Source organism: Mirounga angustirostris, unplaced genomic scaffold (genome assembly GCF_029215605.1).
Source record: "Mirounga angustirostris isolate CCGP_5_RB_7025 unplaced genomic scaffold, mMirAng1.0.hap1 SCAF_14, whole genome shotgun sequence".
In the NCBI taxonomy this organism is placed as follows: domain Eukaryota; kingdom Metazoa; phylum Chordata; class Mammalia; order Carnivora; family Phocidae; genus Mirounga; species Mirounga angustirostris.
Window position 1 is genome coordinate 64,370,836 of NW_026991722.1, and position 64,645 is coordinate 64,435,480.

The 64,645-nt window shown below is 50.5% G+C and overlaps 2 protein-coding genes and 1 long non-coding RNA gene across 8 annotated transcripts in view; 1 reads left to right on the top strand and 2 right to left on the bottom strand.

Annotated features, from left to right (window-relative positions):
- Positions 1 to 654: 654 nt before the first annotated feature.
- LOC135362534 (uncharacterized) lies at positions 655 to 22,450 on the bottom strand. Of its 2 annotated transcripts, none has more exons than XR_010407356.1 (4): positions 22,334 to 22,450; positions 21,802 to 21,873; positions 15,645 to 15,802; positions 655 to 943 (listed from the first exon to the last, which is right to left on the bottom strand). It is a non-coding gene; the product is annotated as an uncharacterized LOC135362534 (long non-coding RNA). The 2 variants fall into 2 exon arrangements; XR_010407355.1 differs by having other exon boundaries at positions 655 to 3,178.
- A 110-nt stretch (positions 22,451 to 22,560) lies between these two features.
- On the top strand, positions 22,561 to 40,802 carry ZNF74 (zinc finger protein 74). 2 transcript variants are annotated; one of them, XM_045887160.3, is made up of 5 exons: positions 22,561 to 23,090; positions 23,441 to 23,526; positions 33,600 to 33,726; positions 34,168 to 34,266; positions 35,191 to 40,802. In XM_045887160.3, exons 1-5 carry the CDS (start codon positions 23,057 to 23,059, stop codon positions 36,852 to 36,854), a joined length of 2,010 nt encoding a protein of 669 aa, XP_045743116.1. In that variant the 5' UTR covers positions 22,561 to 23,056; the 3' UTR covers positions 36,855 to 40,802. The 2 variants fall into 2 exon arrangements, with proteins under 2 accessions (XP_045743116.1, XP_045743114.2); XM_045887158.3 differs by having other exon boundaries at positions 34,171 to 34,266.
- Positions 40,803 to 53,636: 12,834 nt separating this feature from the next.
- Positions 53,637 to 64,645, bottom strand: part of SCARF2 (scavenger receptor class F member 2) — a 12,008-nt gene continuing 999 nt past the window's right edge. Inside the window, exons 2-11 of one of the 4 annotated variants that reach the window (XM_045887161.3) lie at positions 60,378 to 60,436; positions 60,172 to 60,273; positions 59,460 to 59,979; positions 59,115 to 59,333; positions 58,840 to 58,968; positions 58,116 to 58,219; positions 57,918 to 58,035; positions 57,587 to 57,717; positions 56,233 to 56,385; positions 53,637 to 55,339 (exon numbers count right to left, since the gene is read on the bottom strand). In XM_045887161.3, the coding sequence (XP_045743117.1) occupies positions 54,432 to 55,339; positions 56,233 to 56,385; positions 57,587 to 57,717; positions 57,918 to 58,035; positions 58,116 to 58,219; positions 58,840 to 58,968; positions 59,115 to 59,333; positions 59,460 to 59,979; positions 60,172 to 60,273; positions 60,378 to 60,436 (2,443 nt within the window). In that variant the 3' untranslated portion in view covers positions 53,637 to 54,431. The remainder of the gene's footprint in view (positions 55,340 to 56,232; positions 56,386 to 57,586; positions 57,718 to 57,917; positions 58,036 to 58,115; positions 58,220 to 58,839; positions 58,969 to 59,114; positions 59,334 to 59,459; positions 59,980 to 60,171; positions 60,274 to 60,377; positions 60,437 to 64,645) is intronic. The other 3 variants (XM_045887162.3, XM_064578036.1, XM_064578037.1) reach the window with 3 other exon arrangements.

A 64,645-nucleotide genomic window follows, 5' to 3' on the forward strand; every position in this document is an offset into this window, starting at 1 on the left:
GACAGCAGAACCCAGATATTTCTTTCTAACAAACTAAAGAACCGCACAAATGTATTTTTTTAAATGTTTACACATCTATATGCATAGTGTTTATGCTCCCTTGTGGGACTTAGCACGTTAGGGTTTACAATGAAGGCTTTTTGGATCTTTGCCTATTCTTTGTAACTAAGCCATTAGTTCCATGAGGGCAGGAGCCCACATATCTCTCTCCATACACCCACAGGTTCACACAGCACCAGGCACATGCATGGCTGGCATTCAATGATGTGAGTACTTTGGTTGGCCAACTAAACAAACATGTGAATGCTGGGTCCATGAAATCATATACTTGCCATTTCAGAGTTGTTGGTGGTTGCAGTGGCCCCAAGATGAGAAATACCCTAAGATATGACTCACCAATACCTCTCAAATACAGTGGGTCCTGATCTCCCTGCAGATGGCTAAGCTTACTCCCGGCCAAAAGCTGGTCATTCTCACTTATTTGTGAGTTCCATCATACCCCCATAGAATAGGCCAACATTCAGGAAGCCTGTGGCTACAGAATACATATGGCGAGATCATCACCCCACTATAAAACTCCTGACTGCCACAGTTGCTGAAGAGTGTTGATACATGAGGACCCATAGAAGGCTGGTCATATTTTTGAGTAACTGATGACAGAAAGAAAGGTCTCGAAAAGCAGCTTCCTGGGAGCACCCCCATCTTAACGAAATGAGCTGCCTTGTGCTTCTCCCTGACCCTTGGTTTTGGGTCAAGACTGGAGATGAAAGGTGATGAGAAGAACAGCCAGGACGTGACAGTCTCTGTTTCTCTGCAGCTGTGGGTCTTCAAGCTAGCCAAGTCCTGGCCAACCTTAAACATGCTCATCAAGATCATCGGGAACTCGGTGGGAGCGCTGGGGAACCTCACCATCATCCTGGCCATCATTGTCTTTGTCTTCGCTCTGGTGGGCAAGCAGATACATGGGGATAATTACTGGGACAACCGGCATAATATCTCCGCGCCCAGGGAAGAACGGCCATGCTGGCACATGCACGACCTCTTCCACTCCTTCCTCATCATCTTCCAGATCCTGTGTGGAGAGTGGACTGAGAACACGTGGGCCTGCATGGAAGTTGGCCAGAAACCCATATGCCTCATCCTTTTCTTGACAGTGATGCTGCTGGGGGACCTGGTGGTAAGTGCTGAGCCCCCCTGGGGGCACTGTCTTGGGGGCCATGGAGGAGACTTATGGGTTATCCTAAAAAGCTTTGAGGTTGCACATTTTTATGCCCCCATCATACCTCCCAGACTGTAATTCTTCAAACTTTGCAAAGTCATGTGGGGCTGTTCTAAGAACTGTCCCATGGGAGGTAACTTGACTTGCTGGTGTGAGCACATAGGAGAGGGGTGGAAAGACCTGTTTAGAATCCCAGTTCTACCACTAGTAAGGCTGGAAGACCCAGCACAAGAGACAATCTCCTCCAGCTTTAATTTCCTTACAATCAAGAAAATAGTGCTTACTCAGAGGCTTACCCAGGGAATGAGATTACAGGAGATGACACAGGCAAATTGCCTAGTGCAGTGTCTAGGCCACAACAGGAACTCAGTAACTGTTAGCTGTTAGTCGTTGAAGAAAAATTTCCTTCCCCACTCTAGGGGTTCTCAGAAGATAGTTTTCTCTAGTGCTGTGAGAGCTGACTGCTTTCTCTAAGATACACAGGTCCTAGCTAAGAGCAGGAGGGTGGGCACTATGGGACAAGATGAAAGAGAGAAGCTGGGTCATGGACCACATCCAATGCCACAATGTCAATAACAAAAGCCACTTCCACATTTGGGGGAGCCCCATTTGGCCCCAGCACCCCTTCTCTATCCTAGTTGGCCCCTTGCCCTCAGCTTACCCCCACCCACTGTGGTTCTAGGCACCCTTGCTGCACCAGCACTGGCTACTGGAGGGGGACATATGGACCCTCAGAAGTCCCTTTCTTACTGCCCTGAAAGTCAACCAGCTTGGATTATTTTCCTGTAAGAGTTTTACAGACACAAGATAGCTAAACCAGGAGAAATGAAACAACAAATCCAGACTTTTTAGTCTTTCCCACCTGGGGCATGGAGCCACAGATGCCTTCCCCCCCATTCCTGAGTTAGGGGGTTGGCTGAAGATCCTTTCTTCCAGGCTGAGGTCAGCAGGCCTGCAGAGCTACAGGGGCCCCGAACCCTCAGGCAGGAAGTTTCCCTTCCTGAGCACTTTTACAGCCCTCGGGTAGTTTCCTCTTCACAACCACTCCAAAAGGGAGGGAGTCCCCACTTCCAGCTCATGGGGGAAGAACATGAAGTTGGAAACAGCAAGGAGATTGCCCAGGATCCCAGAGTGAGGAAAAGAACCCAGGGCTTTGGCAGATGACAGTGGCCTCAGGGCAGACCCATAAGTGTTCCTCTCCCTTATCCCTGAACGTCCCTTGGTTTGGCAGGGGTGATCCCTCTCTATGACAGAAAATGTGCTTCCAAGCCTTGTTCACATGAGGCAGGTCACCTGGGACATCTGCAAGACTCCCTTCAGTGGCTTTCAAAATGTCCATTCCCCCAAGAGGGAAAGCATGTTGGGTGGGCAGGGAGAGGCCCAGGTGTGGCTGTCCTGCCCTCTGGCTGCCAACCTGGCAGACTATGGAGGGACTCAGCTCGTCATTGGTGGAGCCATCTTTGCTTCCACTCCTTCTCTCCAGGTGCTCAACCTGTTCTCACCCTGCTGCTGAACTCCTTCAGTGCCGACAACCTTGTAGCTCCAGATGAAGACGGACAGGTGAACAACCTGCAGGTTGCCCTGGCATGGATCCAGCATTTGGCTATCGTACCAGGAAGGCCATTTGCAGCTTCTTCACCAGGACTTGCCTGCTGCCCTGGCCCAAGACAGAACCCCAGCTGGTGATGAAACTCCCCCTCTCCAGCTCCAAAGCTGAGAACCACATTGCTGCTGATACAGCTGTGGGGAGCCCCAGAGGGCTTCCAGTGTCCAGAGGCCCCAGGGACGACCACAATGACTTCATCACCAATCCTAACATATGGGTCTCTCTGTCCATTGCCGAAGGCAAATCTGACCCCGATGAACTGGAGGAGGATGGTGAGGAGGATGCTCGGAGCTCCCAGCAGGAAGTGATCCCTCAAGGGCCGGTGAGAGTCCTCACATGGGACAGGCTCAGGGCTGGAGTGACAGGGGCAGAAGGGAAATTAGAATAAGGAGGTTTTCCAACATCAGGACTGGCACAGCCTGGATGAGCCCCGGGCAAGCCAAGCATAGGAGCACTTGATGTCAGGAAGCAAATACCATGCCTAGCTTTCTGGAGGACATGGCATTTGAGCAGGGCCTGGAAACAAAGGGTCAGAATTCCCCAGGCAAGCAGAGAGCAGGGGCAGCACCTTAGTCCCAGGCCACTTTGACGTTCTTGGGATTGTCTTTCACACAACTGCCCCGCTTATTTCACCCAACTCGGGCTCTGTGCCTGAGATGCTAACAAGACTCCTCTAAGAACAGATGTTGTCCAAGAGCGAGATTTATCTGATCTTCATCAGAAGCCTAGGGAGTCCTGCTCATTATGTGACTCATTTATCCAGCCTTTCCCAAAAAAGGATGTCACAGGGAAATGACACTTCTGCACAATATGGGAAGGCAGGGGTCCCTGTGGGGTCTGGAGACAGGCAGGGCTGATGGCCAGGCCACTAAGTGGCCTCAGACGGCTGTGCTTTGAGTCCGTAGCTCTACCACAGCCTTCTTCCCCTGCAGCTGTCACTTCTCATGTGTTCCAGCAGCTGCTATTATCAGCTGCCATATTTTACACGCATATTTTACATGTGTGGGTGACAGCCGAGGGCAGGGCGTCACCATCCCCGGAATAAAGGACATGAACTCTGTGACGACTTTCTCCACTCAGAGGCATTTTCAGTTACTTTTGGGTTCTTGGGGGACTTCAGATGGCCAAGTTTGCCACCTCTCTGACCTCTGGAAAAGTAATAATGGTCATGGCTAACATCTATTAAGCCAAGCACTTCATGCCAAGTGTTGTACAAGCATTCACCTATTTAGTCATCAAAAGCACTGAATAAAGTAGATTTTGCCTTCTCAATTTTGCAGGTGGGAAAAATGGAGATCAGGTTGAATTTATTTGCATAAAGCCACATAGCTTGTAAGGAATGGAGTCGAGAGTTAAACAGACGTGGTTAGAGAGCTCCGGGCTCACTTCTTACAAGCGTGTGTGTATGGATGCATGTACGTATGCTGCAGAGATTAGGTCCTTAGCTCTGGCAGACTATGAGGTGCAAGATGTCTTCAAACTGAGAAGCAGTCAGCTGAGGGTGGGCACAGGAGCCCAGATGGGACCCTCGCTCACTAGCAGGAGCAGCTGCAGCAACTCAGGAGGTGTAAGGGCCACCTGGCAGCCAGGAGCCCAGGCTCTGGAATGTCTTCTGAGGATCTGGCTTCCCACGTGGGTGAGAAGTGGAAAGATGAGGCTGCTGCCCAGGCCCCTGCATAGGTAGGTATGTGAGCTTCCAGGAGAGGCTGAACAGCCTTCCAGACCCTGACCGGTGTGATGGTAGGGGCTGGTGGATGGGGTGGCTCGGGAAGTGGTATTTCAGACGGGAGTCGCCCACATAACCTAACGTCTCATGGTGACTAGTGTTCAGGTCCGTCCTAACCTCCGGGCTGTTCAGCACAATTTCAGTGGAAAGAAGGGGGTTCCTCAAGATGGCGGGGTAGGGGGTGATGAGGACGAGATCCTCCACCTCTCTGAGTCTCCTTGTCTTCATCTCTAAAACTGAATGGTAATGCCTACTTGGTAGGACTCTTTTGAAGCTTATACGAAATGCTGCTTGTCCAGTGTTTCATTCCTGCCTGAGATGGAATAAGTGCCAAGAAAATGACAGCCAAGAAACAAGAGAACAAAAGACAATGCGAGGAGAAAGTGTGTTTCTGAGGGGAAAGATGGCAGAGGAGTAGGGGACCCTATTTCAACTGGTCCCCAGAATTGAGCTGGATATCTACCAGACCACTCTGAGCACCCACGAAACCAGCCTGAGATGTGAGAAGATCTGGATCTCTACAAACAGAATATCGCAGGCGGTTGGTTTTGAGGTACGAAGCGGAGAGCCGTGATCCTGCGGGCAGATATTGGAGGATAAACGGCGGCGGGAGGGTGCCTGGCTGTGGGGATCCTACACTGCCAGTGAGGGACAGCCTCGCACGCTGCGGACAGGGCACAGGCTCGCAGACCAGTAGCAGTGGGGAAAGGACTTTAGGGCAGCCCCCGGGGTGGAAAAACCAGACTGGAGGGGTCGCGTGCACGCGAACCGCAGGCCTCCCTGGACAGAAACCGGAGCGATGGTCGCGCGCACGCGAACTGCAGCCTCCGAGATGGAAACCTGGTGCGCCTGGGTCGCGCCAGTGAACTGCAACCCCCAGGGTGGAAACCCTGAGAGGCAAGCGGCGGAGTTGCGCACATGCGAACTGGGAGCGGCTGGCGGTTTTAGAAGCACAAAGGGCAGAGACGTGCCCTGACCTGAAGGCAGGACTGGGAGCGCTGCGGAGGGGCGCACAACCCAGGACGCTGCAGTTTATAGCAGCACAGACAGAAACGGAGACGGTGTGGCCTGGAGAGCTCACTGAAGAACAGACTGCGGTCTCTCTGCTCTGAGGCAGAGGGTTGGAAATGGTCTCTTCTGCTCTGACTCGCGGAAGAGACGCGGAAAGCCGCCAGGGAAAGGTGCCAGAGAACAAAAGCCCCAAAGACTGATTCCCACTGAGCCCATCCCCCGCCACAGGGGGCAGGGCAACTCTGCCCAACAGGGTTGCCTGAGTAACAGCGCGGCAGGCCCCTCCCGCAGAAGACACGCTGGGAAAACAAGAGGCCAGCAACCCTAAGGTCCCAAGAAAACAGGTGTATCCTGCTTGGGTTCTGGTCAATAATTTCAAGTCTATACATTCCCTCAAACACCCATCAACAGAATGACTAGGAGGAGGAGCCCCCAAAACAGAAAAGACTCAGAGATTATGACTTATGCTGCAGATTTACAAATGGATGCAGATATAACCAAGATGTCGGAGATGGAATTCAGGCTAGCCATTGTGAAGACAATGGCTAGAATGGAGAAATCAATTAATGGCAACATAGAGTCTCTAAGGGCAGAAATAAAAGGGGAATTGGCAGAACTTAAAAATGCTATCAATGAGATCCAATCCAATCTAGATAATCTAACAGCTAGGGTAACTGAGACAGAAGAGAGAATAGGCGATCTGGAAGACAGTGTAATAGATAAAAAGGGAAAAGATGAGGCCAGGGAAAAACAACTCAGAATCCATGAAAATAGTATCAGAGAAATAAGTGACACCATGAGGCGTTCCAATGTCAGAATCATTGGAATCCCGGAGGGAGTGGAGAGAGAGAGAGGGCTAGAAGATGTATTTGAGCAAATCGTAGCTGAGAACTTCCCTAATGTGGGGAATGAAACAAACATTCGAGTCCTAGAAGCAGAGAGGACCCCTCCCAAGATCAAGGAAAACAGGCCAACACCCCGGCATATAATAGTAAAACTTGCAAATCTTAGAACCAAGGAAACCATCTTAAGGGCAGTTAGGGGGAAGAGATTCCTTACGTACAGAGGGAGGAACACCAGAATAACGTCAGACCTATCCACAGAGACCTGGCCAGCCAGAAAGGCCTGGCAAGACATATTCAGGGTACTAAATGAGAAGAACATGCAGCCAAGAATACTTTATCCGGCAAGGCTTTCATTTAGAATGGATGGAGAGATGCAGAGCTTCCACGACTGGCAGAAGTTGAAAGAATATGTGACCACTAAGCCGGCCCTGCAAGAAATATTAAGGGGGGTTCTATAAAAGGAGAAAGACCCCAAGAGTGATCTACAACAGAAATTTACAGGGACAATCTATAAAAACAACGTCTTCACAAGCAACATGATGACAATTAATTCATATCTTTCAATAATCACTCTCAACGTGAATGGCCTAAATGCTCCCAGAAAATGGCACAGGGCTGCAGATTGATAAAAAGACAGGACCCATCCATATGCTGTCTACAAGAGACTCATTTTGAACCTAAAGATACATCCAGACTGAAAGTGAAGGGATAGAGATCTATCTTCCACGCCAGCGGACCTCAAAAGAAAGCTGGGGTAGCAATTCTTATATTAGACAAATTAGATTTTAAACTAAAGTCTGTAATAAGAGACACAGAAGGACACTATATCATTCTCTTTTTTTTTAAGATTTTTATTTATTTATTTGACAGAGAGAGAGAGACAGCGAGAGCAGGAACACAAGCAGGGGGAGTGGGAGAGGGAGAAGCAGGCTTCCTGCTGAGCAGGGAGCCCAATGTGGGACTCGATCCCAGGACCCTGGATCATGACCTGAGCCGAAGGCAGACGCTTAACGACTGAGCCACCCAGGCGCCCCCACTATATCATTCTTAAAGGGTCTATCCAACAAGAAGATCTAACAATTGTAAATATCTATGCCCCCAACATGGGAGCAGCCATCTACATAAGCCAACTGTTAATCAAAATAAAGAGTCATATTGATAACAATACGTTAATTGTAGGAGACCTCAATACTCCACTCTCAGCAATGGACAGATCATCTAAGCAGAAAATCAACAAGGAAACAAGAGCTTTGAATGATACATTGGACCAGATGGACCTCATAGATATTTACAGAACATTCCACACTAAAACAGCAGAATACTCATTCTTCTCGAGCGCACATGGAACTTTCTCCAGAATAGACCATATACTGGGTCACAAATCAGGTCTCAACCGATACCAAAAGATTGAGATTATTCCCTGCATATTCTCAGACCACAATGCTCTAAAACTGGAACTCAATCACAAGAAAAATTTGGCAGAAATTCAAACACTTGGAAGCTAAAGAGCACTCTGCTCAAGAATGTTTGGGTCAACCAAGAAATCAAAGAAGAACTTAAACAATTCATGGAAATCAATGAGAACGAAAACACATCGGTCCAAACCTATGGGATACTACAAAGGTGGTCCTAAGGGGGAAATACATAGCCATCCAAGCCTCACTCAAAAAAATAGAAAAATCCTGAATTCACCAACTAACTCTACACCTTAAAGAACTAGAGAAAAAGGGGCGCCTGGGTGGCTCAGTCGTTAAGCGTCTGCCTTCGGCTCGGGTCATGATCCCAGGGTCCTGGGATCGAGCCCCGCATCGGGCTCCCTGCTCGGCGGGAGGCCTGCTTCTCCCTCTCCCACTCCCCCTGCTTGTGTTCCCTCTCTCGCTGTGTCTCTCTGTCTCAAATAAATAAATAAAATCTTTAAAAAAAAAAAAAGAACTAGAGAAAAAGCAACAAATGACGCCTAAGCCACGCATTAGAAGAGAAATAATTAAAATTAGAGCAGAAATCAATGAATTAGAAACCAGAAACACAGTAGATCAGATCAACGAAACTAGAAGTTGGTTCTTTGAAAGAATTAATAAGATTGATAAACCACTGGCCAGACTTATCCAAAAGAAGAGAGAAAGGACCCAAATTAATAAAATTATGAATGAAAGGGGAGAGATCACAACCAACACCAAGGAAATAGAAACAATTATTAGAAATTACTATCAACAACTATATGCCAATAAACTGAGCAATCTGGATGAAATGGAGGCCTTCCTGGAAACCTATAAGCTGCCAAGACTGAAACAGGAAGACATTGACAACCTGAATAGGCCAGTAACCAGTAACGAGATTGAAGCAGTGATCAAAAACCTCCCAAAAACCAAGAGTCCAGGGCCTGACGGATTCCCTGGGGAATCCTACCAAACATTCAAAGAAGAAATAATACCTATTCTGCTGAAGCTGTTTCAAAAAATAGAAATAGAAGGAAAACTTCCAAGCTCATTCTATGAGGCCAGCATTACCTTAATCCCCAAACCAGGCAAAGACCCCATCAAAAAGGAGAATTTCAGACCGATATCCCTGATGAATATGGATTCCAAAATCCTCAACAAAATCCTAGCTAATAGGATCCACAATACATTAAAAGGATCATCCACCACGACCAAGTGGGATTTATCCCCGGGATGCAAGGGTGGTTCAACATTCGCAAATCAATCAATGTGATAGAACACATTAATGAGAGGAGGGAGAAGAACCATATGGTCCTCTCAATTGATGCAGAAAAAGCATTTGACAAAATACAACGTCCTTTCCTGATTAAAACTCTCCAGAGTATAGGGATAGAGGGAACATTCCTCAAGCTCATAAAATCCATCTATGAAAAACCCACAGCGAATATCATCCTCAATGGGAAAAAGCTGAGAGCCTTTCCCTTAAGATCAGGAACACGTCAAGGGTGCCCACTCTCACCACTGTTGTTCAACATAGTACTAGAAGTCCTAGCAACAGCAATCAGACAACAAAAAGAAATAAAAGGTATTCAAATTGGCAAAGAAGAAGTCAAACTCTCTCTTTTCGCAGACGACATCCACCCCCAAATTACTAGAACTCATCCAGCAATTCAGTAATGTGGCAGGATACAAAATTAATGCACAGAAATCAGTTGCTTTCTTTTACACTAACAACGCAACCGTAGAAAGAGAAATTAAAGAAACGATTCCATTTACAATAGCACCAAAAACCATAAGATACCTCAGAATAAACCTAACCAAAGAGGTAAAGGATCTATACTCTAGGAACTACAAAACACTCATGAAAGAAATTGAAGAAGACACAAAAAGATGGAAAAATATTCCATGCTCATGGATCGGAAGAATAAACATTGTTAAAATGTCTATGCTACCCAGAGCAATCTATACCTTCAATGCCATCCTGATCAAAATTCCAATGACATTTTTCAAAGTGCTGGAACAAACAATCCTAAAATTTGTATGGAATCAGAAAAGACCCCGAATCGCCAAGGAGATGTTGAAAAAGAAAAACAAAGCTGGGGGCATCACGCTGCCCGATTTCAAGCTATACTACAAAGCAGTGATCACCAAGACAGCATGGTACTGGCACAAAAACAGACACATAGATCAATGGAACAGAATAGAGAACCCAGATATGGACCCTCAACTCTATGGTCAAATAATCTTTGACAAAGCAGGAAAAAACATGCAATGGAAAAAAAGACAGTCTCTTCAATAAATGGTGCTGGGAAAATTGGACAGCCACATGCAGAAGAATGAAACTCGACCATTCTCTAACACCATTCACAAAGATAAACTCAAAGTGGATGAAAGACCTCAATGTGAGACAGGAAGCCATCAAAATCCTAGAGGAGAACATAGGCAGTAACCTCTTTGACATCGGCCACAGCAACTTCTTTCAAGATACATCTCCAAAAGCTAGTGAAACAAGAGCAAAAATGAACTTTTGGGACTGCATCAAGATAAAAAGCTTCTGCACAGCAAAGGAAACAGTCAACAAAACAAAGAGGCAACCCACAGAATGGGAGAAGATATTTGCAAATGACATTACAGATAAAGGGCTGGTATCCAAAATCTATAAAGAACTTCTCAAACTCAACACCCAAAAAACAAATAATCAAGTCAAAAAGTGGGCAGAAGAGATGAACAGACACGTCTCTGAAGAAGACATACAAATGGCTAACAGACACATGAAATAATGTTCATCATCATTAGCCATCAGGGAAATCCAAATCAAAACCACACTGAGATACCACCTTACACCAGTTAGAATGGCCAAAATGGACAGGGAAAGAAACAACAAATGTTGGAGAGGTTGTGGAGAAAGGGGAACCCTCTTACACTGTTGGTGGGAATGCAAATTGGTACAGCCACTTTGGAAAACAGTGTGAGGTTCCTCAAAAATTTAAAAATAGAGCTACCCTATGACCCAACAATTGCACTACTGGGTATTTACCCCAAAGACACAGATGTAGTGAAAAGAAGGGCCATAGCACCCCAATGTTCATAGCAGCAATGTCTGCAATAGCCAAACTGTGGAAAGAGCCGAGATGCCCTTCAACAGATGAATGGATAAAGAAAATGTGGTCCATATATACAATGGAATATTACTCAGCCATCAGAAAAGATGAATACCCAACTTTTACATCAACATGGATGGGACTGGAAGAGAATATGCTAAGTGAAATAAGTCAAGCAGAGAAAGTCAATTATCATATGGTTTCACTTATTTGTGGAACATAAGGAATAACATGGAGGACATTAAGAGAAGGAAGGGAAAAATGGGCAGGGGGAATTGGAGGGAGAGATGAACCATGAGAGACTACGGACCTGAGAAACAAACAGGGTTCTAGAGGGGAGCGGGGAGGGGGGATTGGTCAGCCCGGTGATGGGTATTAAGGAGGGCATGTACTGCATGGAGCACTGGGTGTTATACGAAAACAATGGATCGTGGATCACTACATCAAAAACTAATGATGTATTGTATGGTGACTAACATAATAAAATTTAAAAAAAAACAAAAACAAAAAACGCTAGACACAGAGGTATCAGCTAGCCCGGAAGTTCTGCTCCTCAGTTTCTACCCAACAGAAATGAAAACACAGAAACTTTGTATATAAATGGGTATCGCAGCATTCCTGGTCATCCCTCTAAGTGGAAGCAAGCCAAGTGCCCACCTACTGATGAGTTGGTAGTCTGTGCTCTATCCACGCAGTGGAATCCAACAATAACATAGAACAAATTTCAGAAACATGCTACCATGTGGATGAACGTGGAAAGTACATGAAATGAAAGAAGCAGTCACAAAATATCACCTATTGTACGATGCCCTCTGTCTCAAGTGCCCAGGGGCAGATCTATAGAGAGAAAGTAAATTAGTGTTTGCCTGGAGCAGGAGTGTGCAGGCAACATGGAGGGTGAACCCCAAGGTACAGGGTCTCTGTTGGGGGTGATGAAATTGTTCTAAATTTCGATTTGAGATGGATATACTAAATATACTAAAATATATTATATATAAAAATATATATGTAAAATATGTAAAATAAAATATACTAAAATAGCATATACTGAATATACTAAAAACCAAGGAATTGTAAACTTTAACTGGTGAATTCTATGGCATATGAATTCTCTCTCTCTCTCCATATGCCTACCATATATTTAAAGAATCAGCACTCGATTCTGAATGATTCTCAGGACCACTTTACCATTGACATCAAGTTTGTGAGTGTTCAAATATCACTGAGAAGCTCACGTTGGCCTGGCACCGAAACAAACTCCAGATGCACTAAAGAGTTGATGGGAACCATGGAACCATGACAATTTGGAAGACAATCCGGGTCCTCGCTGGGCGCCTGGACGGGAGGCGGAGACGCCGCAGAGCGACAGGTTTGACCACACCATTTTAGCAAAGGAAATTCAGGGACAGACAACAGAACAGAGAAACCATGGGACCCAAGTCGGGTCAGACGTTACATCCCTGATGTATTCAGAGCTCTCACCTATCACCCCCAGGACGCTAAGCCCCACGAGAAACAGCGCCGTGTACACTCACAGGCATCTGATGGCACAGTAGGGATGAAAGGCTTGCAGACCGAATGCTAGTGAGATGTATTCTCACCTAACAAATCAGGCAAGATGGAGATGTGGAAGCAGAAAGGCCATGAGACCCACATCCTGGTCCCCAGGGCATGACGTGTCAATGAGTTTCAGCTTCTCCAAGCACAAAACACTCATGTCCTTTGAGCAAGAGTCTGCTTCTGGCATTTTCTCCCAAGGAGAGAATGAGAGAGGTTGTAAGGGATTTGCAACACTGTTCACAGAGGCTTTATTTAGGACGGCAAGGCCTTACACCCATGTCCGTGCCAGTATCTCCCGCCCAGGTGAAACAGGAGGGGGAACCCCAAGGGTGGTTTCCGAAGGTTCCCTGCCACCTGGACCCAGCCCACATCTGGTACCATATAATAAAATCTAAAAAAAAAAATTCCAAACACATTTTTCACAGACATAAGGCAAAGAATCTTTAATATTTGTATGGAACCACAAAAGACTCTGAATAGCAATCTTTTTTTTTTTTTATGTTATGTTAGTCACCATACAATACATCATTAGTTTTTGATGTAGTGATCCACGATCCACTGTTTTCGTATAACACCGAGTGCTCCATGCAGTACGTGCCCTCCTTAATACCCATCACTGGGCTAACCAATCCCCCCTCCCCTCTAAAACCCTCAGTTTGTTTCTTAGAGTCCATAGTCTGTCATGGTTCATCTCTCCCTCTGATTCCCCCCCCCTTCATTTTTCCCTTCCTTCTCCTAATGTCCTCCATGCTATTCCTTATGTTCCACAAATAAGTGAAACCGTATAATTGACTTTCTCTGCTTGACTTATTTCACTTAGCATAATCTCCTCCAGTCCCATCCATGTGGATGTAAAAGTTGGGTATTCATCCTTTCTGATGGCTGAGTAATATTCCATTGTATATATGGACCACATCTTCTTTATCCATCTGTTGAAGAGTATCTCGGCTCTTTCCACAGTTTTAGCCAAAGCAATCTTTTTTTTTTTTAAAGATTTTATTTATTTGAGGGAGAGAGAATGAAAGAGAGAGCACATGAGAGGGGGGAGGGTCAGAGGGAGAAGCAGACTCCCTGCCGAGCAGGGAGCCCAATGAGGGACTCGATCCAGGGACTCCAGGATCATGACCTGAGCCAAAGGCAGTCGCTTAACCAACTGAGCCACCCAGGCGCCCCTTAGCCAAAGCAATCTTAAAAACAAAGCTGGAGGCATCAGACTCCCCGGTCTCAAACTCTATTATAAAGCTATAGTGATCACTGGCATACTGGCATAAACACAGACACACAGATCCCCAGCCCAGAAGAAAGAGCCCAGACGGAAACCCACACCTCTATGGTCCAGTACCTTATGACCAAGGAGCCAAGAAAATACAAGGAGGAAAGAACAGTCTCTTTAATCAAGGGTGCTGGGAAAACTGGAGAGCCCCATGCAAAAGAATGAAACTGCACCACTATCTTACATTATACACAAAAATTAACTCCAAATGCATTCAAGACTTGAATATAGGACGTGAAACCCTAAAACTCTTAGCAGAAAACATATGGGAAAAGCTGCTCGACATAGGTCCTGGTAGTGATTTCTGTCGCTCATACTCCAAAAGCAAAAATAAGTAAGCACATCTACATCAAACTCAAAAGCTCCTGCACAGCAAAGAAAATCACCAAAAAAATAAATGGGCAACCTACCGCCTGGGAGAAAAGATTTGCAGATCAAAAGATCTGATAAAAGGTTAATATCCAGTATATAAAAAGAACTCCTAAAACTCAGTAACAACAAGAAAAAACAAACTGTGGCTAAAAAGTGGAAGGATTGTCCAAATGGACATTATCCAGAAAAGACATCCAGAGAGCCAACAGGTACATGAAAAGATGCTCAACATCATTAATCATCAGGGAAATGCAAATATAAACAACAATGGGATACCACCTCACACTGGTTAGAAGGGTTAGTATAAAAAAGACAAGAAATAGGGCGCCTGGGTGGCTCAGTCGTTAAGCGTCTGCCTTCGGCTCAGGTCATGATCCCAGGGTCCTGGGATCGAGTCCCACATCAGGCTCTCTGCTTGGCAGGAAGCCTGCTTCTCCCTCTCCCACTCCCCTTGCTTGTGTTCCTGCTCTCGCTATCTCTCTCTCTGTCAAATAAATAAATAAAAAAAATCTTTAAAAAAAAAAAAAAAAGACAAGAAATAACAAATGTTAGCAAAGATGTGGGGGAACAGAAACCCTGGTACACTGTTCGTGGGAATGTAAGTAGGTGCATCCACTGTGGAAAATAGTATGCAGGCTCCTCAAAACATTAAAACTAGAACAACCCTACAATCCAGCAATTTCTCTTCTGGCCATTTATCCAAAGAAAACAAAAACACCTATTTGAAAAGATATCTGAACCCCCATGCTCACTGCAGCATTATTCCTAACAGCTAAGATAGGAGGACAACCTACGTGTCCATGGAGGGATGAATCGATAAGGAAGATGTGGTGTATGTAGACACTGCAATACTCTTTAGCCATAACAAAAAACGAAATCTTTCTTTTTTGCAACAACATGGTTGGACCCTGAGGGCACAAAGCTAAGTGAAAGAAGTCAAAGACAAATACTCTATGACATCACTTTTATATGGAATCTAAGAAACAAAAAAACTGAGCTTAAAGATACAGCGATCAGATTGGTGATTGACGGGCAGGGGGATGAGAGTGAAATGGGTGTCAGGAGTCAAAAGGTACAAACTTACAGGTATAAAATAAGTAAGTCACAGGATGTAACGTACAACATGGCAACTATAGTTAATAACACTGTACTGCAAGCTTCAGTGATCCTAAGGAAAAGGTCTTGTAAAACAATCCAAGACAAAACTGGATTTAAACAGATAAGCCATACACCATTGTTCAGGGGACTCAGAAAGTGCAGGGACCTGCCAAAATCTGTATGGGAAGCTGCCCTCCTGCTCCTCGCAGAGGCTAAAGGAGAGCTTTGTACACTGGTGAGTGCGTGCACAGAACAGCATGTAAAGTGCTGGGCTCCTCTCTACCCAGAGCAGTGGGCACTGCATCCCGCTTAGGGGTACAGGAAGAAGCAGGGAGTTGCTGGGAGATGCTGAAGAAGTTGAGGAAGAACAATGCAGGGTGTATGGAAAGTACCTTACCGGTTTTCCAAATCCCTGGGCATGTTCCATCGTGTAGGTGTCTTTTGAGATGCTACCAAAGGTCGCCGCTGCGGTCTACTCAGGCTCTTGCGGCTGGGCAGCCAACTTCTTTAACTCACTGGCAACCTCTGAGTCATCACTGTCTCTTGACTGTCATTCTAGGGGGAGAGGAGCACATAAAATGGGTCTCATTTCTCTCAGTTGGGATGGTCTGTCAGCTCTTGATCTGAATCACTAACCACCACCGTTACATCTGTGCCCATAAAGCACTGCGAGTGAATAAAGACTACGGCGGTAACAGAAATAGAGAATACTTATCCCTCTGAATTCCTCTGGGTTAGGCCCTATTCTAAGCTGTAAGGTGCAGAGTCAAGCAGAGAGGCATGAGGGTTTCGGATACGCCCCAATCATGGAGAGGTTGGAAGCACAGGGTTTGGAGCTGCAAAGACAAGGGCTTGAAATCTGGTTCCAAGCATTATCTGCGTCTCTAAGACTCAGAGGCCTATCAGGATCCTAGCCCACGGAGATGTGCAAACTGATAAAGGGTGTAGAATGCTTAGGCCAGTGCCAGGCACAGAGCAGCTCCTCAGTTAACTCACGATGATAATCATGAGGGTGACAATCACGTTGGTGTTCCTTCCCCGGTGCGTGTGATAACAATAACCAATACTTCTATGATATTAATCCCAAACGCTGGTACTGTGCTTATCCCGTGCCAGGAACTGGGGTTTACATTGACACTGGAAATGGGTTCCATTTACTAATTCATTAAATCCTCAAAACAACCCTATATAGGTACTATTTGCAGGTCCATCTCTCAGATGAGAATTTTGAGGCACGGAGATTACCTATCTTGCTCAAGGTCACGCAGCTGGAAGTGCCATAAGAGGAATGACAACCTGTACCATGAACCGGTATAGACAAAGCCCGTTACCTACGTTAAATCTGCACCATAACCCTAAGGTTTTGCTGTTCTGCCCACTTTACAGATGGAGAGACTGAAGCTCAGGCCCAGGGCGGAGGCCGAACTCACCTGGCCTCCCCGATGGGAGGAAGCAGGACTTGGCACTCCGCCTCAGGCTCGGCCTCCGGGTCCTGGGCTGCCCCCTCCGTCCCCTGCGGACGCCGCATTGCAGAGCACCTCCTCCTGGAAGCCACAGCTTGCCAGGGTTCCAAGGACGCCGCTGCCGCCGCTGCCCCCACTGATGCACAGTGAACTCGCTGCCGATGCTGCCGCCGCAGCCCCCACTGCCGCCCACGGCCGCGACTAGCGCCCCTCGCTGCTGCTGCTCCTGCCGCCCGCTGCCGCCCGCAGCCTCGGCCTCCGCCGCCCCCTAACGCCGCACCTACCGCCACTGCCGCCTGCTGACGCCCGCCGCCGCCGCCGCCGCTTCCTGCCGCCCCTGCCCGCCCCGGCCGCCTGCCGCCTGCCTGCAGCACCCGCCTGCCGCCGCCCAAGGCGGACGCTCCACCGACTGAGCCACCCAGGCTCCCCTCTGCCTTTTAGATAGTGTGGTTAGTCCACGGACTTTAATTATTGGAATGGCTTGCTTCGTGTCTACTTTCTATTTGTTACGTCTTTGTCCCTTGCTCCTTTGCTTCACCTTTTATACCTTCTTTTGGATTAATCAAGTAATTTTTAGGACTCAATTTTATCTCATTTGTTGGTTTTTTAAGTATACCTCTTGTGTGGCTTTTTTTTTTTTTTTAGCAATTGTATTATCATATGCATTTTTAGTTTATCACAATACCTTAAATTAATATTATACTACTTTACAGAAAACAAACTTATATTACAGTGTAATTCCATTTACTCCCCTTTGTGCTATTATTGCCATTTATTTTATTTCTTCATATGTTATAAGCCCTATAATACTTTATTATGTTTTTGCCTTAAACAATTTATAGATTTTTTTTTTTAAGATTTTATTTATTTGGGCGCCTGGGTGGCTCAGTTGGTTAAGCAACTGCCTTCAGCTCAGGTCATGATCCCAGGGTCCTGGGATCGAGTCCCGCATCGGGCTCCCTGCTCTGCGGGGAGCGTGCTTCTCCCTCTCCCACTCCCCCTGCTTGTGTTCCCTCTCTCGCTGTGTCTCTCTCTGTCAAATAAATAAATAAAATCTTTAAAAAAAAAAAAAGATTTTATTTATTCATTTGACAGAGAGTGAAAGCGAGAGAGATCACAAAAGGAGAGGAAGAAGCAGACCCGCCTCTGGGCAGAGAGCCGATGCAGGACTCGAACCCAGGACCCTGGGATCAGGACCTGAGCCGAAGGCAGGTGCTTAACTGACTGAGCCACCCAGGCGCCCCCTAGATTTTAAAAAACTTAAGAAGTATAGTATTTGGCATGTACTCACAAGTTTACCCTTTAGTAATGTCCATTCCTTCCTGAAGACCTGGATTTTTATCTGAGATAATTTTCCTTCAGCCAAAGAAATTCATTGGCATCTGAATATTGCTTTTAATGAATTCTCTCAGGTTTTGATTTTCTGAAATATCTCAATATGTATTGCTTTTCACTTTTAAATATGTTTTGGTGAACACAGGACTCTTGGTTGAGGGGTTTATTTTTATAGCACTGAAGATTGAATCGTCTTCCTGGCTGCCATTGTTTCTGATGAGAAGTCATCTGTAATTCTTTTTACTATTTCCCTAATGGACTGTCTGTTGTTATTTTTGCTTTCCATCCTTTGTTTTCAGTAGTTTGACTAGATGTGATCTCCTCTGTGTTTACCCTCTCTGGAGTTCGCTAAGTTTTTTGGATTTCAGGGTTGATGTCTTTCCTCAATTTGGTAAAAATATGGCTGCTATCTGTTCAGATAATTCTTCTGCTCCATTCTTTCCTCTCCTTCTAAGACTCCAATTACATATGCATCAGATCAGTGATTCTCAAAGTGAAATGTGGTATAGGGATTCTGGAATTCTTAAAGACCCTTTTAGGAGATCCACAGGATAATTTTTTTTTTTAAGAATACTCTCATAGGTCTCCAATGTAGTTTTCTAGAATCTATATGATGTGTGATATCACAAAAGATTGAATGCTGAAGCAGGTATGAGGATCTAGCTGTTTTCTATTACATTAAAGAGATTTGAAAAAAAAAGAATGTCAATGCCACTCTTCTCACTACCTTTGTTTTGGAAAATACAGGATTTTTATTCCATTTTTAAAATGTCATTTATATTAAAATGTTTTATGGGTTGTGTGCTCCCCAAAATTCATACACTGAGGTCTTAATGCCTGGTATGTGAGAATGTGACCTTACTTAGAGATAAGGTCTTTGCAGGGGCATTCAAATTAAAATGAAGCCAGTTAAGCATCCCACTCATGATTTCAGTTCAGTCATGATCTCAGGGTCATGGGATCGAGCCCCATGTTGGGCTCCTCATTTGGTGGGGAGACTGCTGGAGATTCTCTCTCTCCCTCACCCTCTCTCAAATAAATAAATAAATCTTTTTAAAAAATAAAATATAATGAATGAGGTCTTTAGGTTGGGCCCCAATCCAATATTACTAGTGTCCTTATAGGAAAGGGGAAATTTGGAGACACACACACACACAGAAAGCATGCCATGTGAAGATGAAGGCACGGACTGGAGTGATGCTTCTACAAGCCAAGAAATGAGAAAGATTGAAGCAAACCACCAGAAGCTATGGGAGAGTCATTGAACAGATTCTTCCTTCTAATCCTCAGAAGGAACAAGCCCTGCTGACTCCTTGATCTCAGATTTCTAGCCTCCAGAACAATGAGGTAATATATTTCTGTTGTTTAAACCACTTAGTTTATGGTATTTTGCTACAGCAGTGCTGGGAAACTAATACAATATGTATTTGGCTTATTGTTATTTTATTAATAAATGTTTCTAAAATTCCTCAGTTTTAATTTCAAACACAGTAAATATAGATAGATATGACTCACATAAGCAAAAACCCTTTAGGGTTCTCAGTAATTTTAAGAGCATAAAGGGCTCCTAAGACCAAAAAGTTGAAGAGCTATTGTGTTGGACCATGATCACACTGTCCCACAAATCTCAGATGATTTGTTCTTCTTTCTTTCTTTTTTATTCCCACTTCAGTTTTTCTCTGTATTTCAGTTAGGATAATTTCTACTGACCCATTTTCATCAATGAATTTTTCAATTTGGTTCTTTTTAAAAATCTGTTCCTCTGCTGAGGTTCTTCATCCACTTACTTGTTTGACCTATATTTTCTTGTAAATTCTTTCACATAATTATAATAGTTTTGTTAAATGCTTAGTTAATTCCTTCATCTGAGTCCCCTGTGGGTTTCTTTACATAGACATTTTTTTTTCCTTGACTATGGGTCTTACTTTCCTGCTTTTTTGCATGTCTAGTAATTTTTTATTTATTTTATATTGGCCATTGGATGATGCTGTGAAAGGATTCTGGATTCTGTTATCTTCCTTTAAAGAGTGTTGAGTTTCATTCAGGTAGGCAGTTAAGTTGTTCACAATGATCCTGTGAGATCTTGGTTTTAGGCTTTCTTAAGGTAGGTCTATTTTAGTTTTGCCCTTAGTCCTAAGACATAGTCCTTAACATTGCGCTATATCTTTACACTAAGGCCTGCACCTTCTGGGATTCCAATGGAAAGCTCCAGGTATTTAATAAATCCCTTGGTGAGAGTTACCAAACTCTGTTGAACTCTCCACTCAGCTTTTTAGCCTTCCAAATGATGCTTAGAGGAAAGCATCCTTGGCGTTGTGTGCAGTTTAGGAGTCACTCAAGAATTTAAGGGGAATTTTTATGCAGATTTTGAGGCTTATCCCTATTTGGCTATCTCCAAATTCCTGGATTTTTTCCTCTCAATTTAGAACCATTCTGAAAGCCCTGAAACTCTGGCCTCTGTATCATCAGCCCATTATCTTCTTGAGATCTATTCCTCTGTGCAAGCTTATAACTATTATTGGCAAGAGGATTAGTCTGATACAAGCTACCTGTATAGGTACTTGGAACAGGTATTTAGGTTATAACAGCAAACAATAATGTAATAAGACATTACATTAATGTCTTTAATGTGTTTGGGTCTTTAAAATCTTCCAATTTTAAGTGCTTTTTATTTTTTTTTTATTGAGGTATAACTGACAGACAATATTATATTAGTTCCAGGCACGTAACATATTAAGTTGACATTTGTACACATTGTGAGCTTTTTACTTTTAAAATGGTATATATACCCATATTTCTCTGGAACTCCACATGGCCCTGCTAATCAGCCCTCAGGATTTTACATGGATGACCCTAAGGAGTCAGAAAGTAAGCTAGGACATCTCTTTACCTAGTGAGAGTCTTACACTACCTATTCTCAATTAAATGCCTTCCACAGCTCCAGAATTCTACAGTTAGTATTAGAGTAGTAATTGTACCCTCCCATCCACTTCCTTATATTAGGCTGGACACATCCCTGTAGCTACTGTCTTATTACTTTTCAGGACTGGTAGGCAGAGATATGGGTGGACAGAGCACTCAATATATAGAGTTCCTGGGATTGTACTGATTTACATACAGTCACACAACCAGATCCATGACATCAGTATGTACACAGGGGCACAGATTCACAAAGATGCACACACTGATGAGCACTGTGGGTACACACAAACACACTGAGTGACATACAGGGGAACATATACAGCACACACACACAGTCATACCGGACCTGTGATACCCACCCAGACACAAACCAGAATTGTGAGAGAACAGCTACACACACACACAGGTTTACAGATTCACCTGCACAAGACATGTACACACTGCCACACACAGATTGAAACAAACTCACCCAGATCTGTAAGACCCAAAGAGACACAAATGCATACACAGGTTCACCCATACACAAGGACTCACACATTAACCAGCCCTGTAATGCAACAACCACTCACCACTATACTCACAGATTCACAACCAGATTTGTGAGATTCAGGTGCACACAGTCTCACACCCACCCAGGTTCCTGCCCTGGGGTTGCTATTGAACACTGTTCCTGCACTGGGCACAGCTCACTGGTATCAAGTGAGAACCTATGGCCAAGCCTACCTGGAGTCAAGGTGGGGGTCTGAAAAGTTTCCAGTCTGCACCCCCTCTGCCCCACCGCAAACTAGCTCTCAGTAGGAAGCTGTTAATGAACTTTCTTCTGGAGTTACTCACCTGGGTTCAAAGCCTGGCTCCACCTTTTCCTGGCTGTGTGACCTGGGACGCTGTGCCAAATTTTCTCCATCTCTAAAACGAAGGTAATAATAGTTACCAAACCTCACTGAGCTGTTGTGAATGTTCTGCCAGAAAATACATGTTAAGCCCTTTACACGTAGGAAACATTCCTAGCGTGTGGCTGGTGCTCAATAAATATTGGTGTCATCACTGTGTTAAAGTCAGAGCACTGGGCCAGAGCTGCGCCACGGCCCAGACCCTCCTTCCCAAGGTCCTGAGGGTGGGCAGCCACGAGGCCTGACAAATGGGCTGGAGCGCTCCCTCTTCCAGGATCCCAGGTACACGCCCACCACCTCTAGGGTCCCTAAGGCCAAAGGCCTGAGTCTTTTCGCAAAGATGAATGTGGGTCGGAGCCCACCCGACTCCACCTGAAGACATGGACGAACTGACAAGATAATTCCACGTTTCTGGGCACCGCTCTCTCGCACCCTCAATGAGACACAAACACCGCCCCACATAAACACACACTCACCGAGATAAAAGCGCCTTTTGCAGCAATGGGTGGGAAGGAGAGTGGGGCGGGGCCAGAGCCCTTGGTCGCTGGGCCGGGAACTACATTTCCCAGAAGGCTCTGCTATAAGCCCGTTTGCGTTAGGGCGCAAAGGCTGCTCCGGGACCCTGATGCCCTCTGGGAAATGGAGTCCGCGCCAGCGCGACGCAAAGACTACCGGAAGTTGTAGTTCGCGCCCGTCCGCGCAGGCGCACTTGCCCGCAGCGGTCGCCGGGTTTCTCCTTTGTGGCAGTCGGTGGGCTTTTGTGGGAGGCCGGTCCTCTTGCTCGCGCATCCTTCCGACCGTCGGTCGGTCTGTCCGTCCGCCGCGGGGCCTGTCTGACGGACGCGCTCTGCGGCCCCTGGCTCCTGACGGCTGAGCCTGAGGCCGGCCCTGGTCCCGGCCCGCAGTGTCCCGGGCGGAGTGTGTGACGGGCTGCGTGGGGCGGGGGTGATGGGGCGTGAGCTCAGCCTGGGGTGTGGGGCGCTTGCTGAGCCTGCCTGACCCCGACCTTGGCGGTGGGGGGTCCGCAGGGGGCTTCGCGTGCGTGACCGTGCAGCGGGGACTGCGTGTGCGACCCCCCGGGGCCCCCCTGCAGGCTGTCCCTGAGCCCCAGGAGCAGGACCCGCGCCTCTGGGCCTGGCCTGGGGCCCAGGAGGCTGCAGAGCTGCCCACGCTTCCGGGGAACGCTGCCGAGGGGCGCCATGGAGACCCCTGCCCCGAAGCCCCAGGAGACAGGTACAGTTGGCTCTTCTAGTCAGTGGGTCTGTGGACTTGCGCTTGAGGAGACTGACACTCAGAGAGATCAGGCTAGTTTCCCAGAAGCACCTAACAAAGTCAGGCCTTCTGCATTCATACCGTGCACACCCGTTTGTTTCCACTTCTCAGGCATGCTGAAGAGGAAGGGAATGGCAGTTTTTCCTTCAGATTGTGCCAGATGTTGGGGCTCGCTCCCCACCTCACCTGCAGGGGACGGTTCCTGACTCCTCTGATCCTCCCCCATGCCAGGGGTGGAGTGGGCTTTAGCTCAGCCATGCACCTGGTAGCTATGGGAAGAACAGCCCCTTTGACTCATTTCTCCTCCCCAGCTCTGCCCTCTCAGGAGCCTGCTCTTACCCTCAAAAAGAATCCAGAGGATAAATTGGGTCAGGGTCTCCCGGAAGCCAGTTCCGAGGTGAGTGGTTGTCTTTTCTTCCTTCTGAACATCTCTTTCTTTATGAAGAGGGTTGGCATTTTTCCCCTGCCCAGGATTTTCAGTCATCCAAAGACACACACACACACCCCAACCTGGGGGCCTGCTCTCCCTTCCTCAGGAAGCTCTGGGCATGGGAACAGCTCCAATTGAACAGAGTCCAGGTGTGCCCTTGAAATGAGTGCCCCTTGCAGCCTCGTTCAGCCCAATGGGTGGGTCGTTTGCCCAGGACCTGTTTGTGAAACACTATACCAGGAGCTGTGAGGAATGGTTTTAGTGGAACCCGAGCATGTAGATGACAGCTCACATGAGATCACTTCAGTCATCTCCACATGCAGGCCTAGGGGATGGTCCTCATCTGGGGGAGTTTTCTGGGATGGAATCAGGTAGGGGGGTGTGAAAGCACTGAAGGAAGGCTGCGTTGCAGCACCAGGGTAAGAGTGATGGGGGGGGGGGGGCGCCTGGGTGGCTCAGATGGTTAAGCGTCTGCCTTCGGCTCAGGTCATGATCTCAGGGTCCTGGGATCGAGTCCCGCATCGGGCTCCCTGCTCCTTGGGAGCCTGCTTCTCCCTCTGCCTCTCTCTCTCTGTCTCTAATGAATAAATAAATAAAATCTTTTAAAAATTTTAAAAAAAGAATTAAAAAAAAAAAGAGTGACGGTAGGGGGTGCATCCCTGTGTGCTTTTCCTCTCTGCGGGGACCCTGAAATGGGGCTGTCAAGGAAGAACCTGGAGTTTTAGAGGATCTGGGAGCTCAATAAGGAATTGGCCTTGGGGCCACTTCTGCAGCTAAGTAGGGCCCAAATCCCTCCTTTCACAGACTTTGGGTCTTGTTTCTCATTTTGTTCTACCACCTAAACCACCCCCATCCCTCACAGTATTTAAAAGGGTACAGCTGATAAGGAGAGCTTGCAGTAGTGAAAAAGTCTGGAGGGTTGAGGGTCCCTTTGACTCAGGATTTAGTGATTCTGTTAACCTCCCACTTGAAAGGGGTCTGATTACAGAAAAAAAAATAACTATAAAACATTATGAGATGTGCCTAGCTTCTGTAATGTGTTAGAATGGTCTGTCATTCTATAATAAACTCAAGAGACATGACAGTCAAATGTAGTACATGATCTTTGACAGGCCACAGGTCCAAAAAACTCAATCAAAGGCAGTTTGGGACAATTGAGGAAATTTGAAAATGGATTTATCTTAGATCATATGTTATCAGCATTGAATTTTTTGGGTGTGATGATCCCACTGTAATTGGATAAGAGAATATACTTAGGATATACAAGGTGAAGCCCATAGTGTGAGATGTCATGATGTCTGCAACTTACCTTCAAATGATTCAGCAAAAAGTACATGTGCGTGTCTGTGTGTGTGCTTGTAAGTGACTACCTCAAGGTGGTATCCTTCTTGTGCATAGGTGTTATTCCTAAAAGATCAGCTTCTTAGATCCTTGAGTAACTGGTCCTCCTCTCCTGAGTATTCTTCTCTCCTGGCAGCCCCACTCAGACTCACAGTCAAGTGTTTTGCTCTCCTGGGACATCCCAGACAATCTGTTCTGATTTCCCCACTAGTTTCATTACCACACATCTGCATTTGACTCCCATACCTGCCCCCTGGAATTTGTTTCCTATCCTACAGAATGAAGATTCACGGGACATGGGCTTCTCCCAGTGGGAATAATCCCCAGACAGGCCTGTGCAAGGCTCAGATCCTACTCTGCCCTTCCCAGTTGACACCCCCACACAGAAGCCATGTAGCCTCTGATAGTCCCCTTTCTCCAGCACCACATTCTGACATCTCTGGAGCTTTGTTTCTGCCCATGTTTTTCCTTTCCTCTGCCAACACCATGACCATTATGCTTCATTCCTGCATGCCTCAGTTATGGGTATGTTCTCAGCATGTGTCATCACCCCCACCTTCTCATCTCCCTGAAATCCAGTGGGTTTTTTGCATCACATTTATTGAGGTGTAATTTATATACAGTAAAGTCCTCTGATTTTAAGTAGAGGATTTGATGAGTTTTGGCAAATGTGTACAGTTGTGTGACCAGCACCACAATCATAAACTAGAATGTTTCCATCACCCAAAAAGTTCCTTCATGCCCCTTTGCAGTCTGTCCTCTCCCCCTGCTCCTTGGCAACCACAATTTTGTCTTTTTAAGAATTTCTTATGGAAATATATAGTATGTAGTCTTTGGTTTCTTTTTAAAAAGATTTTATTTTTAAGTAATCTCTACACCCAATGTGGGGCTCAAACCCACAGCCCTGAGATCAAGAGTTGCTCTACTAACTGAACCAGCTAGGTGCCCCACATAGTCTTTGGTTTCTAATTTCACTTAGCATAATGCTTTTGAGTTCATGTCTTTATGTGAATCAGTAGTTTGTTCCTTTTTATTGCTGAGTAATATACCATTTGTATTAGGTTACAAGGGCTGCCATAGCAATTTATTGTCTCAATTCTGGAAGTTCAAGATCAGGATGTCAGCAGGGTTGGTTTCTTCTGAGGCCTCTCTTCTTGGTTTGTGAAGGTACCTTCTCCCAGTGTCTTCACATGGTCTTTCTCTGTACATGTCTGGCTCCCAAATTTCCTTTTTTTTATAAGGACACCAGCCCTATTGGATGATGACTTACCATAATGACCTCATTTTACCTTAATTATCTCTTTAAAGACCCTATCTCCAAATATAGTCATTTTTCTGAGGTACTGTGGGCTAGGGCTTCAACATATGAATTTGGAGGGATCACAACTCAGCACAAAACACCATTGTATGGGTATTTACAATTTGTTCATTAGGGGACATTAGGTTGTTTCCAAGTTTTGGCTATTACGAGTAAAACCTGCTATAAATGTTTGAGTACAAATATAGACATGTGCTTTAATTTCTCTTGAATGAACATCTGAGTGGAATTGCTGAGTCAGATAATAAATGTATATTTAATTATCAATGTTATCGGTTATTTCCAAGAGCCATCTTTTGGTTTCATTGATTTTCTCTATTGCTTTTCTATTCCTATTTCATTTATTTCAGATCCTTATTATTTCTTTCCTTTACTTATTTTGGTTTCTTAAAATTGAAACTCAGATATTGATCTGACACCTTTCTTCTTTTCTCATATAGCATCCAATGCTATAAATTTCCCTCTAAGCACTGCCTTAGCTACATCCCACAAGTTTTATATTGTATTTTCACTTTTATTCAGTTCAAAATAGTTCCAGTTTCTGTTATGATTTCTTCTTCAACCATGTGTATTTAGGAATGTGTTGTTTAATTTCCAAATATTTGGAGGATCTTTTCCTAGATATCTTTCTATTATAGATTTCTTTTTTTTTTTTTTTAAGATTTTATTTATTTATTTGACAGAGAGAGACACAGCAAGAGAGGGAACACAAGCAGGGGGAGTGGGAGAGGGAGAAGCAGGAAGCCAGATGCGGGGCTTGATCCCAGGACCCTGGGATCATGACCTGAGCCAAAGGCAGACACTTAATGACTGATCCATCCAGGTGCCTCTCTATTATAGATTTCTAATTTAATTCTGTTGTAGTTAGAGAAGGAACTTTGTATGATTTGCCTTTTTTCAAATTTACTAATATTTATTTTATTGCCCAGGATGTGTTTTATCTTGGTAAATGTTCTGTATGCACTTGAAAAGAATGTGCCTTCTGCTTTTGTCAGCTAGAGTGTTCTGTGAATGTCAATTAAGTCCTTAAGTCGAATGATGTGTTAATCAATTGTTCTGTATCCTTACATATTTTCTACTTAGGTGTTCTATCAATTATTGAGAGAGATTACTGTTGCAATTCCAAGTATAATAGTGGATTTGTCTGTTTTTCTTCAGTCCTATCAAGTTTTTGCTTTATGTATTTTGAAGCTCTGTTAGTAGGAACATGTATATTTAAGATTGTTGTGAGCTCTTAATGAATTGATGTTGTGGTAATGATCATTACATAATCATGTAATGATTATTATATAACACCTCTCTTTGTCTCTGATGATGTCCTTTGCTTTGAAATCTGCTTTGTCTAATGTTAATATTGCCACTTCAGCTTTCTTTTGATTGGTATTTGCAGATTATATCTTTTCTCATTCTTCCCCTTTTAATCTACCTTTCTCTTTGTTTTTAAAGTGGGTTTCTATAGTTGATGTATGTATGGTTGGGTCTTAATTTTTAAATTCAATTTGACAATCTCTAATTTCCAATTGGAGTATTAAGACCATTCACATTTAATGTAAGTATTGATATGGATGGATTTACATCTGCCATTTTGTTATTTGTGTTCTATATGTCTTGTGTTTCTTTTGTTTCTGTTTCTCCCTTAACGCATTCTTTTGAGGTAAACAAATACTGTTTTAGTATACTCTTCTTTTTTTTTAATTTTTTTTTAAGATTTTTAAAATTTATTTATTTGACAGAGAGAGAGACAGTGAGAGAGGGAACACAAGCAGGAGGAATGGGAATGGGAGAGGAAGAAGCAGGCTCCCCGCGGAGCAGGGAGCCTGATGCGGGGCTCGATCCCAGGACCCTGGGATCATGACCCGAGCCGAAGGGCAGACGCTTAACGACTGAGCCACTTATTGGCTAATGCCATCCACTATTGGCACCTGCCATCCACCAGCCCCTCAGATGAGCGCCCCTGTTTTAGTATACTCTTAATTTTTCTGATTTTATTAACTTGTTTTTTCCTTTTAGTTACTTTATTGGATGCTGGAGTGAATTTTACTTTGTTGAGTATTGGCTTTTTTTGGAATTCCTTAAATATTTAAGGAATTTGTTCTGGGATGCATTGAAATTACTTAGTATCAGTTGGATCATTTCAAAGCTTCTTCTTTAGGTTTTGTTCAGGTGGGGCCAGAGGGGGCGCCTGAGTGGCTCAGTTGGTTAAGTGTCTGCCTTTGCGGGTCAGGTCATGATCCCAGGGTCCTTGGATTGAGCCCCACATCGGGCTCCCTGCTCACAGGGAGCTTGCTTCTCCCTCTGCCTGCCACTCCCCCTGCTTGTGCTCTCTCTTTCTGTGTGTCAAATAAATATACTCTTTTTTAAAAAAAAAAAAAAGTGGGGCCAGAGAAGTCTTTAGTCTTGGGCTAATTTTGTCAGACCACTGAAGCTGTCCTCTCCTGGGGACTTTACTCAGTGCCCATATAGTAGGAGGACATTCTACTCTGGCTGGTCAGAACATAAACCACTCCCAGCCTTGTGTGAGTTTTAATGATTGTTCTGCCTACTTCTTTCTGGTGTTTCTTTTCCTGGTTTGGGGGTGTTTCTTCCCAGGCACATGCCTGTTGGTCCTCAGTCGGTCTCAAGTGGATCCAGAGATCTGAGTCTGTGAAACTCCCTCTGCTCTGGCATGTTGCCCTGGAGATTTTAATCTCCTGGACTCCCTAAACTCTGTTCTTCTTCAACTTGGTGAGGCCACAGGCTCTGTCTGGGTTCCACCTGCCCGCACTGCCGTCTGGAAACCTTCCAGGTAGGAAGATGGGGTGGTTGTAGGGCTCATTTTGTTTCCCTTCTCTCAGTGGTCTGTGTTCTGAGCTGCAGCTTGGCCAGTGTCTTGAAATCAATCATGGTTTTGTACATTTTGCCCAGTTTACTAGTTGTTTGAGGTAAGAGGGCAAATCTGGTCCTTGTTACTGTTTTGTGTCTGGAACAGGAAAGCCAATTTTGACCAGGCTGCTGCTTCACTCCTCCAGCCCACACTCAGAAGCTGTTGTCCCTCTCTCCTGCCTTCCCTCTGTCCATCCTGCTGCAGAATACAAGCATCCTCACCCTGGAGTACCTGTCTTCCAACTCTGGCCAGAGCGGCACCTCCCACTCCTCCTCCTCTGATGCCAGAGCTCCGATAGCATGAAGTCTCAGGACGCACAGCTCGGCCACCTCAGCTCACTGTACTCCCAAAGCCCAACTCACCCCATTTCTGGGCCCTTAGCCTCTCTGCTGTGGTGTGCCCCTTCCTGTCACGATTCTGGATGCGGCACAGACTACTCTTTGTTCTTTTCTCATCGGGCCGGGGGCAGGGTCTCCAGCCTCCTGGTGTGCCCAGCCAGAGGGCTAGGAGACGGCCATGTGGGGACTCACAGATGCTGGGTCCTTTCCTTGGGACCCAAGACTGGCATACTTCTACCCCACTTCATTTTCTCCTCAACCACAGGAGGCCCCACTGCTCCCAGTCCTTTCCCCCTAGCTGGAGAAACTGAGGCTCGAGGAAACTAGGCGGCCGGACCAAAATGGTACAGCTAATCCCTGCTCTGCTTTGATTTTCCTTCTTCTTTGAAAATTTACAGAACCGGTATTTGCTGTGTAACAAAATTCCTCAGCAAAGTCTGTTACTAATCTCCTTTCCCCACACCTATGGTCACATTTCCCTGAGGCATCCAGTGTCCTCAGTTTTGACATTTACTCTTCCACATCTCTCCCCTGGTTCACGTACGCAGACCCCAGAGTACACAAGACACAGGGCTTCAGCGTGTCGTTTTAAAAATGGGATTGTACTGTGTACATTCCAGTGCTGCCCTTTGTTCGAATTGGTGTATAATTCACATACCATAAAATCCACCCTTTGCAAGCGTACAATTCGGTGGTTTTGAGTGCATTCACAGGGTAGTGCAACTGTTACCACAGTCCATTTCCTCAGCCCAGTAAGAACCCCTGTGCCCAACAACAGTCACTCTAGCTCCCAGCAACCGCTAGTTTGTCTTTTTGTCTCTCTGTATTTGCTTATTCTGGGCATTTCACATAAATGGGATCACACAGTATGTAGCCGCCTTCTTCTGGCCTCCTTCCCTTAGTATAACGTACAGCGCCTATCTTTGGCTGGCTGCATTATTTTCCACGGCCGGCCTGTGTGCATGTACCCTAACTTAGCCAGCTGTCCTAATGCCTTGGTTGGTTGGTTTGGGGTAAGAACAGTGCCGCGATCCCCCGCCTTGCATTTGCTTCCTTATGTGCAGGAACTTTTGTTTCTGCCATGCGAGGACCCAAAGGGTATAACAATTCCCACTCCACCAGAAATGCTTCCTCATGGCCGGAATACTAGGTTTTCATTGGTGCTACTCACTCTGATTAGGGAAAACGCGTGACCTTATTTTTGTTTCGATTTACATTTTCCTGACAAGAAATCATTAGTCTTCTCATAGTCCATTGGAAATTTGCAGTTCTTCCTCCTTGAGTGGCTTTTTCATATTTTTAAGATTTTGAAACATTTAAACAGAATAAGCACAACCTTCTATGTACCTACTTTGCAAAATTAATGTCTAACTTCTGTCATATTGGTTCCGAATCGTTTTAAAAAATGAAACATTGCAGGTAAAGGCAGGTGCATCCTCCCCCACATCTCCCTTCTCCCCTGCCCTCCTCAGTCTGTGATAGTTTCAGAGGACAGTGACTAACAGCAAACACCATGGGGCACCTGCCATCCACCAGCCCCTCAGATGAGCGCTTCACACGTAGTAGTAATTCACTGGATCCTCACAGTGATGCCATGACCCAGGGACTATTAGCAGACAAGGCAACTGAGGCACCCCCGACTCATAGAGCTAGTAAGGGCAAGAGTGGGGAGCCCACGTGGGCCACTGAGCTCGGAACCTGTGCCCTTACCCACCAGGCAGCAGACCTAGATGCATATCACAGTGGGCACAGTTCTCCTCAGCCTGCTTTTGTAACCACTGCCGCACTCTTAATCGCTCCCCACAGGACAGGTTACTCCACTGTGTTCGTTTCCACTGCTGCACTGTATCCTGTTGTGTATTCATCCCTACCAGTGGGCTGCAGCATGTTTCCAGTGTTTTCTTAGCCACTGCAGGCTGGATAGGAATCTCACAGTGGGCTTTCGGACACAGAGAACACACTCTCTCAGCTTTACTAGAGATGATAGAATAGGTTTCGCTTTCCAAAATGGATGTCCCCCTTACCCCTGTCCAACGGTGTAAGACCCTCCCATTTCCCCATGGACCAGCCCACACTTGGTATTTCCAGGCTTTAAACATTTTGCCTCTGCTACATGTGAAATGGTATCTTTCTGTTTTCTCATTTCGGGATGTCTAGTGTGACTGAGTGTCTCTTCATGTGCTGCTTAATCATTTGCCAGTCTTCTGTGAATTGTCTGCTTATGCTCTATGCCCATTTTCTTTTTTTCTTTTTTCTTAGCGTTTTGTTAAGTGTTGCCTGCAGAAAACATAAACTTTTGGGGCGCCTGGGTGGCTCAGTCGGTTAAGCATCTGCCTTTGGCTCAGGTCATGATCCCAGGGTCCTGGGATCAAGCCCCGAGTCGGGCTCCCTGTTCAGCGGGCTGTCTGCTTCTCCCTGCCCCTCTGCCCACTCGTGTTCACTCTCTCAAATCAATAAAATCTTCAAAAAAGGAAAACGTAAACTTTAATAGAGCAAATGGAAATCTGGTTTCCGGGTTTGCTGTCAGACCGGCCAGGGACTTATGGAATTGTATCCCAGAAGCCCCCACATTTAGATTCTTGCTGCATCTGGAGTTGCATTTTGTGTGTGGTATAAAGAGGGGCCTTATCTTTCCTCCTGTTTTATGTTGGTGTTTGTCTTAGCATGGGTTGCCATAACAAAATACCCTGACTTGGCAGCTTCAACTGCAGAAATTGATTTCCTCACAGTTCCAGAGGCAGGAAGTCTGAGATCAGGGTGCCGGCAGGGTCCGGTTTGCTGCAGCTCTCTACCTGGCTCTCGCGGTGCTCTCGGGCGGTCTGTCCTCAGAAGGCATGGGCTGGGGGTGGGGGGAGGATCTCTTTTGTCCTCTTCTCAGAGGCCACCAGGCTTGTCAGATCAGGGCCCACCTTTATGACCCCACGTAACTTCAGCTACCTCCTAAAGACCCTGTCTCCAAACACAATCACGTTGGAAGGGAGGGCTTCCACATAGGAATTTCAGGGGGACACAGTTTAGTCTGCAGCAACATTGAGAATTATCTAAAAGTATAAACCACTTTTAGAGCTAAAGGGCAAAGCTCTTGGGACCCCAAAGGATTTCCCCACTCTTCCCGACTGCCTGGTAGTCACAAGTCCTCTCAAGGCTTGACGTTCCGCACCCCTGTGCCTGACCATGGGTGCTGATGCAGACCCAGGGTTTCCAGAGAAACCTGGTGACCCCTGGGAGCTTGGCCGCATGCCAGTCACTCCCAGCAAACAGGTAGGTGGGAGCCAGGCCTCCCCTGCTTAGTTTATTCTTCATTCTTATGTCTAATGTAATGCCCTGTCTACAATTTAAGCCAGACTCCCATGGCGCCCGCATCTTTAAAGAGCGAACCACCCTTGCCACCTTAGGTTGGCACCCTGATGGGTTTTGAGAGCTTATTTGCTGGCAAGAGGGACCCAGGGTGGGATTTGGAGCATGGAGAGCAAGAGGAACATTGGGGATGGTAACCTGGAGGCTCCAGAGTGGGTGAGGAGCCCCAGTCAGCAGAAGAGCCTGGGGTTCTAGAACAGGAGTGCGTGCAAGTGTCAGTGACCAGGGCTGGGGAGGGTAGGCACAGGTCAGTACACGGGCCCAGGGAAGGCAGGGGAGCAGGGGTCCCATGGGAAGGTGTGGGACACAGGCAGGAAGAACTGAGAGTGGCTCCCTTGGTCTCTTGCTGACAGAACTTGCTGATAAGTACAGAGTTTCCTTCGTTAGGTTGTGGTAATGGCTTCCTGTCCAGAGTAGGGTCCTTTTGCGATGGTGAGATTTGAGTAGGGCTTCTGGGTTCTTTGTACTATTCTTTTAAGTTCTTAAGTTTGACATTCTTAACCCTGGGAAGCATAGCGTCTTACCCAGAACTTACAGCAGCCTCCAGCCCACAGAGGCACCAGCACCCAGGCTGGCCGGGTAGCTTGGCCCTCCCAGTCTAGAAGGCCGGGTCCACTTGGCAAGTCCCGGCCCCGGCGTGGTGTGTATGTTGGGGCTGTATGATAGATGGCCTATAGCACAACCTTCCATACTCAGGAGAAGGTCACCAGAGGTTAACCCTTCATTCCTAAGGTCCTCAATCGACGTGTGGCTCCCTTGGAACCATGAACACAGTCCGAATCAGTCCCGTCCTGGGCAAATGAGAATGTGCATGTCATTCCAGGAATCAGTGACTTTCAAGGATGTGGCTGTGGACTTCACCCAGGAGGAGTGGGGCCAGCTAGACTCCCCTCAGAGGGCCTTGTACCGTGACGTGATGCTGGAGAACTACCAGAACCTTCTTTCCCTGGGTAAGACAGCTCCTCGAAGCCCAGTGTGCAGTCTGGCCATTCTGCCATGCCATAGGTATTACCAAGCCTCCCTTCGGTGCCGGCCCTGGTGCAGGCCCTGCAGGATGTGGGAGATGTGGTTGCTGCACTCACACTGGGGCTGGGCAGTGCATGTAACTGCCAGCATCCTTGCCTGAGGTGGGGCTGGTCCCGGGCTGGAGCCAGAAGAGAGGGAGAGGGTGGACAGGGGCCTGGGAGGCCAGCCTGCCCTGGAGCTTTCCGAGGGAGACAGGGCAGGGCCTCAGTACCTATGGGGTCCGCAGAGTGCACCCTTGAGTTTGGGTTCTGAGTGTAAGATCCCCCATCCCTGGGGATGGCACACACCTTGGGTGCTGGCCCGGACAGCCCCACCCTGGGGAGCCACAGCACGCAGAACCACACACACCACTTCCTCCCTGCAAGCAGGACCCCCAGTCTGTAAGCCGGATGTGATCTCCCACCTGGAACGAGGCGAGGAGCCGTGGCAGATGCCCAGAGAAGTCCCTGGAGGGGCTTGTTCAGGTGAGTGGGGGACACAGTGGAAGGACATGCAGACTCCTGCCTCACAGGACCACCCCCCACCCGCCTCCTTGTGGTCCTGCTTCCCTTCCTTCCTTCAACACACACACAGCACCACCGGCATGTGGGGAACCCTGCTGGAAATACATCGGTGAGCAAAACAGGCAAAGACATCTGCCTTCAACTGGCAGGAGACAGAAGTCATGTCTATATCTCTGGAAACATTTCACAAGTGGCACTTGTTGGATGGACAGGGGCGGGGCGTATGTGTGGACCTGGGGTCCAGGGCCTCCCTCACCAAGAAGAAGGCAGAGTCAGCCTGGGGGTGCGGAGAGGTGGGGATCACAGTTCGCAGAGGTGACTCAGAGGGGGACGGCCCTCCAGGGACGTGAAACTGACAAGAGATAAATTTAGCTTTTAAAGAAATGTACATACATCTCAGGGCCAGAGCACACATTTACAGTTTGCAAGCGTTCTGAAGGAAAGACGGAAGAGAGGCGGTCTGGAGGCAGTCTCTTCCCTCCTGGCACCAGGGAGAATTTAGCTACAATTAGCATTTCTGGACTTGTGTTTACCCCGTGTTCACACCCAGCCCCGACCCAGTTCCAACACACAGCCGTCTCTCAGTCGATGTCTCAATATGTCATGTCCAACTGCCAGACCCCGTGAGCCCTGCTCCGTCCCTGGCCCCCTGGCTCGATTTGGAGTTCCCCGGCTCCTCCTCCTCCCCGCCCCTTGTGGGCTTGCGGTCCATCTCACCCAAGATGCGAGATGCGTGCCCCTTGGCTCTGGCCCTCGGGCCTTCGGGCACTCTGGCTGTTGGCCGGCCCTCTCTGTGCTTATCGGAGCCCCTATCCGACCTCAGTCTGGGCTCTAGTGGCAGGGCTCTGCCTGCTTACGGAAGATTGCATTTCCTGTTTCTTATAGAAGAGGAGCCCGGGCCTGGGGTGAAGGACAGGCCGTGTCAACAGCAGGGCGTTTACAAGGAAGAGCCTTGCCAGGAGCCGATCACCGAGCCACTGGGGCGGTCCGGGGTCCAGAGCCCCGGTCCGGGCATCGGGCAGGCCCGCGAGGGCCCCGCAGCTGCTCCCGTGCGGGTTGAGGCTGCGCTGCGGAGGTCAGCACCAGGCAGCAGTGGGGACGCTCCCCCAGAGGGGCGCTGGCACGGCCACAAGGCTTCGGAGAAGGATTTCCCCCCTGGGTGCACCCTCTTCACCTCCCAGACCATTCCTGCCCAAGGAGACCCTCCTGGCGGGCCCACCGAGAGCCTCCAGTCCGGCGAGGCGGCCCCCAGGCAGCAGAGCGCGGGCCCGGGGAGAGGCCCCGGCAAGTCCGGCGAGCGCGGCGAACACCCACCGGCGAGCCGGCAGCGGGGGGCGGCGGCCGGGGCCGGCCTCTTGGCGTGCGGCGAGTGCGGGAAGGCCTTCCGGCGGAGCTCGTCCCTGACCCTGCACCGGCGGTGGCACGCCCGGGAGAAAGCCTACAAATGCCACGAGTGCGGCAAGGCCTTCACCTGGAGCACCAACCTCATCGAGCACCAGCGCATCCACACCGGGGAGAAGCCGTTCTTCTGCGGCGAGTGCGGGAAGGCCTTCAGCTGCCACTCATCGCTGAATGTGCACCACCGGATCCACACGGGCGAGCGGCCCTACAAGTGCAGCGCCTGCGAGAAGGCCTTCAGCTGCAGCTCGCTGCTCAACATGCACCTGCGCGTGCACACGGGTGAGAAGCCCTACCAGTGCGGCGCGTGCGGCAAGGCCTTCAACCAGAGGACACACCTGACGCGCCACCAGCGCATTCACACCGGCGAGAAGCCCTACCAGTGCGGCGCATGCGGCAAGGCCTTCACCTGCCACTCGTCCCTGACCGTGCACGAGAAGATCCACAACGGGGACAAGCCGTTCAAGTGCGGCGAGTGCGGCAAGGCCTTCAGCAGCCGCTCGCGCCTCACGCTGCACCAGCGCATCCACACGGGCGAGAAGCCGTTCAAGTGCAACGAGTGCGGCAAGGCCTTCAGCTGCCACTCCTACCTCGTCGTGCACCAGCGCATCCACAGCGGCGAGAAGCCGTTCAAGTGCAACGAGTGCGGCAAGGCCTTCAGCTCCCACTCCTACCTCATCGTGCACCAGCGCATCCACACCGGGGAGAAGCCCTTTGACTGCAGCCGCTGCTGGAAGGCTTTCAGCTGCCACTCGTCCCTCATCGTGCACCAGCGCATCCACACTGGGGAGAAGCCCTACAAATGTGGCGAGTGCGGCAAGGCCTTCAGCCAGAATCACTGTCTCATCAAACATCAGAAGATCCACGCCGGGGAGAAGTCATTCAGATGTAACGAGTGTGGGGAAATGTTCGGCTGGAGCGCCCACCTCATGGAACACCAGAGAAGACACAGCGAGGAGAAGCCCTTTGCCATCCAGTTCAACGAGCACCTGCTGAGCACTTACTACGTGCCGGGAGGCCTGCTAGGCACGGGGGGCGCGGGCGTGAGCAGCGTGGATCCGATTGATGCCCTGGACGTGGCAAAGCTCCTGTGTGCAGTGCAGCCCTCAGCCGGCAGGACTTCACCGCTGGGCAGCGAGCCTGGAAATTAGTGCGGTGTGCCCACCCTCAGCCTCGCTCCTTCCCTAGAAAGCACAGCAGCTCGGATATGCACAGCCTGCCCATGCCTCCACAGTAGAGACTGGCCCTGCCGCCTGTGCCCATGTCCCACGCGCTGGGACAACTCTCTCAGAGGTCATCGCCACCCCAGCGAGCATTCCACTGTAGGAGAGAAGAGCCGAGGGCCATCTGAGGATGTCCCGTCGTCCTGCTTTCCTTAATGAGCTTGCAAGACACTGACATGGAGAATAGGTCTTTCCTGCAGACAGAAAGAAGGTATATTGATCATTGTGTCCTCGGACAGGCTTCTGGCATGATCTCGATCAGGAATTTCCTTTGTACGCGGTTATGTTTAGAATGATAATGATGATAATAAAAACAAACAGAAGAGTTATGAACAGTATTCCAAGTGAACGTCAGTATATTCCAGGAGGGGAGAATGATCTTGAATGGTGAGGGTTTAGGAAAAGGCAGATTTCCTGGACTCACCTCACTGAAGCAGCTCTACCACAGAGTCATCTGGTAGTGACAGCACCTCTGCCTCGGGAGCATGGCCCGGCTTCGGCGCAGCCGGGTCCTGACATGCCAGCATCGGGCCTGGCCATCTAGTCCCCACTGGGAAATGGCGAGCACACAGGTGGGTGCTCGGCGTCCATCCCGGGTCTAGTGTTGGGATAGATGTGTCTAGAAGCGTGCCTTCACCCTGCAGGGCCTCCCTCTGCTCCAGTGAGCTCAGCTCGCCGGCTCAGCCCTACGGGAGGAGCCCCTCCATGGAGCCTGTTCCGTGTTCTCTGCAGCGGTGGGCGGGGTTCATCTGGAATTAATGTTCGTTCCGCTCAGTCCCAAGCAAGTCTAAGCTGCTTTCTCAGTGATAATACTTTACATTTATATAGAGAGCTATAGTTTATGAAATGCTTTTTAGTATACTTTTTAAATTATGGCAGCAAAATAACTACATTTCGGGAAATGTGGAAGTAAGGAAGAAGACCCCCATAATTCCTAATAAACTGCATTTCGCACTTTGATACATTACCTTCTGCTTATTTCAAAATGGATTTTTACATTACTGCAAATATAGTGTATATATCATTTTAATCTTTTTTTTCCACCTAGCTGCATAGCAGAATTTTTCCCCACGTAACTGAACTGTCTGGAGTTATAATTCTCAGTGGAGAACATCCATTAGATGTTCCTTTGTTGAATGTTGAGGTTATTTCCATGTTTTCACTATTATAGATCATTTCACTGTTATAACCCATTCTTCATAGAGCATCTTTTTGCATTATACTTCTTTAGCGTTTTCTCAGATTTCTAAAAGTGAAAATTTTGAGATAAAGGAAATGAACAACCTCAGGAATCATTTTTGTATGGTTTTGGTGGTGTGTAAAGTCACACCATTTCATTAGGAAGAAATCGTCAGCAATAGTGGTCAGGTAGGAACGTCCCCCGCATGGCATCTCCCGAGACGGGGGCCTCCCAGCTCAAAGCTGGGTGTCCAGACCGTCTTCGTTCAGGGCACGGTGACCACACAGCGATGCTCCTGGGCACCTGCCACCCCACTGCATTCCTCCAGAGTGTGCAAGCGGGCCTCCCATAACACGGTCCCCAGGGTCGCATCGTGGCAGTCACAGTCGCTTATCTGACAAGTAGGAAAAGTCCTATTGTACAGCTGCATTTGTAAAAGACAAATACAGCCTGGGCTTAATTCATCATTATCACACTCATTTTTCTCCTTATTTCAAAAGAACTTAAAATGAAAACATCTCTGTGGGGCCCTGGACACAGTGGCTGCTGTCAGCCCTGCAGTGAGTACTTCGAGGTACTCAGCTGAGTGGCACCTTATTATCACTGTACTTTGCACCTTCAATAGCTAATGAGGTTGGATATTGAACATGCTTTGATTCTTGGTCTTTTATCTTGAAAATAATTTGAATATACCCTTCCCCCTCTTTTCATTGGAGACTTGATGTCTTTCTTTCATTTACATATAAACTTTTTTTTTCCCCTGCTTACACAAGCAATATGTATGTGCTGAAGAAATTTGGAAAAATATTCAGGAAATTGTAAGAATGAAAGTATCCCTCAGTATCAGTTCATAGGCCACCGCCAGAGGTGCATTTACTTCTGGTTCTTTTCTGTGCACAAAGAATATGCCTTTGCTTTTAAGGCAAAACTAGATTCATTCTCTGCATGTTATTTTTATCTTTTTCCGTGTAACGTTTTATGGTGAGCATTTTCCACATTACAAAATATTTTTCAGAAACATTATTGATGGCTGTATCTTTCTCTGTCTTCTCATTGTATCAGGATTGGTCTGTTCATTTATTGTTGAACATCATTATCTGTACCTATAAATAATTCTGGAACATAAATGCCGTTTTGCCCTTTGATCACTTCCTCAGAATGAATTCTGAGAAGTGGAGTTCATGGGCAGAGTTCACAAACATTGCAAAGCTGTTTCTAGGTCGAACCCAGCACAACATTCTTAATTCTCCCACATGGGCCCCAAGAGCATCCCTTTCCCTGCAGCCTTGCACATACTTGGCTTCATCTCCACTTTTTGTATTTACCATTTTGATACATCAAGAGTGTTAACTCGTTCATGTTTTTTGACCTTTTTCTTCTCTTTGTATGAATTGTCTATTCCATTCTTTGTTCTTATACACACACACACACACAGCACCTTGGCACATACATTTTTATCTTTGTTACCACATTTTTAATGTACAGAGATGTTCAAATTCTGTGCAATTGAGTCTTTTTGGTCTTTTTCTTTATATTTTTCCTTGGCCCTTAGAAAGCCCCTTCTTTAAATCCTCTTTTGGTTCCATATTTTGCATTTAACTCTTACATCCATCTGTTTGGGATGCAGATCCCTACATCATTCTAGAATGGCACTCTTCACTGTTCCTTAGACCTCTCTTTTCTGTTTGTAGCTTCATAATTCACTTTATATGTAGTAGGACTGACCAGGACAGTATTTTCAGTAGGCTTTTTAAAGGGTTTTTTAAAAATCTGTTCTTCCAGATAACCCAGGATTCTTTTTCTCAGAGCTCAACCTCTTCTTGCCCCTGCACACCTCATTGGGATTTTGATTAGAATTAACTAGTGTGTGAAGAATTCCAACAGTCCTATATAACATTCAATCTTCACATCAAAGCACCAGTCATTCAAATCTGCCTCTAACCACCAGAAAAGCCGTATAGTTTTTTCTTCATAGGTGTTCTTACATATATGTTCAATACATATGTTTATTGTTGAGTTCATTCTAATTTTGTGGGTTTTCTAAGTCGGGTCTTTCTGTTTTATGTAGGACAACTATTGATTGTATATATCTTTTTGTATATTTATTTTATATCTAGCAACTTCATTGAATTATTCTAGGTCTCTAACAATTTACTATTTTATTGCACTTTCTAGGTAATCTGTCATATAACCTGGAAATAAAAAGCTTGCCTCTCCTTTTCATATAGATAGCCTTTTGTTTTGTTTCTTTTTAAAACCCACGTTGGCTAGTGCTTCCAGAACAGCACTCAGTGTTGGTGGCAGTGGTCATCTGTGGCAGATTCTATTTGGGGTAGGGGACCAACGTGTGTCACCTCAAAACACTTTGACCTCTAAAGATTCTGTTACAGCCGGGGTGACCACATGGCCCAATTCTGAACATCAAGGCTCAGGTGGAAATCTGCTAAGATTTGGGGAAAGTCTTTGCTTTGTATTCCTCCCCCTCCCCCTCTTCCTGCCTAGAACTTGGATGCAATGCCTGGAGGTATAGTAGCCATCTTGTAACCATGAGATAACTGAGGACAAAAGTCACATGTAGTGAAATGGAAAAATAGAAGGATCCTAGGCCTTGGAAGAAATTTTTGAGCAGCTATTTCAGCCACCAACATTCAACTTTCTGAGTTCTTGTGCATAAGAAAATAAACAACTTAAGTCCATTTGTCATTCCTCACAGTTGTTTCATTCCTCACTGGCACAGCATCTGGACCTTTATCTTGACTTGAAGGGAGACAGATTTGCTCTTTCACCATTAGGTGAAATACCAACTGTTGGCCATGACTGCTTGTTTATCACATTAATGAACTATCTTTATAGACCTGATTTGCTAAGACTTAAAAAGTCAGGACTGGATGCTGATTTTTACCAAACACCTTCTTGGCATACCTCAAAAATGATTCTGTGGGTTTCCTACCTTGTTATGAAGATATAATTGGATTTATAAAAAGATTTTTTAACATTCTATCTTCTCTGCATTACTAAAATAAACCCCATTCACCAGGGGTGCATTTACATTTACTACACATGAACTCACTTCTCTAGGGCTTTGGGTGCAACAAGCAGAATTGTTCAACAGGGAGCCCAAGATTTCATTCAGGTTTTGCCTGGCAGTGAATAACCTGGGATGGGAATTTCTCCTGCACTCGGCAGGAAGCGTTGCCCCAAATTCAGCTCCTCTCAGCGGCTAGACACCACTGCTAGGATCGTTCTCCTGCTTGCTCAAAAAAAAAGGTGAAATGGAGGTGGGGGGCCTCCCTGAGAATATGGCATGGTGGCTGGGATGGAACCCATAGAGGATCCCAATTTACAGGATGTCTGCAAGGAGATGCACCAGATGCTACAGATTTCTAGATGATGAGTTAGGACTGACTTAATGTGAATTGTTTAAACAACAGATACTTATTTTGTAACTAGTACAATGAGCAAAATATAGGGTCCATGGCTCTTCCTATAGCTCTTCTCCAGAATGACACTGTTGTTCCTATCCTGACCAAAGCTGTGATGTGACTGACAGGAGGGAGCCCAGGAGCACACACCTGCTCCCAGCCAAGCCCACCCCCTCCACCCCAGGGCTGGCAGCAAGCCTTGCTCCTTGCCAGTCTGCCTCCAGGGAGGCGGTACCAGTGGGAGCCACAGGCAGAGACCGCCAACTAAGAATGAGGGCAGTGGGATAAAAGAGAGTCGGCCTTTGCGCCACCAGGGCACCAGAGGTCCAAGAGACTCTGCTAGTCAGGATGGGGGCCATGGAAGGTGACGCGAGACCCCAGGTAGGGTTGTGGTTCAGGTTGCGTTTGGGGGTTTGGGAATAGGGTGAGGGTTAGGGCTGGGGTGGGAGTTGGGGTTAGAATTAGGGTGGGCTATTTTTCATGCCATGCATACCTTTTAGAGCAAGGAAAAGGATGCCTTGCTCACACCTATGAATGCTGGGACCAACTGAAATTGTACAGCTGTGCCCATACGAGTCCCACGAGCCCATAATTACTCATTCGAGGACCACAGATTTGCAGGCCAATCGGCCCGTCTCAGCAGAAGTTAAAGTTAATTCCAAGCCAGTATCATTTAGGCAAAAAGCCAACTGGCACCCTTTTCATACTCTAATTGTGTAAATCCTTTCAGTAAAATTTTGAATTTCCAATGGAGTCAAGTTGGAGATGTCCGTTTCCATTTCAGTTTCCTCCCCTTATGAGATCATTTTGGGGGTGGTTATGGGGTGTTCTCAGGGGAGTCCTCTCCCCTGCCCCTGGTAGGGTACATCTTTCTGCAGGGAGTCTAATCAACAGCACCACTCTCAGGGTGCACCCAATGGCGATTATCACTTCATTGGCTTTATTGGCCCCGGGGTGAATCTGGGAGCAGAGAAGCCCTTTAGCATGTTTATCTGCAGCTGTACCGCAGAGGACTCATAGTCACTGTGGGTCCATTTGCAATGATCCCCACTGAGTTATGGTGAGTTGTGTCAGGGTCCCCAGGACCCCCTCAGGCTTGATGATCAAAAGAAGGACTCACGAGGCTCGGAAAGAGTTGCGGTTGATTACCGTGGAAGGATACAGATTCAAATCTGCAAAGGAAAAATGCACATGGGGGCAACAGCCAGGAGAGGTCAGGGACGCACCCCCTGGTATCCCCCTGCAGTGGAATTGCACGGGACCATGCTCATCTCCCAGCAACACATGACCACACGGGCAAAGGCTGCTGACTAGGAAAGCACAGCAAGCCTTAGCGGCCAGGGGCACACAGCACCCACGGGACTGACTCCAGCTCCTACCTTCCCCTCCCACTCCAGAGCAAAAGCACACGTTCACAATAAATTGCATTCTTGGGATAAACTTCTCTGGTCAAACTGGGACACAGAGCCCAAGGCCTCAGGCATACATGAACGCTCTGACCCACAGAACAATCTAAGGGCTCAGAGATGATCTGAAGGAAGGCTTTTCTTTGGGATGTGCAGGGTTTGAGCGACCCAGGCCTGCTGAGTCAATGCTTTCCTGCCCAGGTGTCCTCCGGCCCTTTAGGAGGGCCCAGGGGAAAACATGTGGGGCCATTTTCCCTAAGGGTTTGTGCCATGGAATGCCTTGCACATTTTCACCTATTGTGCTAAGAATCAGGATCTCCATACAGTAGATGCAAAGGCATTTTGGCCTCGAAGCAAAGCAAAGCATCGCAATGAGCCATCTGCTCTTAAGACTGTGGCCCCTAGCACATCATCTGGTGACTGCTTGTCCTCACAGTGCCCTCCCAATGGTGCCATATGACCCAGGGTATCGGCACCTTGTAGAACAAGCGTCTGCCTGCTTGAGACACACCCAACGCTCACAGTAAGAGACCTTCCCCTGACCCTTTATACTAGAGGAGAAACCTAAGGGCTCAATCCCACGACCCTGAGATCATGACATAAAATCTTTTAAAAATAAAATAAATAAATTCTATTATTTATTTATTTTAAAGATTTTATTTATTTATTTGACAGAGAGACAGCGAGAGCGGGAACACAAGCAGGGGGAGTGGGAGAGGGAGAACCAGGCTTCCTGCCGAGCAGGAAGCCCGAAGAGGGGCTCGATCCCAGGACCCTGGCATCATGACTTGAGCTGAAGGCAGATGCCCAACCAATTGAGCCACCCAGGGGCCCCTAAATTCTATTTTTTAAAAAACTTGACCTGAATGTTTTACCCTGGGGCCTTTCTAAAGGGCCCGATGACACCATAACCCAATGGAGATCATTGTAAAATGGACCAACTTTAGTAATTGTGCTAAAGGGCATCTCGGCTCCCAGGGTAGTCATCACCGTTGGTGGAGGGGGTGGCCTAATACTGACGATATGGACTGGAAGAGGCAGCCCACAACCATGAGCACATCCTAAGGGAACTATAGAAGCTACAGGATATCTCTGAAGTATATCCTAAGACCACACACACTCTCTGCAAGGGGAGAAGTTTTGCCAGCAGGCTGGGTCCGAGGACCCACAGGGGGACCCTCAGGACCAGCCAAGAGGGTCCTTGGCTTCATGCAGGACAGAAATCAAACACAAGCCAGCAGGAGGTGAAAGCTGAATTTATTGACGATAAAGAGAGAGCAGATAGAGACAGAGCATCTGGGAGACTAGGGAAGGAAAGAAGCATGAGCCTCATCTTTGTTTGGGGTTTGGGGTCTGGGGCCTTCTTATTGAGGATCATGGTCTGATGCGTGAGTCTTCTCAGGCATCCAGGAACTGGTTAGAACAAAGACAAGGGCCCAGGTGCTATTCCTCGGATCAGGGGGTTCCTGGCGGCGAGATGTCAAGCACCGGTGATCTGGAATGCACGTATGATGGCTTTGCCTGGTCATTCTCACCTGGTCCCATCCTTAGATGTTATCTGTTCTAGAGAAATCATTAACACCTCATCCCTTACAAGGACGTACACTGTTTGCATTCTGAGGCCTGTGTGAAGTGCGGTTGCAGGTCCCAGCAAGAGTAGAAGCAGGAATTAGGAGCAAAAAGCAGGTTTTTGTGGAATCCTTCAGTTTCCCCATCACAGAAGGAGAAACTGAAACAGAGGTCTGTGATTTGGCTCCATCCAATTTTCAACATTTAATGAACAATTTTGGAATTAGGCCAGGAAAAAGGGCACTGCCTGGCTTCTGCACCTTCATTATACTGGCTCTGAATTAACTTTAACTGCTGCCAAGATGCCCTGATTGGCCAGTAAATCTCATCACCCCCCACAAACTAGTAATTTGTTATATGGGACCCACTAGACTCACAGAAATGGACACATCCTGCCCACCCTTCCCAGCATTCATGGCCATGACCTTGGCACTTCCCTTGCTTCATCAAATGAGTGTGGCCTGGAAACTGGTCCGCCCTATTGCCACAGACATTGATGTGTGTGTCCTCACCTTGTGGGTACTTTGGCGGGGGGATGCCAATTATTGAAGCAACCTAGCATAGTTCATTGGGTACATGATTTTACTGGACACTCCAAGGACTGGGAGCCCTAGTGTGTCTGTGTGTGATTGAAAAATGCCCCAGGACTTTGTCTTCTCATCCCATGGCACCAAACCCTTCAACCAAGGAAAGACCCCATTTCAGAATGTCCATGCCTGCCCCCCACCACACCTGGTATTGGCATATTTCCAACATAGGCTTCCCCAATAATCAGATTTCAGGCAAGACTCCAGTATGGGGCGCCTGGCTGGCTCAGTCAGTGGAACATACGATTGATCTCAGAGTTGTGAGTTCGAGCCCCATGTTCGGTGTAGAGCTCACTTAAAAAAAAATCTTTGGGACGCCTGGGTGTCTCAGTCAGTTAAGCATCCAACTCTTGATCTTGGCTCACGTCTTGATCTCAGGGTCGTGAGTTCAGACCCTGAGCTGGGCTCCACACTGGGCGCGGAGCCTGCTTAAAAAAAAATCTGGGGTGCCTGGGTGGCTCAGTCATTAAACATCTGCCTTTGGCTCAGGCCATGATCCCAGGAAGCCTGCTTCTCCCTCTCCCCCTCCCCCTGCTTGTGTTCCCTTTCTCGCTGTCTCTCTCTGTGTCAAATAAATAAATAAATAAATAAAATCTTTACTAAAAAAAAAGAACCCCGGAGCTCCAGGCTCTCTTAGAACAGGTTATAAAGAACATCCAACCTTCTCTCCCCAAACCCAAATCTTCAAGGTGTAGGACCCCCATTGTAGCCTCTGAACTCAGGCAACTAATCCAGCCTTGTTAGGAACACAACAAGCCCCTGGGCCCTGGGCACTACTGGGGACAATCGTGCTACACAAACATGGTGGTCCATTGGTCTGTGCATACCAAGCAACGTTTTTGGTCTTAATTGATCCTGGATCCTGAAGATCCCACTGAATTTAAAGGCGGAACTCCTTATGTCCTCTAGGACATTATCACACACAAAATAGTGTATGGACAAGCTACCTTATTATTCCAGTGGTTCTGGCTTCCTTTCCCCCAGGATTTCCCATTATGGGAATGAAGTTCTAATTGGAATAAAATAAAAAATTTGCCCCTCACTATTGGCCTCATCAGATTGGACCCATTAACATTGTTTAATATGGCCCAGTCTTCATCAAAACAGGGACTTCAAGGATGAGACCCGTTACACAAGGTGTATTAAGAGAAGGGTCCACTCTTTCTCCATTTAACAGCCCAGTTTAGTTTGTTTTTCAACCCAGAAAGTACAAACAGCACCTCATTGTGAATTGCTGCGACCTTAATCCATGGTCAACTAAGGTCCTATCCCTAACACAGCTGAAATGATGCTGGCCATTCAGTCGTCCACTGGCCAGTACCCTGTTGTTATAATCTGCCGAATATAGTCTATACAGCCCTTGTTCCAACAGCCTCTTAGATGCTACTCACATTCACTTGTTTTTCTAGTTCCTTCTAGAAGGGACACAACACTCCATTACTTGATTGCCGTATGGAGTAACCACTCCTGTGCCAGCAGAAAATTGAGGGGAGATTCAGGGGACACTTTCACATAGAACATGGAGGGGGAGATGGGATAGCATCCCACATAAGGGTCAGGGCCCTATGTCTCAGTGAAATTCTCACACATCAACTGGTCCCCACTACACCCATGCAGATCGGGGTCTAGCCAATGCACCCACATGATGCAAATGCTATCCCTCGGCCTTCTGGCTTTTCTCAGCTGGCTATGCCTACTTTGGGGAATAATCTGGGCCTGGGACACTGCATCCCATTGTGGGGGGCCCCACCTCGCAACACCAGAGCTGCTGGGCTCTGTCTCCCAAGCTTCTTCGGGCTCTTCACGACGCTGCCACAACCAACCACTAGATGGCACCGTCGGTCCATTTCCCCCTCCGGGTCTTTGCAGTGTTGAAGGTGGTCCCAGTGGCTGTTTTAAATTCACTAGGGAATCCTCCTGACAGAAGGCAACACGTGTATGTGGAACGCCCATTGTTAGGTCTCTTGAATGAATGCCCCATGCTCACACCTCGCCTCTCAAAATGCATGTCAGACCATTAATAAAAAGCCACGAGAAGCAACCAAGATGTGCTCCAGTAGGGGAATGGACAAGTAAACTGTGGTACATCCAGACAATGGAATATTATCCAGGACTAAATTTAAAAAAAAGAGAAAAGAGCTATCAAGCCAGGAAAAGTCATGGAGGAAACTTAAATGCATATTACTAAGTGAAAGAAGCCAATCTGAAAAGGCTACATACTATATAACTATAGAACATTCTGGAAAAGGCAAAACTATGGAGACAGTTAAAAGACCAGCGGTTGGGCGCCTGGGTGGCTCAGTTGGTTAAGCGACTGCCTTCGGCTCAGGTCATGATCCTGGAGTCCCTGGATCGAGTCCCGCATCGGGCTCCCTGCTTGGCAGGGAGTCTGCTTCTCCCTCTGACCCTCCTCCCTCTCATGCTCTCTGTCTCTCATTCTCTCTGTCTCAAATAAATAAATAAAATCTTTAAAAAAAAAAAAAAAAAGAGTGAGCCCTAATGTAAATTGTGGTCTCTGGGTGTCAATGTAGGTCTAGCATTGTAACAGATGTCCTGCTTAGTGGGGGATCTTGATAGTGGGGGAGGCTGGGCAGGCAGGGAATATATGGGAAATCTCTGTACCTTCTGCTCAAATTTGCTGTGAACCTAAAACTGCTCTAAAAAATAAAGTCTATTTTTAAAAGAAAGCAAATCAAGGTGCAAGGGGAAAACCTCTGAAAAAATTGACCAAGAAAATATTAACTTTAACCTATTATGGTATAAAGCAAACTGGAGGACTAAGTTTGTGCTTTGTCTTTCTATTAAACCATATTCTGTCACTTAGCTCTGACCTTGGTCTTGGAAGGCCAAAATGCTGAACATCTGATTCAACGTAATTTCTGACATCCTTGAATTCCTGACTGAATGAAAGTTCCGTGACTGTAAGAAATTATCATTAACTCTAATCAGCTGAACTCTGACAATAATACTCTAAGGCAAATGAATTGGTGCTTTTTTTTTTTTTTTTTTGGTTAATACCTGCATATTCACAAATAGACAAACATTAAAGTTTTAATTCGAAGTGGAATAGGGGTACCTGGCTGGTTCAGTCAGTGGAGCGTGTGACTCTTGATCTCGGGGCTGTGGGTACGAGCCCCACATGGGGTGTGATTACTTAAAAATTTTTTTAAATCTTTTAAAAAAATGAAGTGGAATAAAAGAGCCACTGGAGGGCGCCTGGGTGGCTCAGTCTGTTAAGCATCCCCCTTCTGCTCAGGTCATGATCCCAGGTTCCTGGGACAGAGTCTGCATCGGGCTCCCTGCTCAGTGGGGAGCCTGCTTCTCCCTCTGCCTCTGCCTCTCCCCACTGCTTGTAATCTCTCTCTCTCTTTCTGTATGTCTCTCTCTCTCGCAAAAATAAATAAAATCTTTTTAAAAAGATCACCCCCACGTTTAAAAATAAATTAATTAAAAAATAGCCACTGGAATGTCTCATGTGGGGGTGTGTGTATGCTGTGGGCGCCTTTGGGATGACCACATCCCCATCAGCGGCCTCCTCTGTTTCCCACTGCAATCACCACCCAACGACAGACACAGACCCATGACTTCCTGTCTCTGGGTCCCAGTGTTCAGCTCAAGGTCATTACCAACCCACTGAGGCCCTTGACCTGCCTCTAACCAACTTCCTTTTCTCTTTCTTTCTTTCTTTCTTTTTTTTTTTTTTTTGGTTGTTGGGTTGAAATATACATAACATAAAATTTACTATCTTAAACCATTTTTAAAGGTACAGGTCAGTGGTATGAAATACATTGATATCATGGTGCAGGCATCAGCACTATCCATCATCAGAACTGTCTCCATCTTGTAAAACTGAAACTCTGGGAGCGCCTCGGTGGCTCAGTCGGTTAAGCATCCAACTCTTGGTTTCGGCTCAGGTCATGATCTCAGGGTCCTGGGATCGAGCCCTGCATCAGGCTCCCTGCTCAGCAGGGAGTCTGCTTCTCCCTTTCCCTCTGCCCCTCCCCCTCCTCGTGCTCTCTCTCAAATAAATAAATAAATATCAAAAAGAATCCTGGAACTCTGTCCCACAAAACAACTCCTTATTCTCCCCTCCCCCAGCCCCTGGCACCACCCATATTCTTTCTATCTCTATGAATTTGACTACTCTTGGTGCCTCATATAAATGGAATCATACAGTAATTGTCTTTTTGTGATTGGCTTACTTCATTTCTTATAATGTCCTCAAGGTTCATCCATGTTGTAGCAGGTGTCAGAACTTCCGTTTTTAAAGCTGAATGATGATCTGTTGTGTGTATGGAACACGTTTTGTTTATCCATTTATCCATCGATGGACATTCGGGTTGTTTCCACATATTAACTGTAGTGAAACTAACCAGCTTCTTGACTAAACCAGGTGACCTCAGCCCTGCAGCGGGACTCATCCTACACTGATGTCGCCCAAAGATGGACTGTCCCTGATGATGACCCCAGGCGCCCCATCCATGCCCCACTCTGCCCCATCCACCTAGATGCTCTTCCTCCCTGCCCCCCACCCACTTGGGCCCTGACCTCCGCCGACACCTTCACCTACTTTTCGGTTCTCGCTCTGCCCCCAGGCCTCTGCTTACCTCATTCCACCCTGTACACCACAGCCCTCTCGGGAGGCACTGCCAAGCATGTGGGCGAACCTCACAAAAGCACCTAGCTGCCGCGTGTATCACAAGCACCTGCTTGCTTACCTCTTCCTAGTGCAGCCTCTCTGACCACCCTTAAGAAAACCTTCAAGACAACTCTTTCCATCTACTGTTGGCCACGTCTCTAAACCATCTTCCCAACGGGTACAAATTCTTAATTGATTTAAGCTCAAAACAAATAGACAAACGGAAAAGAGTAACAGAAACAAAACCAACTGGTCAGACCATGAAACCAAAAGAATCTGGCACCAAAAATCAATGAAGTCCTCAAAAAGAATCAAAATCAAATTCTTGGCATGCGGGCGCCTGGGTGGCTCAGTTGGTTAAGCGACTGCCTTCGGCTCAGGTCATGATCCTGGAGTCCCGGGATCGAGTCCCACATCGGGCTCCCTGCTCGGCGGGGAGCCTGCTTCTCTCTCTGACCCTCCCCCGTCTCATGCTCTCTATCTCATTCTCTCTCTCAAATAAATAAATAAAATCTTTAAAAAAAAAAATTCTTGGCATGCTTGGCAATGATGCCGAGCCCAGAGAGCACAGGACCAGAGCAGGAGTCCCTGTGGGGCCCGGACTGCTAGTCAGCAGTGGCATACGAGGGATCCTAAGGTCGGTCCAGTCCGCACCAGTCAGGGCACCAGAACCTCAGGGTGGGGAATGGCTCAGACCATGAGGGAGACGATTTCATTCAGGCTACAGCAACAAGAAGAAAGTTCGCTGGTGAGGAATGTCCACGTGGAAAGGACGGGGCTTGGATTTTTTTCTAGACGCAGGTAGACAAGCGAGTCATGAGGAAGAGTGGAGCGGGTTTTGCATGTATGAGGGCAAAGTGGTCTTTTAGAAAGTTAGCCATTTCTCGGAGCCCAGAAGGATGGGATTTCTCAACCTTCAGTGCTTTTCTGGAGCACAGGGTTCAGATAAATTTTGTCAACGTGTCCTGATGTTCTGTGTGTCTGGTTGTGTGCTTGTGTGTTTGCGGGGTGTGAGCAGGTCTCATCTCTGTGTTTCTAGAGGAGTGTGTTTGCGTGTGCGTGTGCGTGTGTGTGTGTTAGCGCGAGGGGCTGCCTCGGCATCTAGTTGCCCGGCTTTAGAGGCTCTCTGTCTATTCCTGTGTGTCTGTCTGTGTGTATTTCTTGGTGTGTCTACCTCCATGTTTGCCTGTGTCAAGTGATGTCTGTGTTTATAAGGTGTACGTCTCATTGGTTCTGTGAATCTGGTGGAATGTGTGTGCGTTGCAATTTGTGTATATGTTACCATGTCTCTGTTTGTCTGGTGGCGTGTGTGTGTCCCCGTGGGCATCTCTGGTGGAGGGTGTGTGCGATTGCGGAGTGAGTGTCTCTTGGTGCTTCTGTGGGTCTGGCGGTGTGTGTGTTGTGAGGCGTGTGTCTCTCTCAATGCTTCTGGAAGTTGGTGGCGGGTGTTTTTGCCTTGCAGGGTTGTGTGTCCTGTGGTTTCCCTGTGGGCCAGGTTGTGTGAGTTGCAGGGAGTCTCTGTCTCGGCGCTCCTGTGGCTAGTGGTGTAGATTGTGGAATGAGTCTCTTTCTGCCTCTGTGTCGGCTGGATTTCATGTGTGTGACTTCCAGGGTGAGTGTGCTTCCCCGTCTTCCTGTGGGCTCGCTCTGTGTGTGTGTGTGTGTGTGTGTGTACCAGCAGATGAATGTCTCTGTTTCTTTGGGTCTTGTTGTACGTGTGTGTATGTCACAGTGTGGGTGCATGTGCCTCTGTGTGTGTCTGATGGAGTGTGTGTCGCTCCAGGCGATCGTCTTTGTGCGTGTGTGGAGCTCTCTCTGGGTGCCATGTGCATGGCAGCACGCGTGGTGTAGGATGATGGTCTCCATGTTTCTGTGTGTGTGGCAGGGTGCGTGTGTGGAGCCCCATCTCTCTGTGATGTGAGCTGCGTCCCCATTTGAAACCCAGCCTGGCTCAGGCCTTCTCCAGACCCACATTCCTCCCGCTCCTTTGTGCTCTGTGCTACAAAAAATATTTGCGTTTTCCACGACTCATAATTTTTCCTCCTCAATCGCTACCAGATGTGGGTCCTGTGGTCCCCGTCCCCATGGCAACGGAGGTTCCAGCAGCCGCGGTTCCCTTCTGTGGCGCCTTCCCTGGAAGCTGGCACTGCCGCGGGCCGAGGGGGGGGGGGCGGGAGGAAGCGGCCGTCGAGTGGGGGCGGGGTTGTTGAGGGGTCTTGGCAGCTCCCTCCCCGGGGGGGCTACCCGGATCATCCTGGGGGGTTTCTTGGCCTAGTTCCTGGAAGCCACAGCATCCTGCCCGCAGTGGGGGCAGGCGGCAGAGGCCGGCTGCTGGAAGTACGGGATGTGCCCCTGCTCTGTGAGGCACCCACTCCGAGGGAATCCCGAAGGTCAAGGTCTTGGGCACCTGGAGGGTTCCTGGGGCAGGGAGAGCAGGGGCCCCAGGAAAGGCCCCGTCTATGTGACCACTCTGGTTGCCCCACACCATGCTGACCCAGACTGCGGGGACAGGGAGAGCTAGAGCTAAGGTGTGGGGGTCAGGGAGGGTCAATGTGGGCCTCCCTGGGGGTGCGGGGTGCAGAGCAAGACTGTCGCTTCAACCACCACACTGCCCTCCCCCACCCCCCTCAGTCACTCCCCTGCCTTTGCTGGGCCCAGCTGGGCATCTGCCTCTCCTGGCCATCTTCAAGCCTGCGTTCTCAACCCCAGCAGCCAGCAGGGCCTGGTGCCCAAAAGCACCAGCCACAGGGCCACGGCTGGGAGTGTGCCCGGCTGGCCAGAGGGAAGCCTGCATTCCACATGCTCCTGACCAGGCCAAATGCCAGGACTATGTCCACGAAAGCCACATCAGATGTCCCGCCCACTGCATGAGGCCATCTCCACTCAGGTGGCTAAGCCCCTGTATGGGTCACTGAAGTTGACCTCAATGTGATCCCTGAGCTGCCGGCATTGGTCAGACCCTATACTACGCTGGGAGCTGCAGGAAGGTGGCGGGGGGGGGGGGGGGGGGGGGGGCGTTCTGGGGAGATGATTGGAGGATCTTGGCAGAATCTCCCGATCAAAACTGCTGGGCATCAAGATGGAAAGAGACCTGCTGGGCAGAGGCAGGGGGATGGGAGAAACCCAGATGGACAGAGGCCAGTGGGTACCCTAGAAATTAAGGCTTTGTAGCCCAGGCAGGTCACTGGGGAGGCCTGCCGTAGGGCCAGAAGCAGTGAAGATGGTGCGGCTCTGCCGGGGGGGGGGGGGGGGGGGTGCGCAAATGGTCACAGATAGAAGTCTGGGCCAGAGCAGGGACTGCCTGCGAGGCCAGCCAGGGCTCTGGGCCAGGCACGCTCCCTTCCCTCTCCCCCGCCTCCCTCAGCTTGGTGGGGAGGGCGGGTGAGAGTTTCCGGCTGAGGACAAGGAGCCCATTGAGGCAGACAGCAGGGCTCTGTGCAGGGCCAGACCATCTTGTTTGTGCCTGACGAGGCCTGGCTGGAGCTGTGCCTGTGGCCCACTGCCCCCTGGCCCCAGCCTCTGACCTGCCCCAGCCACACCAAACAGCTGGGAACCCCCAAGTGTAACAGCAGTGGCCGGTGGGAGAAGCACCGTTCAGAAGCAGCCCCAGGCGCAAACTCCCTGTAGCCAAGGAACTCCGCCTTATCTGTTCTGGTCCATCGTTCATCCTAGGCTTCCAGGCGAGAATGGGGTGGCCAAGGTGGGTGCCCAATAAACTTGATAAATAAATGATGGGCCGATGGACACCACCCACTTCCAACTTGGTCCCAAGAAACCCACACCTGGGCTTCCAGGCTCCGCTTAGGTAGAGGAATCTTGCGCATGCGTGCTGGCTGGAAGAGGTCACACGAATTCTTTGAGGGAAGATCCTTGCACGAGGAAGCGCAGATAGGAAGCAAGCAAAGCACAGGAGAAAAAAAAGGCACTTTATTAAGAAAGCTTTGGCCAAGCCCCTGCCGGGAGGAGCCCATCCTGGGGCACCCGGATGGGGTGGGAGCAGCCCTGCCGGGGGCCTATAAATACATCTCCTCGGACCACTGGAGTCGCCCCTCGGATTCCCGCGGCATGTGGGGTGGGGGTGGGGGGGCCATCAAAACCAGCTCGACAGCTGAGGGGCCAGGGCTAGGGAGGCTGGGGCTGGGGGCGCAGGGAGGGGAAGTAGGGAGGGGGGACAGGCCGGGCCCAGGGGACGCTGAACCCCCTGAGGAGCAGAGACCAGCCCTCCTCCCCAGGCTCCAGTCAACCAGATGCCCTCGGCCTGGCCAGTGGAAGTAGCCTTCGGCTACCGTCAAGGAAAGAGGCCTCTAGCCAGAGGCGCCAGGCCCTGGCCAATGAGAGGCAGCCGAGACTTAAGTGCTTCTGGCCTCAACCAATGAGAGGGTACCCCAGCCCAGTGCACTCTGGGCCAGTAAGAGGTGGTCTCTCGGCCTTTGAGACCCTGGCTGGTCGGAGCCCTCGGCCAATGGGAAGGGAGTCGCCTGCTAAGCGCCTGTCAGGCCTCGACCAATGGAATGGGGTCTTCCCGCCCGCCGGAGCCTGAGCCAATGAGACGCAGCCTCCCGCCCGGCTGCTCCGGGCCGAGGTCCCGGGAGGCCGCCGTGGCCTGCCCGCCGCGGGGCACGTCGGGCGGGCGCGGAATGCGGGGTGGCAAGCAGCGCTGCTAAGCCTGGGGAACCTGCGGGCACGGCCGGGCCACCGCCTGCTACAGGGTGGGCGCGCCCGCCCTGCCCAGCTCGCCCGCCGCTTCCCGGCTCTTCTTGCGCGGCGGCTTCTGGATGGGGGTCTTCTTCCGGGGGGTGTCAGGCGCGGGCGCGCCGGCCGCCACCTTCTCGGGCCCCGGGGCCTCTGGCGCAGGGGACGCGCGGGCCGGCGAGGCGGGCAGCACCGAGCGCTTGGCCTTCTGCGGCGGCGCCGGCTTCTCTCGCGGGCCCTGCGCGCCCGGAGCCCCTTCGGCGCGGCCCAGGCTGCGAGTCTTGTCGCGCAGCTCCGCGGCCAGCATGGAGGCGGCCGCGGGCGCGCTGCGCGGGGGACCGCCAGCGTCCATGGGCTCCGAGAGGCCGGGGCCGCGACCCCGCGCCCGAGCCCTAGGCGGCGAGGGGGCGGCGAAGGCTGGCCCCTCCTCCGCCAGCCCCGGGGGCCGAGGCGTCGGGTCGCGGGCGCGGGGGCTGCCGGGCTCATCCGGGCGCGCCGACGTGTCGCTGGGCGTCCGTTTCCTCTTGCTGGGACTGGGCGCGGCCTCGGGTCCCGAGAGTGGCGGTGAGGGCGCACCGGCAGCGGCAGCGGCACCGTGCTTGCCGTGGATCCAGGACACTTTGGGCTTGGTGGCAGGGTCGGGTGGAGGCGGCTTCCTGCGCTCGGGAGATGGCGAAAGCGACAGGCCCCCAGCCTCGCCCCGGGCCCGGGCCGGCCGGGCCTCGCGCCGGGCCACGCGCGCATACAGCGCCCCGCCGGGCCCCTCCACGCTAGACGCCGACCGCTCGCTGTCAGAGGACGCGGGGAGGGGCGTCGCCTCCTCTGTGGACGCCGGCGTGGTCACCGGTGGGGGGGATGACGCCAGCGCCTCGGTAGGGGCGGTGGGGGGCTCTGCGTCCCGGCTCTCGGTTGCGGTCTCTGACAAGGGAAGAAGAGCTGACGGTCACGGCCTCCACAGGGAGCTCGGCCGTCCAGCCTTCAGGCAAAACCCTCACCTTCCTCCTCCTCTTCCCCGCCCCAGGTGATGCTCAGTCGCCCTGGCATCTAGACACGCCTGGAGAAATCACAACACCAACCACAAACTTAGTTCTGAGCCCCCAGGTTGTGCTGCCGAGTGCTGGGGAGTGAGGAGCAACATTCCTGGGGCTCAAGCCCCAACCTTGGCCTGGCCTTGCACCCCTCCCCCACCACATCCCCAACCTGGGGCGCCACATCATCAAATATGACCTTGGAACACCTCCAAGGGGATTCATTATTCCTCATTAAGAGATAAGGCTTCTAAGGCTCAGAGAGGTTAGTCACCTCCCCAAGGTCACCCAGGGAGATAGCCAGGGCACGAGAGAGGCCAAGGCCAGAAAACCAGCCAGTGAGGCTCCTTCCAGAAGTCTGTGGGCCAAAACTTTAGGCAAAAGTGTGCCCCATACCCTGTAGGCCATCGGCTCCTATCTCCTCTGCCATTTCCTACCCAGGCCCAGAACCTTCTCTATGAATGGCCTCCCCAGTAAGTGAATCTGGGCTGTGGCTAGAGACCAGAGAGCCCACCCACCTCCCCAGATCCTACCCCAGTCCAGCACTGAGCAGCACAGAACCGCACTCCGTAGCCTCAGCTCTGTGTCCAACCCCCAGTTAAGAGCATCACCACAATGTAATGTATGGGGATTAACATAAGAATAAAAAAAAAATTAAAGAAAAAAAAAAAGAGCATCACCACACCCTCCCTCCCCATGCTGTCTGTCCCGAGGAGCCTGGAGATCTTTTCAGCTGGAACATTTCATTTGCCTGGAGGGAGGCCCAAGCAGAGCCCTACTCACCCTCGTGGGGTACGCAGTACACAGGACCCTCATCAGTGGTGTCAAAGGAGGAGAAGGAGGCCCGGGAGGACCATGATGGCGAGGGCTGCTCCAACCCCGACGGTGGCTCCAGGAAGCTACAGTTGAGTGTGTTATCCAGGTCGTGATGGGCCACTGGGGAAGGAGGGAGGCACAGCTGCCAGGGGCCCCCACCCTGCCCTGGCCTGTGCCCTCACTAGCCCTCTTGCAACAAATGGTGGAGTAACCAAGACCAGCCCTACCCTAAGACTGTGGATAGAACAGGCAATTCAACAGGCAGAGTGACACTGGACCAGGACAGGAGAATGGGTAGAGGTGAGCTGGTAAAAAGAAGGAACAACGTGGTCAAAGATGCAAGGCTAGTGTGTGCAGCCAGGAAGCTGAACAAGGATGGGCTGAAGTGTTGGAAAAAGAGGGCCAGAGAGAACCCCTGGCTGGGACAGGCCATCAGGGCCTCCAAGCCATGTTCAGACCCTGCCTTGTGGGACCCAAGGACCCAGAGCCACCTCTGCTGAGTGGGCCAAGGGGTTTTCTCAGCTGTTTCCATCTTTTTTTTTTAAGATTTTATTTATTTGTTTGTTTGTTTGTTTATTTGACAGAGAGCGATTACAGGCAGGGAGAGCAGCAGGCAGAGGCAGAGGGAGAAGCAGGCTCCCCGCTGAGCAGAGAGCCCAATGATCCCAGGACCCCGGGATCATGACCTGAGTGGAAGACAGACGCTTAACTGACTGAACCACCCAGGAGTCCCAGCTGTTTCCATCTTTACCTCCCAGGAGATGAGTCTCCCCCTCCCCTTCATCTTCAGAAACAAGTGGCAAAGAGGGAGAGTCCACTCCTGGTGTGGCTCAGTGCAGACAGACAGACAGAAGCACCTGCCTCCCAACTGCAGTCCTGACTAGGGTGGGGGAGCCATGGAACCAGCCTGCCCACCTTCCAGAAAGGACCCAGAGCACTTCAGGCGGGTGTGGGGCGCTCCTTGTAGCAGGGTTTCCACGCACAGGTCGGACCTACCACCCCCACTCGGGCCCCACCCCCGCCAGCCCGCGTTCACCTGCAGCTACCCACCAGGACTTACAGTGCACTCCTACAGATCGTAGGGGTGCTGCCCACTGCGATGTCTACACACTGCAGATGCAATCACTCCCACTCACCTAAACAGGGCCCAAACCTCCCACACCGGCCTGCACACCTAGGACTCCTGCCTTCCTCCCCGGGCTCGCCGGTATCAGAAGCCCCTCTTTGCGTCCCTCCCCAGCCTACCCACATCAACACTCAAGGCCCCATATGTCCTGCATCGGGAGGTGTTCCCCCAGAGACCCCGTGCCGATATCCTTACCTACGACCTTGGGCAGCTTCTGCCTGCGGAGCGGGATCCGGGGCAGCTTCATGCTGATGCGGCTGAAGCGACCGCACAATCGCTGCGGCGCCTTCTTCCTCCCGAGCGTGAGCTCCCTGCGGGGGCGGGGCCTGAGTAAAGGGGCGGGGCCTGGATGGGACAGCTGGATCTCGGCGGGAGCCCTGACTCAGGAAGGGCGGGGCCTGAGCTAAAGATAGGCAGTGCCACACCCCGGGGCGGGGCCCGGGGCCCGGGGGCCGGGGTAGGGCGCGCGGCGCTACCGACAGGGTACGGCCTGAGCCCTGGAGAGCCGGCTGGCGTCGGGCCTCACCGGCGCGTCGGGTCCTTGCCGCGGCAGGCGCAGCAGCAGCCGAGCAGCGAGAGCAGCAGGCCGAGGAGCAGCGCAAGCAACGCACCCGCGCCCATCACGCCCTTGCGCTGGTTGGTCTCTGTGGGAAGGCACCGGGGTCAGCGCGGGTGCCGGCACCCCTGGCATCCCCCTCAACAGGCTGCCCCCTCAACGACTCACCCAGGCGGCAGGCACCAGTGACCGGGTCGCACGAGTCCTCGTGGCAGCTGCAGGCCTGGGCGCAGTCCACCCCGTGGAGCCCAGGCGGGCACGTCAGGTTACAGCTGCAGGGGCACGGGGTCAGGGAGGGCCACAGCAGCCCTCCGTGATGCCCCTCGCCCTCACCCCTGCCGCCAGCTAGCCGCGGTCCCCGAGGCGGGTTCTCTATCTCCATGCTCTAGGGTTTGATGCCCACCACCACCGCCGGGCATACACTGGATGATGAGTGTTTCGGAAATGAATGTGTTGCACAAACAGCGGGATGGGATCTGGGGGACAGGGCCTGTGGTCGCTCGGCCTCAGTGTCCACTTCTGGGGCTAACTCTTGGGTGGGTGAGAAGAGGGGCTGCCAGACCACTCATGGCTGTAAGTGGAGTTCTCTGCTCTCTCTGCACTAGCTCGGGGTCACCTCAACCCTGTAGTCCTCAGAAGCCCACTGACCACAGGCGGAACTAGTTGCCAGATCCCGCTCTGAGCGCCGGCTCCACACCACGGCAGGAAACTGCCCCCCAACCCACGCCCCCAAAGAGCCTGACAGCACTCCCTAGCTGCGGTAAGAGGACCTAGGCAGAAGGGCCGAGCCTGGGTCTCATCTATTCGGCCACCATTAGCAGCACCTGGGGTCTGGCTGGATCCCTGTGACATGTACGTATCCCCTAACCCCCTCTGGGTCTCCGGCACTCACTGGGGCCCGTGGACGCCGGGGCTGCACAGGCAACGCCCCGACTGGAAGTCGCAGTGGCCGCTGCCGCAGTCGGCGCACACAAATGCACAGTCCTCGCCGTAAGTGCCATTGCTGCACTTGGTCTCGCACCTCGGAACGCGGGGGAGAGGGAGTCAGCGGAAATGCGAGCAAACGAAACCGAAGCCCATAGTGCCCTCCGCGGAGAGCATTCGGAGACTGGCGGGGCTAGGGGGCTGCGTGCCTGGGACACATTCGGTCATGGGCTGCTTGCTCACCGGTCGCCGATCCAGCCCGCGTTGCAGCGCGTGCACTTGCCAGTGACGTGGTTGCAGGCATGCCCGTCGCGGCAGGGCGGGCAGCGGTGGCCGCAGCCCTCGCCATAGAAGCCGGTGGCGCACGGCTGGTCGCACTTGGTGCCGTTCCAGCCGGGCTCGCAAGTCAGGCAGCGGCCCTCGGCCACCGTGCAAGGCTGCTGGCCTTTGCACTGGCCGCATCTGGGGAAGGGCGGGAGGCTAGGCGGGGCCCAGAGCCGCCTCACCCGCCCCGCCCCACCCCGTCCCCTTCGGCGCTCCGCCCCCCCCCCCCCGCCCCTCCTCCCAGGTCAGGGGCCCCGCGCTTACCGGCGGCGGCAGCCCAGGCCGTAGAAGCCGGCAGGGCACGGCTCCCGGCAGTACTTGCCCCGGTAGCCCGGCTCGCAGGCGCACGTGCCGTCCACAGGGTGGCAGCGGCCGCGAAAGCACTGGCAGTAGCGCTCGCAGCGCGCGCCAAACGTGCGCTCGCGACACTGGCAGCGGCCGCTCTGTTGCTCGCACGGCGACGTGTTGCAGGCGCACTGATTGTTGCAGCTGCGGCCCCACCAGCCTGCCTGGCACAGGCACGCGCCCGTCTGTGGGTCGCAGCGCGACGTGGCGCTGCAGTAGCACGCGCTGGCGCACTGCGCGCCCCACCAGCCAGGCTCGCAGCGACACGCGCCGCTCCGCGGGTGGCACACGCCATGCTGGCACTGGCACGCATGCTCGCAGCGTGCGCCCCAGCGCCGCGCGTGACACGTACACTGGCCCGTCACGTCTTCGCACTGCCCATGCGGGTGGCAGATACACAGCTCTTTGCAGTCAGGGCCCCAGAACTGGCGCGGGCACTCTGCAGGGGCGGGCAGAGAGGGTGTCAGGCCAGGGTGCTCGCGAGGGAGCCCGGATCCAGCCAGAACCTCCCCGCGTCCCGCCCTCCGCCTTTGGGGACCGTCCCCCATGCCGGATCCCGTCTCCCGATCAGACGCCTCCCCGGTCACGGGCCCTGCCCCACTGCCCAGCGCCCACCCGGATCCTCGCTCACTGGTGTCGCAGTTGGCACCGAAGTAGCCATGGCGGCAGCGGCACTCGCCGGGCCGCACGCACACTTCGTTCTCCGAGCACGTGGAGTTGCCCTCGCACACCGCTGCGGAGGAGAGGGGCCTGAGCTGCCGCCTGGCCTGCCCCCGCACTATCCCCTCCTCTCGTGTCCCTGCCCCCCTGCCCAGGTCCCCAGGCTGCCCCACTCACCGACCCCACACTCGTCGCCCTGCTGCCTCCAGCCGGCGCAACACGTGGGCTCCTGGGAGCTGCAGGCAGAGAAATGGCTCCTGAGCCTGAGCCCCAAGCCCCGTCCTTGCTAAGGCTCGCCAGCGACCTCCACCCTGCCCACAGGAGCTGCTTATGGAGGCCCTGCCGCATGCCAGGTACTGAGGGAAGTTCAGGAAACTGCCAGCAAATAAGACACAGACCCCAGCCCTGGAGCAGACACTGGGAGGCAGCAGAGGGCAGACCACCAAGGGATCTAACCCCCAAGAACTTGTCAGTCCCCTCCATGAGGGGTCTTCCCTCCCCGCCCTGCATCCCACCTAACTCCTCTGTGACACCACCCCTCCCCACCTAGGCCTGAGGAAAGAACCCCAGGGGTCCCAGAAGGAGCTGGTGAGAGGTCCTTGAGTCTCCGGGACCTGCTTCAAGTGGCATCGCTGGCGGCGGCGGGGGTCCGGCCAGATGGGTGTCAGGATCTTGATGTGACATGACCTGGACAGCAGGGACTGGTGGGGCCAGATGGGCACACCTGGATACCCAGGTGGCAGATGTGCAGCCTCTGACAGAGGTGTCCACTCAGTGGAGGGGCAGGCGTACCCGGGGAGTCCTCCACGACAGCAAGTAACGCAACACGTGAGGGGTCCAGAGCACCAGGGCAAGACTTGGGATGGAGGGAGGAGATACTAGAGCATCTATTTATGTGTTTTAAAGATCTTGTTTTAATTTTATTTGGTTTTACAAGGTACACGGTGTGACCTCAGTAGGAGGTAAATACGTTATGACTGTTGCATTTCAGGGTAGTGCAGCCTACCCAACCCTGGGCCCAAAAGTCTGCAGGCCCTGCCAGAGTGATGCATACCACCGGAGAGAGCGCTTGGGGCTTGAGATGGGGTGTGCCCACATTGGGGGAGCAAAGGAGCCTGAGAAGGAAGAGACACTCAGGCTGCAGGTTCTTGGGTCCCATCAGGCCTAGAACTTCGCCCAGATCTTAAAGGCACATAGCAGCCATTCATACTTCAGAGAAAAAGGAGTATACTCCTTCAGAAGGGTCTCATCCAGAACCAGGATGTGGTGTTGGAAGGAAGTTGGAAAGAGGCCTGAGACCCTGGTGGGTAGAACTGGCTGGGAAGGGAAAAACTGCAGGTGCCCATATCATGCCCCTCAAAATGCCCCCCCAGCCATTCCCCAGCAGAGAGCATCACCAACACCCTGGATGGGCCCCCACCCCACCCAAAGGGTTTGATTCTCCTTCAGGCCAAAGATGAGGAGATTTGGGAACAGGAACCATAAAATCCCGAACTGCAAGGGGTGGACCCAGCTTCTTTTCTACAAATGAAAAAGGAAACCAGGCCCGAGAACACAAAGCAGGCTTGGCCCCCACCATTGTTTCCAGCTACCCAGCCCGGCCACACGACTCACAGGTGCCCACCTGCAGGCAGAGCCAAATCCGCCAGCCTATCACCCTCCTGCCCTTTCTGCCAGTTCAGAACCCAGGTCTCTGGGTGGACAGCCTCTGCAGGTGGCCCTCCTATAGGCGGCCTTGCCGGATGGCCAGCTGGGATGGCCCTGGAAGCCCTGACCACTTTCTGCCCTGCCCTGGCTGTGGTTGGGAGTCTGGTTTGGGGGCCACACGAAGCTGGATTTGATGCCTGTGTGACTTTGGGCACAGAACGTCACCTCTCTGACTGTCAGACTCCTTATTTGTAGAATGGGGCCCAAGGGTCCGGAGGGAGTATTAAGAAAACCAAGATGTCAAGCGTTTGGCAAGAACTCAGAGCTCAGCCAAGGCCACAGACTGCTCTCCAGCCCATGCTGTGCAGGTTCCAGGAAACCCCTGAGTTCCCCTGGTCCTGCCTCCCGCCCCCAGCATGGCTGGCACCTCGGCCCCACCCAGCAGAGCTACCCCTGGCAGGATGGAGTGCACGTGGGCTCAGCAGGACCATGAGGATGAGACTGTGGGTCAGCTGCCTTTCCTTCTGGGAGGGCTGACAGACGAGGCCAGGCTCGGGGCTGGGGGGAGGGGGGGCAAGCCCACCCTCTCCAGAGCTTACAAAAGTGAGATGAGGAGAAAAATGGCCTGGTGCAGGGGATAGTTCCCATACCTGAGCTCTAAGTTAGTGAGACCCTAGGGAGCCAGGCCACAGGCTGGGCCAGGCCCCTTAGCAAGCGGGCCTTGCCTCGGGCTGCCCCCTCTAGAGATCACTGTCATTGCAAACAAAATGGCCATGATTCAAACCGTGTGATCTTGAACCTGCCCATGCCAATGCAGCAAAGCAGCCTGGGAGAACTGCTCACTCACTGTGCCCAAGTCCACATTCTCTCTCCAATCCAGCCTGGAGGCTGCCTACCATACCACTTGGGATCCTATACTTCCCTGCTCTCCTCCTGCCCCCCCCATACCCCTCCTCTGGTTTCTGCCCCCCTCCTTGGCTCTGTCATCTCCTCTCCTCTGTCCACTCCCTCAGGAAGCTCCCTGGGGCCCATCCAGCTGAGGTGCTGAAAATGCTCAGAGCCCTCCAGTGGGGCCCACCTCCCCAGACTGAATGCCGAGCCGCCCCCAAACAAAGCCTTCCCCATCTCAGGTAGTGCAATCCTTCTAGGCTGGGAGCCCGAAACTCCAGAGGCATCGGCTCTGCGACGACTGAGACAGCACACACCCGTTTCATGGAGAAACACGCCGCTCTACCTTCCAAACTGGATCTAGGAGGGGATGAGCCACTTCCTCCTCTGCCCCAGCCTTGTGAGAGCCACCCTCACTCCCCCTGGTTTCTCCTGACTTCCTAGCTGGTTCCTCCTTTTAACCTCCTGAGCCAAGTTCATCTGCCACTTAGCAGCCAAACCTGGTCAGATCCCAACCCTCCTCTGTGCAATTCCCCTGGGTGTTCCCATGGCCCTCAAAGAAAAAGCCCAGGTCCTCAGAGCAGTGGGCAGACCCGCTGTGGCCTGCCCACCCTCATTCTTTGGCCTCTCCTCCACCATCCCCCTCCCAGGCTCTGCCCAGCCCCCATGGCTCCTTTCTGTGCTTCCAGAAGCCCCTGGCACTTAGAGCCTTGCCCCCAGACACCAGAGGGCTCCACCTTCTCTCCTGCAGATCTCTGCCCACTCATCATCCCTCAGTGGGTGTCTCCAGATCACCCTAAAGGACACAGCACTCCCCAGCGGAACACCTCCTCCCCAGCACTTGCTAGATGTCAGATGACTTGTTGTAAGTCTCTTCCACTGCCGGGACAGTGGTATTTGTCTCAGCCGCTGTATCGCTGCACCAACCACAGGCCTGGCACACACAGTAGGTGCACGGGATTTTACTGACTGTGTATGCTCCCCTCTTCCGGTTCTCCTACCTCTGGGGAAAAAGAACCCCCGGTGGAAGCCTTGGACCGGTAATGAAAGAGATGGCCCAGACCCTGGGTGGGCAGTGGCCAGAGGTGGCAGTCCTTCCCATAAACCAACCCCACATATAATCGCAATCATCCCCTCTCCACTCCATGAGGGGGGTACCACCAACAACCCCATTTGACAGAGGCAGAGACACGCCCAGAGAGGTTAAGCGATTTGTCCTGGTCCGCACAGGTGGGGAGAAGTGGCACCAGGACCGGAAACCCAAACCCGGTGTCTGGGCTACTGAAACAGGCCGCCTCGTGGGGAGGTGCCCGGGCAACGGGACGCGGGAGCGAAAAGGTTCAGGCTCCCGACAGCTCGAGCCTGCCACCGGAGCCCCCAGCACGGAGCCCCATCGGGGAAGGAGGGCTGGCGGAGAGACAGGGCCGGCAGCGATCGCGCCCTCCCCCTCTCCAGGCACGGCCCCGCCCGCCACTGCCACTGCATTCCTGGGGCCAGGGAGGCCCGGGAGGCGGCGGCGGCGTCGATGTGAAGCAGATGGCGGGCCAGGCCGGCCCCCGCCCCGGAGGCGGGGCTCGCAGTGGGGAGGGGTCTGCGCGCCTCGGGAACCGAGCTCGGAAACCCCGCGCGGCCCCCTCGCAGCCCCTTGTCTGCGGCGACCGCCAAGCCCCCGGACGCGGCCTCCCAGGGCCCTGCGGCTCAGGGAGCCCCGACGGGACGCAGCCTGGGGCTCCGTGGCCGCCTCTCCAGCTTCCCGCCCGCCCGGTGCACCCCCCCCAACCGCCCCGGCTTGAGCCAAGACACCCCCACACGCCGGCTCCTTGGCCCCGGGTGGAGATGCCCTTGACCTCGCTATGGCCCCTGACCGGCCGACCAAGTCCTCCGAACCCTGCGCCCACTCCTAGCGTCCT

Bases quoted from the DNA above. Each gene is read 5' to 3' on its own strand.
- ZNF74 (XM_045887160.3), top strand. From the start codon at position 23,057: ATGGAGACCCCTGCCCCGAAGCCCCAGGAGACAG. The intron at 23,527-33,599 runs GTGAGTGGTTGT...ATGTCATTCCAG, and splicing joins TCCCGGAAGCCAGTTCCGAG to GAATCAGTGACTTTCAAGGA. The intron at 34,267-35,190 runs GTGAGTGGGGGA...TGTTTCTTATAG, and splicing joins CCCTGGAGGGGCTTGTTCAG to AAGAGGAGCCCGGGCCTGGG.